Raw genomic sequence first — 72089 nt, 5'->3', positions numbered from 1 at the left:
GGGGCGAGCTCATCCGGGCCTTTCACAGTGCCCGGCCACACTTACGACATAGGGTTAACAGAGCTTCGAGTCTCAACCTGGAGCACGTGGTGGCTAGCCACTGCTACTACCCAGGGAAACCCTCATCTCCGATGGTGGAAGTGCAAACATTCACAATTCATTCAACAGCATATATGCATTTATACTTAGCCATAAACATGGCTCCGCCGTCACACGGCATAATCCAGCCATCCGGCTCACGGTTAAATCCATAACCAGCCAATTCATTAAAAATTATGGCCCTTCGGCCCATGGCATAACAAGCACTTCCACCGCCATTCTCCGCATCTCACATAATCATCTTTGATCCTCAATGATCATTCATTTTTCCCCTTGCTTCACTCGCAAGTTACCACATTCACTAGCCCTTTTTCTCATGCTAGGCATATCATAATGATTTAAGACATAAGTGGTGAGATCGGAGGCTTAGAAGTATGAAATTTGGCTTTTAAAACTCAAAAATCAACTTTGGGATGAAAACAGGGCCACGCGTACGCGCACTTCACGCGCACGCGCGGATGGCCACAAAACTCATCGACGCGCGGGTTGAAAAATAGCCAAACGACGCGCACGCGTTAGTCACGCGTATGCATGGGTGCTCTTGCGCCCCAGGCACAAAACTGGCACAACTTTGGCACAACTCTCGGGAAAATAGCTGGCCATTCGATGCAGCGCATCGACGCGCTCGTGCACACCACACGCACGCGTGGATGGTGCTTTCTCGAAGAACGGCGCGTACGCGCCAAGTGCGCCTACGCGCGGGGGGTGGTTCTGCTAAAATTTTTCTAAGTTAAAAGCTGCAGAATTCACAGATTCAACCCCCAATCTTCCGGCGGACATAACTTCCTCATTTTAAATCGTTTTTCACCCGTTCTTCGAACGACATGGACATCCCGGATCTAATTTCATTTCTAAATAGATTTGGCACAAATCAGAGATTCATAGTCCAAGTTATATCCCGTCAAAGTATGCCAAAAAACCATGTTTTCATACAAAACCACAAAGTGCCATTTTCAAAACAAGCCATTTTCAACTCTTTTCAAAATCAATCAAAACATGCCAATTTAACCCTTCTCTTTGAAATCATTCAAAATGTACCAAAATCAACAACAAACCATCCTCAACTCACACATTGACCCTTTACCCAAAATTCCCAAAATTACCATCTAACCATTTTAACACTTCTCAATCAATGGCTAAAGGACAAACACAATATCATATCATACATCCTCCCTCATCCCAATTTTCAATAATACCATTTCCAATCCACAATCATTATACATAATCAACATCATACTCACCATCAACATGGTAACACCCACCAATTCAACCTTAATCATCCATCAAGCATATATCACAACATGCATTTCTCGTATATCACACAATCAAGGCATCAATATTCATAATCACATATATGAACACATCATATATCTCAACCATTCAACAACACCAACAATTCAATGCCTATCTTAGGGCCTCTAGCCTAAGTATTTCCTACCACATTACATATTAGATACGGAAAACCGAAACCATACCTTAGCCGATTTCCCAAGCTCAACCGGAGCACTTCCAAACCACTTGTCCACAAGCTCTCAAGGTATCAACACCTCCAAGGACAGATTTTATCACACAAAACCCTCTTCTAAGCTTTCCAAAATCACCAATCAAGTTCCAATATTCACATATACACAACCTAAGCCACAATCATCATACCCATACACAACATCTCAATACCCAAACATCGTAGAACAACAAATCACACTAGGGTTGAGAATCTTACCACACCCAAGGTCTAAGGAGACAAGATTAACCTTCTCCTTCAAGAGAGTTGGGTCCTATAACATCAAAGAACCCAAAATCTCAACATTTCACCCATGAAACTCGAAAACAAGGGCTGGAATTTCGAAGAGCAAAACGTGGCTTACCTCAAGATTGATTGTATGGGTTTTGTAGAGCTCTCCGCGGTGAACGTGTGGCCACAAACGAAGCGGCAATCGGAGCTCTAGATCAAAAGTTATGGTGGTTTGAAGATCAACCAAGGGAGAGAACTTGAGAGAGTGTTCTTCCCCCCTCCATATTAGTTTTCAGCGTGTTTGAGTGTGTTGTGAGGAGAGAGAGTGCTGAAAACTAGGGTTTTAGTTTAGTTTAGTTGGGCCAAGGGCCTACTTTGGGTTCGGTTGGCCCGGTTTGGCCCGTTCGGTCCAATCTTGGTCCGTTTTCTATAAAATTGGTACCAAAATTCTCGTCTCAATCTCCTCTATCACATTTAGCCATAAAAATAACATTTTTGGCTTTCTAGAATAAATTCTCATTTTATGGGTTAATTAGCCGTTAATTAACCGGGTCTTACATTCTACCCACCTAATTGGGAATTTGGCCCACAAAATTCAAATTCAATTACCTGAGAATAAATGCGGATAATCCGTTCGCATCTCCGACTCAAGTTCCCAAGTGTGTTCCTCAACACCGCCTCGACTCCAAGCCACTTTGACTAATGAAACCTCTTTTCCACGCAATCGTTTGATACTAGTATCATCAATTCTAACTGGAGCCACTGGAAGCGTCAAATCTTCTCTCAACTGAACCGATTCAGGTTCTAACACATGGCTAGCATCAGGAGTGTACTTCTGAAGCTGCGACACGTGAAACACATCATGCAGGTTCGAAAGATGAGGTGGTAGAGCCACCCGATACGCCACCGGCCCAATCCTCTCCAGGATCTGAAATGGACCAATGTATCGAGGATTCAACTTCTTTGCTTTAATCGCTCTACCTACTCCTGTGGTCGGAGTAACCTTCAGGAAAACATGATCTCCTTCCTCAAATTCCAAGGGCTTCCGCCTCTGATCGGCGTAACTCTTTTGGCGACTCTGCGCCGTAAGCATCCTATCTCGGATTTTCTTGACTTGTTCAGTGGTCTCAGCTATCATTTCCGGCCCCAACAAGCCTTTCTCTCCAGCTTCATACCAACATAGCGGAGATTGACATTTCCTCCCATACAATGCCTCATACGGAGCCATTTCGATGCTCACATGGTAACTGTTATTGTATGCAAACTCCACTAACAGCATATACCGATCCCAACTTGCCGGTTGATCCAAAACACAAGCTCTCAACATATCCTCTAGGGTTTGGATCGTCCTCTCGGATTGACCATCTGTTTGAGGATGGTACGCTGTACTCAAGCTTAATCGGGTTCCAAAAGCTTTCTGAAATGCACCCCAGAACCTCGAAGTGAAACGAGGATCTCTATCAGAGATTATAGTAGCAGGTACACCATGGAGTCTCACAATCTCCTTTATGTATAACCGAGCTAGCTCCTCAAGGGTGTAAGTCATCCGAACGGGTAAAAAGTGAGCTGACTTCGTCAGTCGGTCCACAATCACCCAGATAGCATCAAAACCAGTCCTAGTCCTTAGCAATCCCGACACAAAGTCCATTGCAATACTTTCTTACTTCCATTGCGGAACCTCTAAAGGTTGCAACATCCCGGAAGGTCTTTGATGTTCAATCTTTACCTTTTGACAAGTTAAGCACTTTGAAACATATTCCGCCACATCATTCTTCATACCCGGCCACCAAAACATCGCCTTTAAATCATGGTACATCTTAGTACTTCCCGGGTGAATGGAGAATCCGCTTTTGTGTGCCTCCTTTAAGATATCTTGCCTCAAAGTGCCAACATCCGGCACAATGATCCTACCCTTGAATCTCCATAACCCATCTTTTTCTTCCGACACTCTCCATTGTTTTCCTTGCTCGATAGCCGGTAACACCTTCCATAATGCTTCATCGTTTTCATGAGCCTTTAGGAGTTCGGACTTAAAGTCACTTGAGATTTCTAATCGGCTCAAACACAAGGTTCCAGATACTTCTCGAGCACCAATTTTTAGACTCTCGAATCCCTTGAGCAACTTCTCCTCTTGAAGCATCATCCAAGACGCATATAACGACTTCCGACTTAACGCATCCGCCACTATATTCGCTTTTTCCGGATGGTAATTCAACTCAAATTCATAGTCCTTCAATAATTCCATCCACCTTCTCTGCCTCATATTAAGCTCTTTCTGATCAAAGAGGTATTTCAAGCTCTTGTGATCGGAGAAGATTTGGAACTTAACCCCATAGAGATAATGCCTCCACACCTTCAAGGCAAACACGACCGCAGCGAGTTCCAGATCGTGCGTAGGGTAACTAACTTCATGAGGTCTCAACTGTCGTGAGGCATACGCCACCACATTATGATGCTGCATCAGCACGCACCCTAGACCCTTTAACGATGCATCACAGTACACCTCAAAAGGCTCGTTCGGCTCAAGTAACACTAACACAGGTGCAGTGGTCAACTTTTCCTTCAATGTCTGAAAGCTCTCCTCGCACTCAGGATTCCAAACAAACGGAGTGTCTTTGCGAGTTAACTTTGTCAACGGAAAAGCTAATTGTGAAAAGCCTTTGATGAACCTTCGGTAATAGCCAGCTAAACCCAAAAAACTCCTTATCTCAGTTACTGTGGTTGGTTGCCTCCAATCCATCACAGCTTCCACCTTGGATGGATCTACGGCTATTCCCTTCTTACTCACCACGTGACCCAAAAACTTTACCTCACTCTTCCAAAACTCACACTTAGACAGTTTCGCATAGAGTTTCTTCTCATTTAAAATCTGCAACACGGTCCGCAAGTGTTCCGCATGCTCTTCTTCAGTTTTGGAGTAAATCAGTATGTCGTCAATGAAGACAACAACGAATTTATCTAGAAACGGACGGAATACTCTATTCATGTAATCCATAAACACTGCAGGAGCGTTCGTCAATCCAAAAGACATTACAGTATACTCGTAATGACCATAACGAGTCCTGAAAGCGGTCTTAGGGATATCCTCACCCCTCACCCTTATCTGGTGATAACCGGATCGCAAATCGATCTTAGAGAAAACCCCAGCTCCTTGTAACTGATCCATGAGATCATCAATTCTCGGCAATGGGTACTTATTCTTTATGGTGACCTTGTTCAGTTGCCGGTAATCCACACAGAGCCGCATACTTCCATCTTTCTTCTTCACCAGTAACACTAGAGCACCCTACGGGGAAACACTTGGTCGGATAAAATTCTTACCCAACAATTCCTCTAACTGAGACTTTAGCTCGGCCATCTCTAACGGTGGCATTCTATAAGGAGCACTTGAGATTGGTCCCGCCCCAGGCACCAATTCAATAGCAAACTCGACCTCTCGGTTAGGTGGAAATTCCTCAATATCATCGGGAAACACTTCCGGAAACTCACACACTACCGGAATCTGATCCAACCTTTGATCATCACCCAAAACACCAGCGGTTAACAACAGGATTCCCTGAAATTCGATTCCAGAACAGTTCACCATCATCGAATTCAAGTAATAATTATTCACCACGACCGGCCCTTCTGTATCTTCCGACATAAAGTACACCGACTTTGTAGAACAATCAAGCAGGACATGGTTCTCAGATAACCAGTCCAATCCCAAGATAAGATCAAGACCGATCATCGGTAAGCAGATTAAATTATGGACAAAATCACGCTGCTTGAACCTAAACGAAACTTTCGGGCATCCTAGCCTAGTTACCATGGCCTCATGGGTAGCATTGTACACTTTTAGGTCATAACCTAAGGTTACTTTCTCGAATGCAATGAATGAATGCTATGCTCCCGAATCAAATAAAGCATTTAAAGTTTGACCAGCCATTTCACAGTTACCTCGAATGAGTGTCTCGGATCCCTCTGCACCCACAGCTGAGGGGGTGAACACCCGACCAGTTTGTTGTGCTTTCCCAGCACCTTGCTTCTGCCGCTCCGGACAACTTGCGGCTTTATGCCCCGCCTGTCCACAATTGTAGCACAAACCCCATCCGGCCTTGCATGGTACACCCGGATGGTGACTTCCACACCTAGTACAAGCTTGATCATTTTGAGGCTGCTTCCCAAACCTTTTCCCTTGGGAGTAGTTGTTGTTGGGCCTCCTAAAGGAACCTCCCCTTTTGAAAGGCGGACCTCTAGGTGCAAAGCTCTTCCCTCGGTTCTGCGAAAATGATCCTTTGTGACTTCCTTTCTCAACGGTTGCCTTCTTCACACACTCCTCAGCAACCCTACACTTGTTCACCAACTCGGAGAAAGTCCTAATCTCCATTGACCCCACCGAACCGAAAATATCGCTCCGGAGTCCTCCTTCGTACTTAACACACTTCCATTCCTCATATTCCACCGGAGTCCCTTGACACATACGAGAGAATCTGAACAGCTCCTCAAACTTGTCAGTATACTCAGATACGGACATAGTACCCTGCTTCAGCTGCAACAATTCAAGCTCCTTGGCCGTCCTAGCAGAAGTCGGAAAGTACTTCTTATAGAACTCCTCTTGGAAGACATCCCAGGTGATATAATCATCACCCTGCTGCAGGAGGCGTCGGATACCCTACCACCAATGCGACGCTTCACCAGTGAGCAAATAGGTAGCGAACTCCACACGCCGCCCTTCAGGTACCACCTGCGCTTGCAGTGCTCGTTCCATAGCCTGAAACCACGTATCGGCTTCAGTCAGGCTAGTAGTTCCCTTGAACTTTGGTGGATTAACCTTCAAAAAGTTTGCCAGTGTCATCGGGCCCTGAACTCCACCTCCGTCATTACCATGGTTGTTCATCTGTTGGCCAAGAGCCTCAGCAGTGGCTTGCATAGCAGCAGCCATGTTCTCCAACGCAGTCATAAAGTTCACCGGGTCATTAGGGTTAATCTCCGGCGCACGAGCATTCGTATGTCCTCTCCAACGGCCTCTACCGCGTCCACGAGGCGCCATCTGGTTCCTATATACACCAAACAATCGATATTTAGTTGATCAGTCTCAATATCTAAAGTTTAGTGCTTCAAAGTCCCAAATGCATGCTCATGAACGTTTATGCCAATTATATCAAGCAGATATACTAACAGCACATAACACACATACAGAGAATGCACAGAAGCATAGTCAGTCCATTCCTCAGGCTCAACAGGAACGAACTGCTCTGATACCATAATGTAACACCCTAGCATACAGAGTCTTATGCTTAAGTCATAATTCAGAGATGGCAAGGTATTACGACCTCTAAAACAAAAATTTAGTACGTATAGTAGTATGAATGATTGATTATAACTAGGAGCGTTTGTAGAAAAAGGGGTAAACAAAAACCGTAACTCGAACGCGCAATACTCCGATCGATAACGTAACGAGCAAAGGATAAGCTAGAGCAAGATTATATATAAAAAGGAGTGTCAAAAACAGGAATATCAAGACTCAAAATCTGGCTGCGAAGATAACCGGTCCGAGCATAGTAATATATACATATGATAAAATAAGGAAAACCCCAAAGAAAACCCAAAGGGACACAAATACAGAAATCTATTCTCCAAAATCCCCTCTAGAAGGAGTCATCACAGTTTGTATTATTTAATGGAGATAAAAGTATCTAAACAAGATATATAACCCAAAACAGAGTCCCGAGAACAAAGGATCTTCGCTAAATCCAGAAGTCTCCAGCATGCCTCAACGAGAAGCCTCGCGTCCTGCATCTGAAAACCACAAAATCCGCATGGGTGAGAACCAGAGGTCCCCAGCATGGTAACAGCTTCCACATATATAATACATAATAATAGAGGAAAGCCAAAGGCAATCCTAGAACTTCCTCCAGATAATATCAAAGCTTATAAACAAGCTAAACCGTAAGTGGCAACTGACTAAAGATTCTTCAGTCTAACTAATACTTCCCTTTCCAATTCCTTCAGACCTCCCAACCACCAGCAGGAGTATAATATAGCAAACACAGTTATATCAGACAAGAGATTTACAAATAGGAACAGATAGGGCATTTAGACAATTAGCAAGTAATATGCAGTCAAATAGGCAATCTCAAACAATTCATGTAGTATGCTTATGATGCATGCCTGTCCCTAGTGGCTGATGATATCATCTGTCGGTTATAGAGCCAACCCGACAAGTCCTAGTAGCTAACCATTGGACTGTCCCTCTGTCGCGTATCCCCAACTCGAGTTATACTCATCATAAACTTGATCATAATCATGATCCATATCCATCACTCTCACTGGTGAATATTTACGGGGGCGAGCTCATCCGGGCCTTTCACAGTGCCCGGCCACACTTACGACATAGGGTTAACAGAGCTTCGAGTCTCAACCTAGAGCACGTGGTGGCTAGCCACTGCTACTACCCAGGGAAACCCTCATCTCCGATGGTGGAAGTGCAAACATTCACAATTCATTCAACAGCATATATGCATTTATACTTAGCCATAAACATGGCTCCACTGTCACACGGCATAATCCAGCCATCCGGCTCACGGTTAAATCCATAACCAGCCAATTCATTAATAATTATGGCCCTTCGGCCCATGGCATAACAAGCACTTCCACCGCCATTCTCCGCATCTCACATAATCATCTTTGATCCTCAATGATCATTCATTTTTCCCCTTGCTTCACTCGCAAGTTACCACATTCACTAGCCCTTTTTCTCATGCTAGGCATATCATAATGATTTAAGACATAAGTGGTGAGATCGGAGGCTTAGAAGTATGAAATTTGGCTTTTAAAACTCAAAAATCAACTTTGGGATGAAAACAGGGCCACGCGTACGCGCACTCCACGCGCACGCGCGGATGGCCACAAAACTCATCGACGCGCAAGCGTCCTACGCGCGGACGCGCGGGTTGAAAAATAGCCAAACGACGCGCACGCGTCAGCCACGCGTACGCGTGGGTGCTCTTGCGCCCCAGGCACAAAACTGGCACAACTCTCGGAAAAATGGCTGGGCATTCGATGCAGCGCATCGACGCGCTCGCGCACACCACGCACACGCGTGGATGGTGCTTTCTCGAAGAACAGCGCGTACGCGCCAAGTGCGCCTACGCGCAGGGGGTGATTATGCTAAAATTTTTCTAAGTTAAAAGCTGCAAAATTCACAGATTCAACCCCCAATCTTCCGGCAGACATAACTTCCTCATTTTAAATCGTTTTTCACCCGTTCTTCGAATAGCATGGACATCCCGGATCCAATTTCATTTCTAAACAGATTTGGCACAAATTAGAGATCCGTAGTCCAAGTTATGTCCCGTCAAAGTATGCCCAAAAACCATATTTTCATACAAAACCACAAAGTGTCATTTTCAAAACAAGCCACTTTCAACTCTTTTCAAAATCAATCAAAACATGCCAATTTCAACCCTTCTCTTTGAAATCATTCAAAATGTATCAAAATCAACAACAAGCCATCCTCAACTCACACATTGACCCTTTACCCAAAATTCCCAAAATGACCATCTAACCATTTTAACACTTCTCAATCAATGGCTAAAGGACAAACAAAATATCATGTCATACATCCTCCCTCATCCCAATTTCCAATAATACCATTTCCAATCCACAATCATTATACATAATCAACATCATACTCACCATCAACATGGTACCACCCACCAATTCAACCTTAATCATCCATCAAGCATATATCACAACATGCATTTCTCATATATCACACAATCAAGGCATCAATATTCATAATCACATATATGAACACATCATATATCTCAACCATTCAACAACACCAACAATTCAATGCCTATCTTAGGGCCTCTAGCCTAAGTATTTCCTACCACATTACATATTAGATACGGGAAACCGAAACCATACCTTAGCCGATTTCCCAAGCTCAACCGGAGCACTTCCAAACCACTTGTCCACAAGCTCTCAAGGTATCAACACCTCCAAGGACAGATTTTATCACACAAAACCCTTTTCCAAACTTTCCAAAATCACCAATCAAGTTTCAATATTCACATATACACAACCTAAGCCACAATCATCATACCCATACACAACATCTCAATACCCAAACATCGTAGAACAACAAATCACACTAGGGTTGAGAATCTTACCACACCCAAGGTCTAAGGAGACAAGATTAATCTTCTCCTTCAAGAGAGTTGGGTCCTATAACATCAAAGAATCCAAAATCTCAACATTTCACCCATGAAACTCGAAAACAAGGGCTGGAATTTCGAAGAGCAAAACGTGGCTTATCTCAAGATTGATTGTATGGGTTTTTTAGAGCTCTCCGCGGTGAACGCGTGGCCACAAACAGAGCGGCAATCGGAGCTCTAGATCAAAAGTTATGGTGGTTTGAAGATCAACCAAGGGAGAGAACTTGAAAGAGTGTTCTTCCCCCCTCCATATTAGTTTTCAGCGTGTTTGAGTGTGTTGTGAGGAGAGAGAGTGCTGAAAACTAGGGTTTTGGTTTAGTTTAGTTGGGCCAAGGGCCCACTTTGGGTCCGGTTGGCCCGGTTTGGCCCGTTCGGTCCAATCTTGGTCCGTTTTCTATAAAATTGGTACCGAAATTCTTGTCTCAATCTCCTCTATCACATTTAACCATAAAAATAACATTTTTGGCTTTCTAGAATAAATTCTCATTTTATGGGTTAATTAGCCGTTAATTAACCGGGTCTTACACACAACACCCCAAAATGAGACAGAGAGTTGCGCTGAAACGACGCTGGAATCGTGCGTTTAGCACAATTTCCAGCGACGCGATCGCATGCCTCATGCGATCGCGTCATTCACTCTTTTCCCATTCCATGCGATCGCGTGCCCCACGCGATCGCGTCAACCACCATTTCAGCCCAACCACGCGACCACGTGCCCCACGCGATCATGTGGATTCAAATTTATAACCCCCCAGTCACGCGAACCCTACCAGTCGCCCCCCTCCCCCAAACCCCTCTCTTCCCACTCTTCTTCTCCAATCACACCACCACCACCCAGCCACCACCATCGAACCACCATCATGCCTCCGACCACCCAGACGCCGCCGCCACCCACCCCCCTTCTTTCTTCTTCCTCCTTCTTCTTTCCCCTCCAACGCCACTGCCCTCCCCCCCTCCGCGACCACCACCCACCGCCGCCGCCCCGTCACCACTGCCCAGCGCCACCCACACGCCCCCCTCCTTTCCCCTATTACCCCCTACCCCTATTACCCCTACCTTTCCTTCCCTTCCTCCGAACAGCAGCCACCGCCACCGCGCCACCCTCTTCCACCGCGCCGGACGCCACCGCCGTCATCCCCAGCCACCTCTCTGCCCCACTCTCTTTCTTACGCCTACCAGGTTCTGACGAACGCCACCCTTCTATTCTTCGTAGTTAATTCATATTTTTCTGTTTATGTTCGTCATTAGGCTAGTTAGATATGCATGTTGTAGTGGATTCTAGGTTGTTAGGTAGCCTAGGATGTGGTTAGTGGATTTAGGTCTGTTTAATTGCGCTGTTTGTGTTTCTTGTTTCATTATTTTCGTAATTCTGTTGTTGCTGTGATGTTAGTTTTGTTCATATGCTGTAATTTCTTGTTTCATGCTGCTCTTTACTCTAATTTTTCAGGCTTCTTATTACTTATATGTAATTGCAGCTTTATTTTTTATTCATATGAACTATTCTGTTGCTATTTATTTTTCGGGACAATCCAATTTTAGCCAGAATGCTACCCAAATCTTTGTAAAATGTTTCAATTCATGTCTTGATTTTGGCATTTTCAACTGTGCTTTCCTTAGATTTAACCAAAACAATTCATGAATGTCAGGGCAAGCTTTCTTATTCTTTTTGATTTCCTGGTTCATAATTTGCATTTTTGATGTTTGATTCTAATTTTTGCTATTTCTATATCTATTTGAATCATCATCAACCTGTTTTCCTTATTTGGATATGAGTTACTTATAGCTTCTAACTGTTAATACTTGTTTTGGAATATTTTCATTATGCCACTTACTTTAACCCACTTTTTACTAACTCACTAATGTTAACTTCCTAAACTCTTTTTCAACTCTAACCAACCTAACCTTTCAAAACTTCTCTTCTGATTTTCTTTCACTTTCTTTTAACATTCTAACCATGGCATGATGTTAATTTTTCTATTTAACATGAATTCAATTCCATTTTGGATTGTGAATTCTCCTTTTCGGACTTTTAACTCCTATACAATCCTTAATGCACATTTAATTAACTCATTTTTCTTATCCTTTTGCTCCTTTGCCACTTTGTGTTTCTTTTGATTAATTGCCTATTTGTTTTCCTGTTTTCACTATATCCTGGTTTTCTGTTTTTCAGGATGTATGCCAGCCAGAGAAAAGGAAAAAGAAAGGCTACTACTGGCAAATGGAAAAGAGGATAATCCTCCATGTCCATTATGGATATTATGCACGATGACTCCTTGCGGGAGAAAAATTTTACCCCGCAGGAGAAGGCTGACCAGCTAATCCCTGCTATTGATCCAGTGAAATTTGCAAACCGATACTGTGAGCTGAAGTATCCGGTGTTTGCAAACTCCAGGAACCTATACCTGGAGATAACTTTGAAGATCCCAGAAGAACTCCAGCAATACACCTTTGACCAGATCAAACAAAGAGGCTGGTTCTTCCTGGAGAGAAACCTGACTGAGGTCAATGCATCTTGGGTTAGGGAATTCTACTGCAGTTACTTTAAGACCTCCCTAGATGCAGTGAACCTTAGAGGGAAGCAAATTCTGGTCACTGAAGAGGCCATTGAAGATGTTCTGAAGCTTCTGCCTAAAACTGATCAGCTAGATGGTTATCAGAAAGCTGAGGAAGATATGCATTTCATGAAGTTTGATTGGGATGCAGTCAAGGCTAGGATAGCCCTTGACCCGACCGTTCCTTGGATTATGGGTCAGAACACCACCATGCCAAAGGAAATCAAGCGGATTTACCTGAATGATGAGGCTCGGCTATGGCATCAGATACTTAGCAACTTCATTATGCCGAGTACTCACGAGACTGAGATACCAGCCGCCATGATCACCCTCCTTTGGTGTGTGATGGAGGGTAAGGACCTGTACCTGCCACGCTTTATTCGGTACCACATGGCCAGGGTCCACGTCCGAGGCACTCTTCCCTTTCCTTATCTGGTTACACAGCTAGGCCGTCGAGCTGACGTGCCTTGGGAGGATGCTGATGAGAAGCCACCTGCTACAGAATGCAAGAAGATTATCCCTCAGAGTAGGAACTTTCTGGCTTTGGGCTACAGACCTCCTTTCCTCATTGCTACTGCTGACACAGCCATACCATCTGCCGGCCCCTCTTCTTCTACAGCTACCCCTGCCACCACCACTGCACCTCCACCTGCCCCAGAGCCCATCTATCATCTAGTGCACCGCCTGTTTCGACAACTTGACCATTGCGACGCTATGAGCACCTGAAGCTGATGATACAATCTGGCGACATCCCCTCCGAGCCTGACACACCATCCGAGGCATCTGAGGAGGAGGCGGATGATCACGAGGCAGAGACCCATCCCCAGAGCGAGGCTGCGCAGGCAGGCACAGAGCAGGCCACATCACATCAGGAGGCTCCGCCTCAGATTCAGGCTGTAGACCCCGAGATCCCTATCCAGTTAGCACCTCCTCTACAGCAGGCAGATCCTCAGACCACCACCACATAGACTCCAGCTACCCACCCTTCCAGTGATGACACCCCTTCACACCTTCCTTGAGTTAGCATCAGGGACGATGCTACATTTTAAGTGTGGGAAGGTCGCCATCTCTGGTGTTTTTTTGGTGAACCACTACATACTCTTTTTATTTATTCTGCTACTTTTCTATATTTTTTTTATTTTTATTTTCTCAGTACTTATATATATTACTATTTTTATGTATTTATTCTATGTTGCACTTTAGTTCATATTTTAGCCATTTAGTCTTAGTAGCAATTCTAACTTATTAGTTATAGAAATTGTGGATTAATTAGTATAGTTTATCCTTTTTAGCATAAGATAGCTTAGTTTAAATTGAAAAATATAAAAAGGAAAGTAAACTAGGGACTTGAACATAATAGAAACAATCCACCCACCTTGCGTATATAGCATTACATGTTAGTTAGTTAACAACATTTCATCAAGGAGAAACACTAGAACTTTAAAGCCATTCAATATAAATTTTACATTGAGAATAATGGGAATTTTTAACTAAACCTGCATGACATACATAACTGATAAATGATTTTTGAGCTAGAGAACACACAGCCTGTGAGTTTTGAGCTTAATTGTATGGTTACATTCAAACCATAAATTTTATTCCTGTGTGTTCCACCCTTCTTTTGTATTCTGGTGTTCCTTACTTTGTTTTAATCTATATGTCCGATTATAGAATAGAAATACATACCAAGAGAGTGATTGAGGCCATTATTTGATTTTAGCTCACTTATCCCAAAATAGCCTACCTTTTACATCACCCTTGTTAGCCCCCTTGAGCCTTTAAATCCCCTTTTATTCTATAAACCACATTACTAGCGTTAAGCAGAAAAACAAAATAAAAATCCCAAGTTGAATCCTTGGTTAGTTTAAGATAGAAATTGTGTAGGGTTTACATGTGGGAAACCTATTGGGAACATGGATGATAAAAACAAAAGGGTAGAAAAGTTGAAAAGAATAAAATAATTCAAAATAAAAGTTTTGGGAAGCATGCTCATGTGAAATCAAAATAATTGAATTACCATGTGCATTAAAAAAAGTGTGTCATTTTTCAGTAGTTAAATAAAGGGGACACAAAAAGAATTCCCCAAATGTGAAATAAAGCAATGCACATGGGATAAAAAATAATAATAATAAATATTGAAACATGAGCATGTAACATCAAAAGTGGGAAAATATAAGAAAATAGGTAAAGAAGCTTTGCTTTACAAAGTATGTATGTTAGGTGAGATCTTAGACTAATTAAGGATTCACTTATTAGCTCACTTAGCCCTATACATATACCCTTACCTCTACCTTGGCCCCATTACAACCTTAACCAAAGACCTCATGATTTTTGGTATGTCTATATTCTATGATTGTTGATTGGTTAGATGAAGAACAAAGTTATAGAAAGTAAGAATAAAAAAGAAGAATAGAGTGGTTAACCCAATAAACACTGAGTGACTAGAGAGTAAACACAAAATCCAGTGAGGGTTCAATAGCTCATTAACATATATCTCTGCTTGAATTATTAATTGTCTTGCAAGTTTATAAAAATTTTTTTCTCTCCCATCTCAATTGTAAAGGCGCTTTATCATTATCTAAGGTTTGGCTATATATATATGACTCCTTGAGAATGTGAATTAATTCAACTACATGCAAGCTTTATATACAAGTAAAAAAAAAATTTAGAATTGCATGATGCATCTAGGTAGTTGCATTTAGATTAGATTGCATTGCATGGCATTCCACCACTTTAACCTAACATTACTCTTGGACTTAGCATGAGGACATGCTATTGTTTAAGTGTGGGGAGGTTGATAAACCCATATTTTATGATATATTTTATGCTTAATCTGAGTGATTTATTCAATCCTTCACCCACTTATTCATATTATTTGCATGGTTTTACTTTCCCTTCCTTATTATGTGATGTATGTGAAAAACATGTTTCCTATGCTTTAAAATTAATTATTTTAATTACCTTTATTTCCATTCGATGCCGTGATTAGTGTGTTGAGTAGTTTCAGATCTTCTAAGGCAGGAATGACTCAAAGGATGGAAAGAAAACATACAAAAATAGAAGGAAAGCATAAAACGGAGTTTGTGAAGAAACTGGCAGCCACGCGATCGCATGGACGACGCGGCCGCATGCTAGTGCGAAGAGAGCGCGATGCGAACGCATGACTGACGCTACCGCGCGCCTCGAGCGAAACACATATGACGCGGTCGAACGACTGACGCGACCGCGTGACAAGGAAAACTCCGAATGACGCGACCGCGTGACCCACGCGGACGCGTGACAGAGGCCACGCACCAGAAATTGCAGAAAACGCTCATAGCGAATTCTGAAGCCCTTTTTGGCCCAAATCCAAGTCCAGAAGGCATAGATCAGAGGTTATGAAGTGAGGAAATGCATCCATTCAAGGAGAGTCTCCACTTTAGTTAGTTTTCATGATTTAGATTTAGTTTTGAGAGGGAGATTCTCTCCTCTCTCTCTCTTAGGATTAGGATTTAGGATTTCTCTTAGTTTTAGGAGTGACTCTCAATCCCAGGTTCAATGTTCTTTTACCTTATATTTATCTCTTACTTTCAAATACTTTAATGCTTATATTAGTTATGTTGCCTATTTGGCTTATGCTACATTCATGTTATGATTTTCTTAATTAATGTTATTTGAGGTATTTCAATTTAATATTGCTTTCTTTTATTTACATTATTGTTATTCCCATCTGAAGATATTTTTATTCCAGTAGATTTACTTTCCTCCCTTTTGGTCTTGGTTAAGAAATCAGTAACTCAGGAGTTATCAAGCTCAAACATGATTGATAATTGTTATCTTTGTTAATTAAATTGAACTTCAATAATCCCAATCTTTTCCTAGGAAATAAATAGGATTCGAAGATCAAACCAATTAATCCCTTGACCTTCCTTTATCTTAGTAAGGGTTAACAAAGTGGAATTAAGATTCAATTCTCATCATCATTGATAAGGATAGCTAGGATAGGACCTCTAATTTCTCATACCTTGCCAAAAGTTTATTTACAGTGATTTATTTATTTTACTTGCCATTTAATTTACATGTTCTTCATTTACTTTAATTGCTAATTAAACCATTTGCTCCTCACTCTCAAAACCCCAATTTACAATCTCCATAACCAATAATAAGAACATGCTTCCCTGCAGTTCCTTGAGAAGACGACCCGAGGTTTGAATACTTCGGTTATCAATTTATTTAGGGGTTTGTTACTTGTGATAACCAAAACGTTTGTATGAAAGGACTTTTGAAGGTTTAGAAACTATACTTATAACGAGGATTTATCCGCAAATTTCTAGACCACGTAAAAGTTTTCTCATCAGTGGTAGAAGCTCTAGCCGTCAGCAGTGATTCCAACTCCTCCTCATCACGTGTCTCTCCCTTCAAAGCCCCTCAACGGCTACGCGACAGATCTGACAGCGACGGGATCCTTGGCAGCGACAGGGCGCGACGGGGACGAGTTGACACGCCGAACAGCGATGGCGGCGATTCCTCTCCCTCACAACACTGCGAACTCTCTCTCTCCCCCTCCAGTGACTTCGACGATGGCGTGTGGAGAAGACAACGGCAAAAGTGACGCAGCTCAGTGGTGACGCGATGACGCAACGGCGCAACGAGGCCCAGCGGTGCCGGTGCGGTCCCGTTCTCCCCATTTCTCCTTCCCTTCTCTTTCTTCCCCTCTGCTCAATCAGATCTCTCTCTTTTTCCGCGTCAGTTGTGTTGGTGTACTATATGTGTTGTGTTGAAGATGGGGGGTTTGGTTAGGCAGCTAGGGTTTAGGGAAATTAGGGTTAGGGTTGTGTTTTGGGAATTTAGGATTTTGATTTGGGAATTAGGGTTTAGGTAGAGTATTAATTAAAAATCAAATTCAATTCAATATAATTAATCTTAGAAGTACTTCTTTTTCAACTTATAAATTATTTTTAATTAAGTACTTTAATTTAAAATTAGAGATAAATAAACAAAATTTTTTTTGTTTATAAAATTAATCAAAACTTTCAATTATTCAAATTTAAATTATATAAAGCTCTCATTATTTTTAATTACTAAAACTTTAAATTCCTAATATGAAAATACTCAATTATTTTAGAAAATTTTATAAATCCTAATGGATTTTAAACTCAAAGTATGATAAAAATTTAATTTAATTACTTTTACGAAAAATAATTCTCTTTATATAAAATTATCAACAAATATAATAAATTATAAATAACTTACTATTTAATTTTAAAAACTGCAGGGTCTTACATTTACTCTCTCATCGCTCTATTGTATAGGGTTGATCCACTCAATTCTCTCCTAACATTGCTTTCTAAGACTTGTTCTTGTTCTAACAATTCACAAATATTCAATGCATGCATACAAATATCATGAGAATTTTAAAGGATTGTAATGAGGCTAGGGTAAAGATGAGGATGTATATGATCAAGTGGACAACAAATTTAAACCATTGATTAACTTAAACCTCCACCTAACCTACAACAACCTACTTGATCCTATTTCATGAATCTAGCTACCTATGACTCACTTTTTACACACACAATAGATTTTTTTTCAATTCACATCACATATGCATTTATTTCTAAAAATGTCATTTGGAACAACATTTATTACTTTCATATATATATATATATATTACAATTTTTTTATGAGTAAATGCACATGCTTATAACCATGTAATGCATATATGTATTTTTCAATTTTCCACGTTTTCAATCAAAACACCCCCTTTTTTTTACCCATTTTTTTTCCTCCCACACTTACATTATGCAACATTCATTAGTCTAAACTAATGAAAAATTAAATTGGGACATTCGTAGTTTTTTACTTAAGAAAATATTGTACTAAAATTAAGAACAAATAGATTAATAAAGCTCAAATTAGTTAACAATAGTAGATTAAAGGGTAAGGTCATTTGAATAAGTGGGTTAGTATAAAATGACGGCCTCAATTATTCAAATGCATACATACAAGAACTATTGGATTTCAAGAATCAAACAAGTCAAAGATTGAAATTAAAAAGAAAGAATAACATAACACATAAAAATGAATTAGTGGTTAAAAATATGCAACCACTCATTCAAGACTCAAGTCTCACTATATTGTGTTCAAACTACAGTTTATATTCTGTACTTTTTTACTCAAGCAAGTTCAATAAAAAGCTCTAACTCAAATTGATGGGATGTACTAAAATCATTTTTTTTGAGAACTTATTATTTTAACCAAGTAGCCTAAAACTTATTTTTTTATTCAAAGAGGTGATTGGATGAAAAATAAAACTTTAAATTCTTTTTCTTATTTTCTACTATTCCAATTCATCACATGTATAAAGGAGAAAAAAAACCAAAGTTAGTTCTATTCTGTGCATTCATCCAACAACTAAAAATTAAAAGAAAGGAAAAAAAATATATACAAACCTAGATAAATTAAAAGTAAACTAAAATAAAATAAAAGAAATTCTAAGTTATATACACACCAAAATGAAAAAATACAACTAAAGCAAATTCAAGATAGTCAAATAACAATAAAAAAATATAAGAAGCATAATATCAAAAATAAATAGTGTTTAGAAAAAGAAATCTTTACAACTAAATACCGCTCTAAGTCTCCCCACACTTGAAATTCGCATGGTCGACTGTGCGCTCGCTATAATCAGAGAGGGGTCACGGAGACTTTACAAATCTCCACCTTCAACTGGTGGGGCTATTATGACTAGTGCGCATCCTAATTCCATTGATTGGCTCTCTTATTCTTTCCTTATTGTTTATAATGACTCATCTTGAAAAATGTAAAAGAGAGAATATCTTAAAACATAAACACAACTGAAGCAGGCATGATGACTAAATTCTAACACAAAGATATCATAATTGAAGATATAAGCATAATCAAATAACAAATTCGCTCCTCAATTATCTTCAAATTACAAGTGTCTTAGATTATAACAATTTAAACTATAAGATGGCCAATTAATTTCAAATCAAATACTCAGTGTAAAAAACACTGCAATTAAACAAAACAACACTTAAAATAAAAATTGATGAAAAGAAAAGTGAAGGTATAATACATTAAAGTGAGGTGAATTGTATAATGTTGTGATATGAAAGAAACTAATGTGTGTATTCTAAGTGTGCGCGTGGTTTAGAACAGACAAATTAGTCGTTTAAAAGTATTATGTCACAAACAATCAATCAAGTATTCAATTTCCTCAAGTTAGTACGTCTAAGATGTTTTAAAAAGAACTTGAAAGTTAAAGCAAACAAATAAGTCAAAAGAGCTCAAGAACACTTGGGCGCTAAAAGAATTGATGAAGTTGTGATGGATTGTGCAAAAAAGGAGTTTTAAAGTGTGTTGTGTTCTTATTGAAATTCAATTTTTCAAAGAAATCAACTTGGAATTTACACACAATATACATACTCAAAACTCAATTAGCAAATAATATTTAGCATATTACAATCTTTTATCACTATGAGACTTAATTATCCATGCCAAGAAAAATTAAACATCCTAAATCACATGTTAGCTACAACATGCAATTTAAAATGGACAATAGACATAGAGTTATATAAACAAACACTTGGTATGCACAAATATCAAACAAGCAAAATTAATGCAACCAAGTAGCAATTGACAATCCAAATTCAAGTCAATGACATACAACCAAATTTTCAGCAACTTGTCAACAAGACAAGTAGCTTTAACATTAATTCACACAAATTCAGTATATTCAACACAAAATTCAACACAAAATCCCTATTCTGATGCCCTAAAGGTTGGACTTGCAGCGAAGCAGGACAGCAATAACACGATCATGGTGGGGGCAACGATAGTTGGATAGCTCGCTGGTGGTGGCTCTGTGGTGCGATGGTTCCGAGAAGGGAGAAAAGAAAGTGCGAAATGGCAAGGAAAGAAGAGGGAGAGTGCTACTGTGCTATGAGGAGGAGGAGGAGGAGGAGGTAGCCGACAGTGGGGCGTGAGTGGCAGAGGACAGAGGTTCGATGGAGATGGCGAGGGTTGGAAGAGTATGGAGGACGAACAGAGGGGAGTGAGGAAGAAGAAGGTTTCTGCGTGATGAGATAGTCAAGTGAGAGATAGGAGAATTAGGCTTTCTTTTGAACCCTTGCCCAAAAAGGGTATCATGCGCACGCACGAAGCAGTGCACACACATTAATTAGGGGGATCAGTGCTTGTGGTGCGCGCGCATGAAGCGCTGCACAAGCAGCAAATTTTTTTATTTTAGAGCTGGGTGCACACGCATAAATCAGAGGCGTTAGAAAAAGTTGTTCGCACACACAGCTCAGTGCACACGCATAAAAACCCTGTTTTTTAGCATTTTGGGACTCTAAAGTCACCAAATATGACATCTAACATGATTTTTAACCTCCAAAATCTATTTCTACAATATAAACACAAAATTAACACTAACAACTATCAAGTAAACTAACCAAGAAGGGTAAGAATCACAAACATTGCTAAAAATAAATAAAGTTTAGAAGAATTTTACCATAGTGGAGTGTCTTCTACCTAACACTTTTGTTTAGAGTCCTTAAGTTGGACATGGATAAAACTCTTGTTATAGAGGCTTGGGCTCGAACTTATCCTTTAATCCCACCAATGTTTAAACTTGATATGATCTCCGGGATCCCAAATCATGTGTTCTAAGCTTTGAAGAATTTGAAAGAAGGTCAAGAGTCCTCCAATTTATGGATTGTTGAATCGTATTTTGGAGTCCCAAACTTTGTATGTCCACCCGCTTTCTTGTTGATCTTTATGCTTCTATTCGGGTGACAAAAATTTGAAATTCTCCCTGAAGCTCTAAATCTCCGTTTGAAATCCATTGAATTGTGCCTTGCACCACCTTTGTCTCCAAGGTTTGATTTGCTAGCTTTTATGAACCTTGAACCTTTTTGCCAACATACATCCAATGCTCCACCATTGCTCATCCATTTCCAAGAGAGCATATTGATATAGGCCGATGATATTCAGAAGAAAGATTTATCTATTCAATTTGTACTCAGAACGGTGTCATTCTCTTGGATTCTTGCACGATGACTTCCACATCTTGGTTGCCGACTTCTTCCACATATTCTTCATTGCTCAAGTTGTGTCTTGGAGGTTGTGCACATTCCTTCTCAATACCGCTTTTACGCTCAAGGAAAGAAAGTTCAACAAACTCATTAACATCACTAGTTGGTGCAAAATTATCCTCAATGATGAAAACCATCTCTTGCTCAACTCTTCCTAACTTTTCATCCACTCCTTCTGATTCAATCCACTCCTCTTTTTGCAATAAAATCATCAACTCCTCTTCTTTCACTTGAGGTTCCAAGCTTTCTTCCACACTCCTCTCTTCGGTTGACTCTATTTTTGCACATATGTCCAATGGTCGTACAAGAAAAGAGAAGGTAGGTATGCTTGCGGCAATCCAGTCCATTAATTTCTTGAGGCAATCCAATTGATCTTGTCGCCCTTGGATGATATAATTGAGATCTTTTTATTCTTAGAACAATACTTGGATAGCTTCTTCCATTAAGGATTGTGGGAAAAGAGATGGATGATAATTTTGGAGAAGGTCATAGTGTATGAGAGGTGGTTAGTAAGGATTATAGGAGTGATAATGCTGAAATGGTTATGGTTCTAAGGGTGATTGCTCATAAGGGTGGTGTTAAGGTGAATATGGATTTGGGTTACATGGAGGTATTTGGTAGTGAAATGGGACTTGAGAGGATTGTGGTTGAAAAAAATGTTGATGATAGAAGTCATGAAAATATGGTGATTAAAGTTTGTGATCATAGCAAGGACTACCATTTCCATTGGATTGCTATACATCATAGGATGAATTGTGATCATAGTAGCATTGAGGAGGGGGTTAATGCCATGAAGATTGTTCTTGAATGTAAGCCTCCTCCATCATTTGATAATTCCTTCTTTGGTGCAAACCGTCATTGAAATTGTCGTTTCTTACAACACAATTACAACCACACTCAAAGCCACAAGGATGAGAATTCATATGAAAAGAGAGAACTAAAATAAAATTAAAGCTAACCAAAATTGAGAAACAAGTATATATACAATATTCACTCTATCTAGGATATCAAAAAGTAAAATACAAACTCTTAACTGCTATAAAAAATAAGAAAGCAAGCAAAACGCAAGCTATTCACACTATTCACATATTCACAATAGCTAATAACAAGCATACATTACAGTTCCCTGGCAACGGCGCCAAAAACTTTGACGAGCGTTAAACACCAGTTTAGCAAATTCACAAGTTTAAAGCTCAAGATTCATCGTAGCTCTAAACTAGAATTCAACGCTCATCAAAATTTAGTAAAAGATGTCACAGATTTAAAATAAATACCGAAAGTTTTAATCCTGGGTCGTTCTCCCTAGGAATTACAATCGCGTGCTCAATTATTGGCTATGGAAGAAAAGAAGGTTTGGATCACAATTAACAGAAATTTAAATAACAAGAAATTAAAGAGAAAACAATATCTAAATGACAGAAGAAATTAAATAAAGAACAATTAAGATAATTAACTAGAAAATAAAAGTAAATTCAAATGCTAAGAAGATCTTAGCAAGGGTTGAGGGTTAAGGATCACTATCCTTGTCACTAACCACAACATAATAATTACAAAGAGAAAACTCAATTCGTCAACCTCTACAAGTTGAGAAAAGTCAATTAGACTTAACTAATCCTAATCCACATGTCCTAACCAACTTACTAATTGAATTAGTAAAAGATTAGCGTTAGTAGAATTAAGATTAATTAACATCTCTGAATTATCAATCAATTTAGACATTAATGACTCAAAGTCACCTATGTTCACAATCCCAAGCCAAGAAGGAGAATTCTACTCCATAATCAAATGAATCATTTTATCAAACAATTGGAAGGCATATAAACAAAGCTTCATAAATTACAAGAATATTAAAATCTACAACTACCCAATGTAAGAAATTGACAATAACAATTCAAGTAAGTAAGAATAACATGAAATATTAAATTTATTAAAGGAAAGTAAGAATTCAACAAGAGTTCATAAAACTAAAATAGCATAATAGAGGAAATAACAAGAACCTCTAAGAAACTATAATAGCAAAACAAGAAATTATAGGCTAAAACTACAATTAAACAAAACTAAAACCTAAAGTTAGAAAGAAAATCCTAAGAAACCCTTGAATTCTAGAGAAAAGTTGGAGTTTTTATCTCTAGAATTCAAGGTCTCAAACTAAAACAAAAAAAAAATGAGTGTGTATTGATGTGTGTGTCTCTCCCCTCCATAAAAGGCCTCTAATAGGGCTTCTAGTGATCTGAAATTGGCCAAAAAAGCCCCCAAATCGCGAGTCATGTACTACTTTAAATGATGCACACGACCAGACTTATGCGTATGCACACAAGCGAAAATTTTCACCTGTGCATGCGGACAAGTGTGTGCATGCGTTTCTTTGCAAAATCTCTACTTTTACATGCTTTTCTTCCATTTTTCTAAGTCTTCCTTACCTTCCAAATCTTAAACCACTTGAACAAACATATCAAGGCATCGAATGGGATAAAAAAATAGAATTAATTTGACAATTTTAAAGCATAAAAAGCATGTTTCAATCAGTTAAGTACAAGTAGGAGAAAATTCACAAAAATCATGCATTTACAATGAATAAGTGCAAGTTAAGTTGATAAATTCTACTCTTTTCAACCCAAAAATCATCATAAATAATGGGTTTATCAATGCTTTAATACAAGGGTAATAACTCTAAAAGACCTGATGTAATACTTAGATACTAGTTACTAAGTCATCCCATCGTATGCGTCCATAATTTTAAAATGGACGACTATTGATGGCTCCTTGTGACACATGGCTTCAAAATGATCTGGTTAAAATCTCATATTTCGCTGCCTTTTGCTTCGCTAACCATATTTTGTGATAACTTATGGTGCAATTAAACTTTGACTGAACTTCATCAACGATAGATTTCACCTTTATAGATGAGTCAGCATCTACCAATGACCTTATTACTTCTACAGTTGTGTTGGAATCCAGCTTGGAATGATCTTAGAAAATGGTAGCTCTAGTACAAGTGTGGCTACCATTGTATCTCCTTATCGCTCAACAATACTTCTTGCGGATCATGCTAATCCTGATCAACCAATCACAACCTGTGTCATATTGTGTACATTTCGCATAGAATGACATCAGTTCTGACTCATACACCCGATAATCGACGCTTCTACAAATGGTATAATCCTTAAACGCTATAATCACAGCATCTCTAGTACTAAACTCCATCACAATAACAAATTTACCATCTGTCATAATAAGAGGGGCTCTGATACAATAACACCACTAAACAAAATCAATCAGCACAACAATTTTAATATATATAAATACACGATTTATAAGTTTCATATAAATACATAAGTCATTTTTTAATTTATTAAATACTTCTAAAATTAATTATAATTACATTAAATATAGTAAATATAGTAAATATAAATAGTATAATAAAATTATTTTAAACATAAATATATACTTACATAAACATAGTAAATATAAATATTATTCAGACTATATATCTATTAATAACAATTTATGTTCTACAGATCTTATCATTAATCTATGAATTTAACTAAATCTACAATATTTATCAATCATACAATCACTACAAAAAAATAGTATTTATAATAAAAAAAAATTGTTACAAAAATGATAAATTTGTTGTAAAATGATTTTGTAACAAAAAAAATATTTCTGAATTTTTACGATATGTCTCGCTACAAAAAAAATTTGTAACAAAAAAAATAAAATTGTTACAATACAAAAAAGTATTTTGTAACAATATTTTTTAATACAAAAAAAAAAATAAAATGTGTTACAAAAATGGTAAGAATTTTTCACTTGTGAAATATTTTTCGTAACAATATAATTTTTCCTGTCATAAAATTTTGTTACAAAATATTACTTGATTTTATAATATTTTTCATTCTTTTAGTTACAAAAACACAATATTTATTTTGCAATATTTTTTTAATATAAATTATACACATAATTTGTTAAATTATATTCTTTTTTATTTAATTAATATATTAACTAATTTACTGACCAAGTCAACATTAATATAATATATAATAACATAAATATTTCAAATATTTTTCATTTTAATTAAGATTATTTTAAAGAAAAATAACATCAAAGTTAGTTCTACAAATTCAACCATAAGTTAGAAGTTCTACATAAATTAGTGTCATCAATATATCAAAATATCCATGAGTTTTGTAATTAGCATGTTGTCATCATTTTGGCACTCTTGTAAATGTGAAAAACCAAAACAAAAATAAAAAATAACATATAACACTAATTATAATTTTTCATAATTCACTTTTATTCAACATTGTTAGAAAAATTTTGGCATAATCTCTCCTAAAACTTATATATTTCCACCGTCTACAGTTCTATAAAAAATAACAAATTCGTTACCAATTTTTCAATCATTACACAACTAATTATATCAAATTAAATAATAGGACATTAGGACATTTGTCATTTGTCAACTATAACACAACTAAAATTAAGTTCACATAGTTGTGACAAATGAATGCAAAGTGTTTAGAGGAACTTGGGGTGCTTGGGACAACTCATTGCCTATTATTTTAAATCATCTTTTGCATATTTAATAATCATATAATCAGATTCAAAATCAATAATCAATAATTAGAGCCAAGAATAAATTATTAGCACCACAAAAATATCAAATAAAAAAATAGAAGAAAAACAAAAAATCATATAAAAAACTAAGCATGCAACAAATAATCAAATTAAAAATTAGCAAGAACAAAAAAAATAAAATTAAAAAATCAGAGACAAAAACAAATAATCCTAACAAAAATCAAACCGATGTGCTTTATAACCCCAATATCAATATTCCTGCAACACCAAAACCAGCCTAAGTCATGAAGAAGCATAACTAGAAACCTGCATTTTAAAGGATCATAAAAATGGTAAAATTGAAACTTGCCTTGTTTTGGAGTTTGGTTCAACATCATCTCCCTTTTCTTCCCTCATATCTACACCACCCAAATCTTCACTCATTGATTTAAAAAACAGATTTAAAAAATAAAAAATCCTAAGACTTGAAAAAAAATAAAACAGAATTTAAAAATCAGAACCATAACAACAAATTATGAAAAATAAACATAATTTAAAAATAAAATTAAGAGAAAATTAAAAATTCTAAGACTCCATTGGAAGATGTAGCAACAAAAGCGGAGAGATTGGATGGAGGCGGAAAGGCTGGACGTTGCATGACTGGAAGGCTGCCGAACTAAGATGGAACATGATGGCGGTGAGAAGGATGAAGCACCAAACTGCTGAGAATGACTAGAGGCTAATGAACTACGACGGAGCATGCATGACTGCTGGATGACATGAAGCTTTGATGGACGACGGTAGAGAGGGCAGCGACTAAGAGAAGAGAGTGGAGACCGAGACCGGAAAATGAGAGAGGAGTTTGTGCTTTCTGCGGTGTGAGTGACTGCGCGAGAGAGGAGCCTATGGCAGACGAGCTGGAATGAAATGAAGATGATGCAGACAAGCACAAACGGTGACCCAGAAGAGGTCAGCGGTGGTAGATGCGAGTGCGAGCGGCGACGAGGTAAAAAGGAGGCTGACGGGGAGGCGACGAAGGCGGCATTGGTAAGGGAACGGGCATGACCTCCATTGTCGGGAATGCGAGCTTAGCATAGGGTGAGAGACTTAGAACTCTGGGACAGAGAATGAAAGATTGAGAGTTGAAGGTTAGAAAATAATTTAACATTTATTTTTTTATAAAAGATATTTAATTAATACAAAATAATATTTTAAAAAATTAGATTTTTGAAACAAAGTAAAATTACCCAGCAAAAAATTATATAAATAATTTTTCCTAAAAGTTTTAATATTTTTATATAAATTGTTTTAGTTACAAAAAATTCTTGAATTGTGACAAACAAATAACATGTTACAAACAGTATTAAATTTTGTGATAAAATAATGTTTTGTTACAAAACAATTGGAGTGTTTGAAACAAATGAATATTTTGTTATAAAATATGTTGAATTTTTGCAATAATTTAATCTTTTAATTTGTTATAAAATTTTGCAATAAAACACTTGTTCATTACAAAAATTAACATAATTTATAACAAAAGAAATCAGGTTGTTACAAAATATTAGAACGTTTTGTAACAAATTGTCTTTTTGTTACAATACATTCTTATTCGGTAATAATAACTAATTTTTGTTACAAAAATATTATAATTTGTAACAAGTTTTCTTGTAGTGCAAAAATATTAGATGTTCAGAAAATTCTGGTGTATTTATGGTGTCCAGATCCAACACGCGCATGAAAGATGACTTCTCAAACGGATGCTGGTTTGCTAGTGCATTTGCCACCTCTGCCACGTCTACCTCTAAGTTTCTCGTCTTCATTTGGATCAGCAACTTCATAGTTGTTCTTAGACTCCTCTTCACTATCATTGTCGTAATCTTTCCATTCGATATTTCGGTCGTCTTGAGATTGTTCGAACTCAACATATAGCTCGATCAATGACACCTGCGACCGAGTTTGGACATGTGTTGAAAACATCTCCTACATGCTCACTTCATTAGTGACATACTTCGTTTAAAACTGAACGAACCCACCAAATATTGATATGGGATATATATACAAAATACCTGACACCCTCTTCAATATTTGAGGATCTATCTCTTCACAAATCACATCTTTTGGATCTTCAAAAGATAGTGTAAAAAGAACAACAATATCGGACGGATTTTCACCTATAAATCTCACTCCTTCAAGGGTTTGTAGTAAATCTGATCATGATCATATACTCTCAAAATAACTTTAATGAGTAAAGGATCGTTTTTGTCCCCAACGTTTGGGGTAAATCCTATTTGTATCCCTAACATTTAAATCGTCCTATTTGTATCCCTAACGTTTATAAAAGTGATTCAATGTTATCCTGCCATCAATTACACATCATAAACGCTTTAGTTTGAGTTTTAAAAACCTCTTCTTGAAGTTAGAATATAAATGTTTGGGATAGAATCGATGATCTACTCCAAAAAATAGCTCATCAAATGTTAAAACTAATTCCTACAACATTTACATAATTCACTTTTCTAAAGACATAATTGAATCTAAACACAAATAGTGGGTATAATATTAAAAGAGTAAAGTGTCGTTTTTGTCCCTAACGTTTGGGGTAAGTCTCAAAGTTGTCCCTAACGTTTCAATCGTCCTATTTAAGTCCCTAACGTTTCAAAACTGACTCAATGGTGTCCTGCCGTTAGAGATCCGTTAATAGAATTGACGGCGGGACAAAATTGAGACGATTTTGAAACGTTAGGACTTAAATAGGACGAAAACATTGGGGAGAAAAATGATACATAGAAATAAATTTTAATTTTATCCTTCAATAATATCAATTTTTTACTATACATAGTATTTAATTATTTTTTAATCACATCTAAGTAAATTACACTTAATCATATTACTTTCATTTTAAATAAATTAATTTTTTTATAATTTTACTCTTAAAGATTTTTAGTTATCATGAAATGTTTGTAGAATGACTAGTATATAAACTTGCAGAAAAGAAAAAAATAATATATATATATATATATATATATACAATAAAATATAAATTATACCTTTTGTCTCTAATGTATTAAAATTTTTTAAAATTATAAAAAAAATAAATTTATTTAAAATGAAAGTAATGTGATTAAGTATAATTTATTTAGATGTAATTAAAAAATAATTGAATACTATGTACAGTAAAAAATTAATATTTTTGAAAGATAAAATTAAATTAAAATTTATTTTTATGTATCGTTTTTGTCCCTAACGTTTTCGTTCTATTTAAGTCCCTAACGTTTCAAAATCGTCTCGATTTTGTCCCGCCGTCAATTCTGTTAACGGATCTCTAACGACAGGACAACATTGAGTCAATTTTGAAACGTTAGGAACTTAAATAGGACGATTGAAACGTTAGGGACAACTTTGGGACTTACCCCAAACGTTGGGGACAAAAACAATACTTTACTCATATTAAAATCGACCACATCCAAGTGAGACCTAATTGAGAATGAATACATCCAAATGAGAATAATTGAAAAATATAATCTGATTTGTTAGTATAATTGATAGTAGGATAACATTGAATCACTTTTATAAACGTTAGGGACACAAATAGGACTTACCCCAAATGTTGGGGACAAAAACGATACTTTACTCTAACTTTAATCATCCATTTTAACTTTTTTTTTAATTTTCTGTCACTTACTTTTACTCATTGACAGCAACAGAATAGACGAAAAAAGATGGTGGAGACGAAGAAGAGTGATGAGCAATTGGTAAACGCGTGTTGGTGGAGTATATATACACACAAAAATCGAACCATCTGATTTGTGCACTCTAATTTTTACCCTTTTTTTACACTAGTCAAACCTAACGTTTTGGATTTTTCAATTTAAAAAAATTTAAAACACCACAACTCGAACCCTTCAAGTTGGACTTTGAGATATAAAAAAAATATACAACATTAATCGAACTCGGCGATTTTTGTATTACAAAAATCAAATTCTCAATGTCAAAAAATTGGATGGTCTAATTTTTTTTATATTCAACATCAAATTAGACCGTCTGATTTAAATATATCTATTTTTTTAAAAAAATTAACACCACATCATCAAAAAATACACGTGGATCTCAACAACAATGCATAACACACAAATGTTATGCAATATCCAAAAAAAAAAATCAGTCTAAAACAAAATGTCATTTATTTATTAAAAAAAAAATAAAATGCTGTATTTTTTTTTTTGAGCTATCAAATTCCCACTTTATGTTATCACATAATCATTTAGAACATATATATAGAAATGTGTCTTGAAAATTTAAAATCAAACCGAATTTCTCCACATTTTGAAGTTAGTTATTTTATTTTAGGATCCCGCTAGGGTAGGGGTGGCAAACGGGCCTAAACCCGCCGGGCCAGCCCGCGTAACCCGCCAAAAAAGGCGGGCCGGGCTGAAAAATTGGGACCGCCAAATAGCAAAAGCCCGCTTAACCCGCACCGCTTAAACCGCTGGTTTTGGCAGGCTTTGGCGGGGCGGGGCGGGCTTCCCCGCCGGGCTTAGTCTTTTTTTAGCAAGGAGTATTTTTATAATTTTTTTTACCAAAACCCAACTTCCCCAACCCAACTTACAAGAGAATGAAGATGAAAATTGGGTGTTTTAGATTATGTTTGTTTTGTTTTAGAGACAATATTGTTAATTATGTTTTGGATTATGTTTATTTTGCTTTGGAAACAATATTTATAATTACAAAGACTTTAATGTTTGTGAATACAAAAATTATAATTTGTTTATACTTTTAGAAATTATAATAGTTAAAAGTAAAAAACAAAAGAGATTTTTTTATATCTTTATATATATTATTTAATAGTTAAAAGTAAAAAAAAAAAAAAAGAGGATATTTGGCGGGCTTAGCCCGCCGGCCCGCCAGCCCGCCGTTAGGCGGGGCGGGTTAGGATTCTGGGACCGCCTCACTAGGCGGGGCGGGGCGGGCTTCCCCGCTTGCCACCCCTACGCTAGGGAGACAATGAACTATTTGTACAATATGTACAATGGGTTATTGAGTTAGAAAATGAACATCTCCCATACTATCTAGAATAACCATCCGAGTACTAGCGATAATAAACATCTTCTCAAAAAATTAAAATGATTTTGGGATTCACCAAGGTTCGAACTCTTAACCTTTCGGATTTGGCGCTCTAATACCATGCATGATACCACTCATCCCAAAAGTTTCAGCTGATAGGAAAGGTAACACTAATGATTATATCTCTAATATTCTCTAAACTTCCATTGTACACATTGTATAAATATTCCATTGGCTCCACATACTTTCCCTTTAATTTATTATTCATTTTTGGTAAATCATTATGTGACCCAACACTCTCTTGATGATTTTGCGTAACACTTTCCTTTTGGGTGATTGTTATGATACTTTATAAATAATATCTAATTTTTCAAAGTAAATAACTAATTAGTATTTAATAAATTTTAAATATCTAATTTTTTAGTTTAAAAATAATTTAAACAATTTAGATACTGAAACAAAAACCACTATATAGTTGCCTTTTCTTTTATGGTAATTGTTTGGTTTGGCACAAATACTATACTATGCAATATGAGGAGATTAAAAAAGAATATCACTGAGCCAACGTTTGTGGCATGTCAGATCACAGTCACATTTTCTTAGTTTTCTCGATAGTTTGGTCCTACCTAAGACCTACCTAAATGTATAGTTATGATAGTTTACGTTAGATGTTTAGAATTTTGATATGAAGTTTACAACGACAGCATTACTTTAGTCAATTAATTTAAAAATTAACTAATAATTGAAAACAAATGAATACTAGAAAAAATTGAAACTAATAAATATCATCAAAATCTCAAGTAAAACAACATTTAAAAGTAAAATAAATAAAATTGAATTTAAAATATAGGATTTAATATTTATAATTAAGTTAAAATTATTAGTTAAAATTTAAAATTTAAAATTTAAAATTTAAAATATAAAATTTTAAAATTTACGGTGGGTGAAGGCAACAATAGAATGACAAGATAACAATTGCTTTTTTTTTTTCAAAGATAATAGGTTATATTTCATTAATTATTAAAAAATGAAATACAAAGATGTCCAAAAGTAGGATAGCATAATAAAAGGTGGGGATTTTCCAAAAACACTACACTGAAGGTATTCATCCAACGGTGCGTGGTCGAAAAACGAAGAAAAATCTTAAAGAAGAAATAATGATAAATCAAATTGAATGCAACTAAGAGCTTGTCTCATGGAGATGACGACCTAAACTGGGAGTTCTTTGGTTTTCACGGAGCAACTTGACAGAGCTTGCTAGAATGGCAGACGGCATAGAAGTGGAACCTTCAAAAATCAACTGGTTGCGAGCTTTCCAGCAGTTCCAGCAAATGATAGCAAGCAATTGAGGATTACGGTCAGCATTCTTCAACGGGTTAAGTATCTCTGTTGATGCAGTCCACCATGTCCAAAAGTCGTTAGAACTCTGAGGGGGAAGACAGTCACGCAGGGGCGGAGCTAGAAATTATTTTGGGAGAGGCTAACATAAAAAATATAAGTTAAGAAGAAAGAAAAATTAAAAATTAAAAAGAGGTTAAACTAAAAAATTAAAAAGAGGTTCAACTAAAAAATTAAAAACTTATACATACACCTTATTAGTTTGGGGGGGGGGGCATCGCCCCCTTGCTCATAACGTGGCTCCGCCACTGCAGTCACGAAGATAACTCTGAGACCATACATCTTTAATTCTAGAGCAATCGATCAAACAATGAGTGACTGTTTCCGTTGCTTCATGACAGCAAGGGCATATTGGTGATATAGATGGGATGCGGTGATGAATCTGAGCAAGCACCGAAAGTCGGCCATGGAGAGCTTTCCAGATAAATAGCTTAATTTTGTGAGGCAAGTTTAACTTCCATAGATCAATCCACGGCTTTTTCTGCTGCATATAATTAGGGCAAAGCTCCAGAGACGGATGGTAAAATAAATAGCCAATTCTGTAACCTGAAGCTGTATCATATTGTTTGGATTTGTTCAAATCCCATTGCAATTTGTCCCTACTCTGCTGAATTTTAACTGACAAAATCCTGTTTGCTACGTCTTGGGGAAATAATTCTTGAATGAGAATCTGATTCCAATTTCTATCTTCAGTAATTAGATCTTTAACTCTTGGAACCAACTCAGAAATAGCCTGTCTATTTGGCATGTCAGAAATCATTAAAGGATACGGAGGAGGCAGCCAAGGATCCTCAAAGGTTCGGATATTCTCACCAGTACCCACAGTCCAATTAAGACCTTTTTCAACAATCTTTCGGCCTTCCAGTATGCTCCTCCATCCCCAAGAAGGTAAGACTCCAATTTCTGCCGTTATAGCATTACCATTGCTAAAGTATTTACCTCTTAATATTTTGGATAATAAGGAAGTAGGCTGTGTTACAAGTCGCCAAAACTGTTTGCCTAAAAGCGCCAGATTTTGGATTCTGAGATCTTTAAATCCAAGGCCTCCTTCTTTTTGTGGGCGAGTCATAGTGTCCCAACTAATCCAAGCCATCCTCCTTTCAGAACCTTTTTGTCCCCACCAGAACTGAGAAAGTAGAGAGTGAATTTCCGAAATTAAACCATCAGGCAACTTGAAGCAAGACAATGTATAAATAGGAATAGCTTCTCCCACTGCCTTAAGCAATACGTGTCTACCACCTGACGAAAGAAGATTGCGCTTCCACCCTTGGATTCTTTAACAATTGTTACTTATAAAAAGATAATATTATTTGATTATATATTCATCATATTTTTAAATCATTCAAAAATTTATTTATCATACATATTTTTTATTTTTGTTTTTATCAATAATATAATTTTAAAAGATAAGTACTATTTTGATGCTTAAGATTTAGATCAAAATCGATTTTATTTTTAACTTTTTTCTTATTTAAAATGGTCCCAACATTAAATTTAATATTAAAATTATTCTTTTAAATATAATAATTTTTTAAATGAAAAAAATACCTTTTATTTTGTTTCAATGACATCACATTCACTACTGCACCAATGTCTGCCTCTCCATAGTCACCACGTTAACAATACCATACTTCAAATTCTTTACATTTAATAACAACAACAGTCGAAAAACGTTTATTTTTTTTTACATACTGGTATAATTTTAGTGTAATACTCAATCATTTGATTTTATGATGTTTTTTTAAAATTGTGGGAGCATGATAATTTTTTAGTATTACACCAAAATTTTTTTAATATACAAAAAAATTATATACAATACAAGGAGAACGTATTGTCAATACAAGGAAAGTGTATTGTCCTATTCCCACAATTTTAAAAAATACCATAAAATTCAATGATTGAATATTACACCAAAATTTTTTCAATATACAAAAAAATTATCCGCAGAAAAAACTTTTTCAAAATAAACAATCAAAAAAGAGCCAAAACCACACATCATCATTACTGAGCAAAGCAAAGTATTTTAAAGCATTTCTATATATATATTTTTTTTTGTCAAGAATTCTTTTTCATGTTATATTGCAAACAAATCAGCACATAGACCATTATTGAGCCTGGATTCAGATCCAAATTTAAAATTATTAAATCTTAATTTCAGAAAATAAGGAACATTAACTCCAACTTAAATTACGTATGATGGAAGTGGCGGTCCAACTGTATTGTGGTAGTGACAGTAAATGCGAACGAAAACACTGTGCTATAGAGGCGACAATGGACAGCACTGAGGAAGCGGCACAACACAAAAAAGCTGCGACAACAGGAGACAGCACAGTGGCAACGATGCAATGAAGAGGGAGGAGAGCAGAGAAGAGGTGCAGGCGGTGCTACTGAAAACGCGAAGAGAGACGCTAGTGGTGTGACATGAGAGAAGAGGGAGAGCCAAACTGCTTGAAAACAGTCAACGGAAGAGACGGAAGAAGATATTGCAAAGAGTTTGGAGTGACGTCGTGGAGGTAGTTCCGGTGGCAATATGATGACTTGAAAGGAGCAAAAACTGGGAAAGAGTTGAGAAAGAGATGATTTGAGATAATGGAAGATGATGGAGGCTGATGATTGAAGATGATGGAAGATGGTGACAGTGGAAAGATGAGGACTTTTATCTGATGGTGACGGTGAAAAGATTGATGATGGAAGATGAGGGATTTTCATCTTATTGAAGATGATAAGAACTTTTTTTTTAATTGTCGAATTTTATAAAGTGTAAATTTGTCAAAAGGATGATTTTAATCATGGTTCTAAAAAACGGACCAGACTGGGCGATCGAACCAGTTCAATCGAGAACCGGCGAGTAAAATAGTCCGGTCCGCTGCCTATAACCGCTAGAGTTAAAACTGCTTAAAAATTGCCGAACCGGCCAAGAATTGGCCGGTTGGACCGGACCAGTAACTGCCCGGTTCGAATAAAACGACGCCCTTTAAGTTAGGTGGGAAGTTTAGGTTAATCAAGGATTCAGATTTTAGTCCACTTGACCAAATACAATCCTACTTTGACCCTAATCCCATTACAACCCTGGAAAAGACCTCTTGATATGTGTATCTGTGTATTAAATTTTTGTTGATTGGTAGAAGAAGAGCAAGGCTTAGAAAGCAAGATTAGTAGAGAATTGAGAGAATCGAATCTCACACTAGAGTGATTAGAGTGTATACACTTCTAATGAGGGTTCGATGTTCGATTCTTTGTTCTCGGCTTTCACAAGCTTTCTTCTTGTAAGTCTATCTTTGACTTTATTTTGGGATTTGAATTAGTGGAATCCAGTTCATATTTGTTCTTGAAAGATTTTTTTACTTTTAACCGAGTAGGTAGAAACATTTACCTTGTAGTTGCATTCATATAGATAAGTTGCATTGCATAAGTCTCACCATTTTTTCTTCACTCTTTTGGTTCCCTTAAGCTTAGCATGAGGACATGCTAATATTTAAGTGTGGGGAGATTGATGAACCACTATTTTATGGTATATTTTGTACTGAATTGAGTAGATTTTGTCAACTATTCTCACACTTATTCATGTAAATTGCATGTTTTTAAGTTTCCTTCCGAATTTTGTACTATGATTGAAAACATACTTCCTAGACCTTAAAATTGCTTATTTTTAATTCTCTTTTATTACCATTCGATGCTATGATGTGTTTGTTAAGTGATTCCAGGGTTTATAGGGCAGGAATGGCTTAGAGGATGGAAAGGAAGCATACAAAAGTGGAAGGAACACAAGAATTTGGAAATTTGAGAAGCTGGTACCGACGCACACGCATGGACGATGCGTACGCGTGACCAGTGCAGCAGACAAACGATGCGTACGCGTGGATGATGCGTACGCGTGACCAGGAATTCGTTCAGCGACGCGTACGCGTGGATGACGCGTACGCGTGACGAGCGTCACGTGCTGCAATTAACATAATTCGCTGGGGGCGATTTCTGGGCTGTTTTTGACCTAGTTTCAGGCCCGAAATTGAAGACAAAAGGCTGCAGCGTGGAAATGGGATTCACGAATCATTCATTCACATTTTTTTAGGTTTTAGATGTAGGTTTCTATAGAGAGAGGCCCTCTCCTCTCTCTATGTTTTAGGGTTTTTAGTCTTATTTCTTCTTAGCTTCAGAATTTTGTCTTGCTTTAATTTAGTTTCTCTTCTATCTTTTATTATTCTAGCATCTTAGTTTATCTTCTCTTCTTGATTTCTTTATTTTTCCAATTTAGCTTATGAACTCTTCTTGTTAGATTTAATTCCCTTTTAATGCAATTTGAAGTATTTCATGTTTATTGCATCTTTCTTTAATTGTTGGTTATTGATTCCTTGCATTTGTTAATCTTAAATTTTACTATTGCTTGTTACTTTTCTATGCTTTTATTTTGTGCCTTCCAAGTATTTGATAAAATGCTTGTTTAGATTTTAATATAGATTTTCATGTTCTTGACTTGGATTGATTAATTAGAGACTCTTGACTTTTGTTGATTGGTGATTGAAAGTTGCTAGTTGGCTTGAGCCTCACTAAATCTAGTCTTTGATTAGGACTTGTGAACTTGAATCGATTTTGCTCGCTTGACTTTCCATCATTTGTTAGAGGATAATTAAGTGAAAGCAATTTGCACTTACCATCACAATTGATGATGATAATAAGGATATGACTTCTAATTCTCTTTCCTTGCTAAGAGCTTTCTTAGTTATTAGTTTATTTTTTTCGCAATTTATATTTTCTTGTTCCTTATTTCAAAACCCCAAAAAGAAATACACATAACCAATAATAAATACACTTCCCTGCAATTCCTTGGGAGACGACCCGATGTTTAAATACTTCGGTTTATTTTTATTGGAGTTTGTACTTGTGACAACCTAATTCAACGTTGACCGATGATTACTTGTCGGTTTAGAACTATACTTGCAACGAAGTTATTTTGAGAAATTATTTACCGACATTTTTCTTCCGTCAAACAACACCCACCTTAATCATGATCAATCAAAGAAAGTAATGATGCTGCCTAAAATTTTGATAATCTTTGTTAATTTTTGAAAAAGTTTGTTGCTCTTGTGTAACTTATTATTGTGTTATTGTGGTTTAATTATTGGTGTTGTTGCTGCGTAATTGTTATTGTGATTTAATTCTTTCTTCGGACATTAGAGATTTATTGTTAACATTTTGATGTTTGTACTTTTTTTAGGATATTGATTTATAATTTATTTATTATTTTATTATAAACGATTTTTTTAGTTGAACCATGATTGAATCGGTTGAACCAATATACCAGTAAACCAATAACTAAAACAGTTCGATAATTAGTCCGATTTTTAAAACTTTGATTTTAATATTAAATGTAATGTTGGAGACCATTTTGAACAAAAAAAAAATTAGAAGCAATTTTGATTTTGACAACAAATTTTAGAGACTAAAACAATATTTATTCCTAATTTTAAAATATTATTTTAAAATTTAAACAAAACCAATATATATTTTATTATAGAATAAGAATATACGTCATCTCACACACTTATTTTTTTTTAATTTTTTATTTTTCTAGTCTAATTTTTATTAATCCAAATAATATAAGAAAAGAATGCAACTTTTTTTTTCTTTTCTTTTTTTTTTTTTTCAATTTTTCTTCACAACCAAACAAAGACTTAAAAGGCTTTTTTTATAAATATCGTCAACCAAATTTTGTTTTAAATAATACTAGTATATATATATATATATATATATATATATTCTCTCTACACATACAAATTTTTTTACAAATATTAACTTCAATCTAGGTGAATAAATAAATAAATAAAAATAATTTTTATTAATATTAAACTAATTTAATTAAATTTAGTTTAAAAAAAACTCATACATATAACATTATTCTTCTCGTATATCCTCTATCTCCTATTAAAGGCAACAGATTACAATATACGCATACTATTAAAGGCAACAAATTACACTATACGGATAATTTTGCAAGTGCTTATGAATTCCTCTACTGAAAAAAATAAATAAATAAAGGAGGCGCAAGTCTAGGTGACAGGTGGCATTAATAAATTCCATGTATGAATAAATTTTTTTCTCTTTTGATGAGTCAAGTACTCAAGTAGACAAGTAGCATGTACCCCTACATTAGAATTCAAGAGAGAGGGAGAGAGCGATATAAAGCATGAAAGAGAAAGGCCAGAGGGAAACAGCTTGTGTTTCTGACACCAGAAGATCGAACATTGAATCCGGAATTCAAAACTCAAAGGGAGTTTTCTTTTTCCAATTAAAAACAAGACTAATTTTACGGTATTTTTTATTTAGTGTTTAATTTTTATTTAATTTATTTTTATAATGATTTTTAAATATTTTAAAATTTTTTAAACTTTTATAATTTTAAATATAATATTAATTGTTTAATTTTTTTAACAATTAGATAATAATTTTTAGACATTATCATAAATACCTAAAAACAATAATTTAATTATAATCTTAGTTTTATTTACAGAAAATTTAAGGATATGTATTATAATAGTAACTAATTTTTGTCAGAAATTAGTTTGTATATAGAAAGTAAATTGGTGTAATTAACTAATATTAGTCATTAGTAAAATTTACGTGTATCTAGTGATAATATCTTGGCTTATTTTTTTTTATATAAAAATATTATTGCTGTTTTTAATGAAAATACAAATATTTGGTGCATTTGTAGATTAGTGAATGTATCAGTTGGGAAGCTGCAACACATGGAAGGCGTGCTGAGTCAGCAGTGGGGGCGTGCTGCTAACACGTGGAGGGTATGCTGACTCAGCATGTGGGACATGTTGTCAACGTATCGCATTCTGATTTATTGGCGATGCAACACGTGATCTGCGTGTTGAGTGCTCTCTCTATATAAGACAAAACTCGATACCATTTCATTGCGAAGAGAAGAGTTGTTTGAGTGTGTTTCTGGTGTGATGGAGGGTACCGCAAATTTGATGGTATATCACAAATGTAAGATTATACGAAATACTCATGAGGGAGTGAGTTTTGTGTGTGAGAATCCATTTTTGTTTGTAGTTCCATACACCATGACGTTTATGGAGCTTCAGAATGGTCTCTGTTAAAGCACGGAGAACGATATGTTGAGGAGAGTGAGCAATATTCTATACTGAAATCCCGTTATAGTATTTGGTGGTCGAATACAGTTTGATATTATGCCAATCATTAACGAAGCAAGTATATAGAATATGTTTCATATTCACCGGCAGGCTCAGATGTGACAGCCAAAGATTGAGTTGTATGTTGAGTTTGAAAATGTAGAAGAAGATGGGATTTAAAATGATTCAGATATAGAGGATAATAGAGTTGAAGTGTACAAAAGAATGAACAATGATAGCGAACAGGACTTCGAAGCTACTTATGAAGCCGACAACGAAGATGAGGATGGTGATGTGGGAAGTGAGGCAGTAGTGGAGAATGTAGTGGTTCCTCTCGCAATTAGTCAACCGATGGACGTTCTACCTTTTATGCGTAACTTGGATCTTGACGCCATGCATGTACCAGAATTCTCCGAACATGCAAACCTAAGTACGTAATAAGATTTTTCTTTATTTATATTTTGGATGGATCAATGACTGATGATTTCTGTTTTGTGTAGGTGTTGTTGATCCTGAGGATGGGGAGTTCAGGATCGGAATGGAATATAGTTTTAGAAAGTCGTTCGCAGCAATTAGAAGTTACACTATCTCTAGAGGAGTCGACTACAATGTTTATGAGTTCGAGCCATAAACGTTCTACGCAGAATGCAAGACGTATAGGCGTGGGTGCGACTAACTTATCCAAGCTAGCTTGATACAGAAAAAAGGTTGTCGGGAGATACAGAGATACAACGGTTGGCACATGTGCACCATGGAAACAATTTCACAGGTTCATTCGAAGTTAGACTCGGACACAATTGCTGAGGCTATAAGGCCATTAGTTGAGACCGACCCGTCCATCAAGGTGAAATCTATAATTGCGGAAGTCTAGTCAAGGTTCAACTACACCATCAGTTACCGAAAGGCTTGGTTGGCAAAGCAGAAGTCCATAGCCAAAGTTTTTGGTGGTTGGGAAGATTCTTACCAAACTTTGCCATGGTAGTTTTCAATCATGGTTCAGAAGATGCCAGACTCAATTGTCTAAATAGAAACACGACCCCTGTACAATGGGAGCGAGGAGGCAGATGGTGTCAAGATACTTCACCACGTATTTTGGAATTTCAATCCATGCATTAGGGCATTTAAGCATCGCAAGCCTCTGGTTCAGGTTGACGGCACACACCTTTAAGTAAAATACAAAGGTGTATTTTTGGTTGCTGTTGCACAGGATGGGAACCAAAACATTGTGCCTATCGCTTTTGCCCTCGTGGAGGGGGAGACTGCTAATGCTGACCATTTTTACTCAATAATTTACGAAGGACTGTTGTTAGAAGAGACGGTATGGATATAATCTCAGACCGACATGAGTCAATCCAAGCAGTAGTAAATCGTTTCAAAGGTGATTGACAACCTCCAAGAGCATGGTGGATGTTTTGTATTAGGCACATCGGTAGTAACTTCTTAAGGGCATTCAAAGTCTTGCACTAGTAAAAATTTGTTGTCAACATAGGGTATTCAAGGACAACGGAGGAGTACAACATCAACTATAAGAGGTTGAAAGAGCAAAGACAGGCATATGCCCAGTGGTGTGATGCAATTGGACTTAGAAACTGGGTATTAGCATTTGATGAGGGACACCGATGGGCCACATGACGACGAATCTTGTTGAGTGCATTAATTCAGTGTTGAAGGGTGCTCGAAATCTCCCTGTGTTGGCGCTCGTCCGAGAAACATATTATCGGTTAAATGAGCTATTTACGCAGAAAAGTGCCAAGGCTCACGATTGCAAGCGTGTTGCATTTACTTACTCTTTTTTTGCACAATAGCGGATAGAAGCAAATATGCAACGTGCTAGAAATATAGTTGTGCATCGGTTTGATAGACAAAACGAGGTGTTTGAGGTGTGTGAAATGCCTAATGAAAAAGTGTTGGCAGTTGATCTTACACGACAGACGTGTGACTATGAGCACTTTCAGGTGGAACGACTACCATGTCGCCAGTGACGGATCCCGAAAATTTTGATAGTGGGGGCAAAATATATATAATATAATAATAATTTTTATAATAGAAATATTGTGTGTACATAAAAATTAGTTATCAAATTATTCATTAATCATTATATATTTATAAATAAATGTATTATTTAATTTATTTTTAATGTATATTTTTTATCTCAATATGTACACAGGTGGTTATTTTCTTTGTACATATAACATGATTAGTCTTTAAAATATCTAATTTATAAATTAAAACACTAAAGTAGTAATTTAAATAATAACAGATAATTTAGAATTTTATTATTTAGGTTTCGTATTTTAAATATCAGTTATGGCTAGTATTATTCCAAGTCTTATTGTTTAACTTAGTTAGAGTTAGTTCATAAAATGATTTAGATGTGTAGTATTACTCTTATATATATCGTAAATACTTATTTAAGAATTTACTTCTCATAAAATTAGAAGCCAACTCTTATTGAAATTCATAGTTGAGAAAATTCTTTCAATTAATGCAATTGTTACGGAAAAATTAAAACTAATAACAAAAAAAGATAAATAATACTCTTTCGAGTCAATTTATAAGAAAAAATATAAATTTTATTTAAATTGAGAATTGATCATTCTAATGACATCTAATACAAAATTTTTAAATTGACTATGAAGTACCAAAAATTGAATAAAAAATAATTGTGAGATCAAATTCAATAATTTAGTAGGGACAAATAAATTATTATCGTATACTACTAAAAAAAATTCAAATTGTAGTGGGAGCACTTGTCCCCACAATCACACATGTACATCCGTCCATGCATGTCGCCATGTTATTGCTTGTTGTGCTAACCAGCATCTTGATTGGCAGCTGTATGTGAACGATGTGTACAAGATGACAGAGGTTTGTAAGGTCTACAGATTTGAGTTCGTACCAATAGGCGATCTAGAGACATGGCCTACTTATTCGGGACCAACATTGATCACTAATCCTGCTTTGCGGCGAATGTCAAAAGGTCATCCCAAATAGACCCAATACCTGAATAAAATGGATTCACATAAAATGCGTGGTCCTTGGATATGTTGTCTCTGTGGTAGACAGGGTCATAATCGGAGTTGATGTCCTCAACATGCTGGACCGAGTGGAGTTGATGATGATGGTGGTTCTTAGATCTTTGTTGGTCGTTGTGTTTGTATGTTTAGGTTAATTTTATCAATTAATGTTTTTGAGGTTTGTCATGCTTTCAAGTTAATTTATCAGTTAATGTCTATATGAGTTGTTGTGTTTGTATTATTAAGTTAAATGTTAACTTCTGTGAGTTATCACAGTTGATAGTTTCTAAGATGATAATTTCAAATTTGATACAATAACCTTACAAAAGATTAACTAAAAATTACATTAACTTAATTCTGAAACCATAATTTAAAATTCGATAAGGTAAACTTACAAAAGATTAATTAAAAATTACATTAACCTAATTCAATAAAGTAAACTTACAAAAGATTTATTAAAAATTACATTAACTTAATTCTAAAACTATAGTTTAAAATTCGCTAAATTAAACAAACAAAAGATTAATTAAAAATTAAACTTACTAACCTCCGCTTACTTCTTTCCAATCATCCAATTAAGTCCCTTACCCATCATGTCCTGACCGAACCGCAACGGAGTAAACCTATTAGGTGGATTTCTTTCTGTCCGTAGGTTATATGGATGACCCCAAACTAAATCATCGACATCCGGAGTAGCTGACCTACCTGCTTCTACCGGAGCAAATGCTCTGGGGTTGTACTCCTCAACAATCTCATGTTCGTTCACATTCAACTCAAAAGTGCTCGGCCCAGTAGGTGGTAGATTGAGACGAGCAGTATTGAATACCATATCTGGAGCAATAAAATCATTCTGTCGGGAATCACATGACGCCTACCTTAAAGTACGATCAGAAGCAGACCCCGTCGACTAGACTTTGGTGGGGAAGGGATAGTGCTTAAATCTGGAAAACGACTCACACTGGTGTCAACCATTGTTGTATATGATCATCCCCGTCTCCATCCCCATCAACGGGAATCTACAATGGGATCAACAAAAAGTCAACCCATTGCTGACTGTGACTAGGGCTGGCAATGGGTAGGGTAGGGTAGGGTTTAACCCTACCCGCGGGTTGAAATTTTCATTAAAACTCTACCCTACCCTACTTGCGGGTTGAGAATCTCTCAACCCTAACCCTACCCGCACCCTAAAATTTTAAACCCTATCCTACCCTACCCTACCCGCAGAAATATCAATTTTTTTCAAAATAAATATAAAATTCAATCATTCCAAATTTCATACATATTAATAAAAAACAACTAAATTCAAATTAAAATTAAAAATAATAAAATCTTAAAGAAATCCAACATAAAATTACAAACATACATATTGTTATATTAATAAAATAAAAAACTAAGTTTAAATTAAAATTAAAAACAATAAAGTCCTAAACAATCCAACATAAAATTACAAATAGCATAATTATCAAGTTATTAATAAAATTAAAATAACATAAACAAAGATAAATGTCTTCAAACATTTCTTCTAATTCCAAGTTCTTACAACATTATTCTTCTGTCAGTTCAGAAAATGCATCATCATCTTTATTTGCAGTTTGATAATCAGGTTTTCCACCTAAAAATCAAATACAACAATTTTATTATATATAATTTTAACATAATTATAATTTCTAAACAAATTAAAAAATTGAAAACATAAATAACCTCTTTTATAATATGCTGCCAACAACCAATTTTGATTGCATATAAAAGCCTCTACCGTATCTTCATGAAGGCTACCACGATGAGTAGCAATTATATGGCCACTTGTGCTAAAAGAAGACTCAGAAGCAGCAGTAGACACAGGAATGGCAAATATGTCTCTTGCAATTTTTTGAAGAGTTGGAAACCTAACTCCATTTATCTTCCACCAAACTAATATATCAAAATCAGGAGTTAGAGGATGAACATCTTCCTCTACATAGTGATCAAATTTCATCTTCACAAATGAACTTTTTTCCTTCTTCTTTTGTCTAATATACAATTGATAACCAACATCATCATCTTCATCTGCATTAACCCTAAGCTCTTGTGTAGATTCCACTGACATATTACTTAAATTAGATGTATTCTTTTGATATTCATGAAGTAACTCATAACATGTCTGTTTGATTCTCTCAACTTTCCTTGTGCATTCATTAGGATCTTCACATACCTTAGCAAACTTATATTCAATCCTATCAAGCTTATACCTAAGATCTAGAATTGTAGCAACACTCATAATTCTATGAATTTCTTCCCAATACTTATCGAACTTTCTCTTCATCATACATGCCATGCTATTAATAACTGGGTTAGGAGAAACAGCCTATTTTTCCAATCCAACATGTATATCACATACTTTATTAAAGTAAATGTTGGCAGTTAGAACTTGAGTTCCAGAAAACAACTAAGTCACATCATAAAAAAGTTTTAATTTACCACAAATTTCTTTTGCAAGTTTCCATTTCTCATTACTTGGCACACTTTTATAATTGGAGTCTTTTTGTTTTAGTCGAGCAAAGGCATCTTTGTACAACCATGCAGTTTCTAACATCACATAAGTGAATTCCATCTAGTCATACAATCAAGAGATAATTTTTTTTGTAAAAGGAACACCTAACTTACTACACCAACTCACAAAGGTTTCATGTCTTTTACTAGTTGAAGTCTAATACACCACACTATTACGAATTTTCTCCACACTTTCTTTAACTAAATTGAAACCATCCTTCACAATTAGGTTTAAAATATGAGCACAGCAACGCATATGCAATAACTTACCCTCTAGCAATAAATAATTTGAGTTTAGACGTCCCAACAACACATCAATCATAGCATCATTTGTAGAACAATTATCCAATGTAATAGTTGATAATTTTCTATCTGAGTTCCACTCCAACAAAACTTTCATTAATGCATTAGAGAGAACTTCACTTGAATGAGGAACAGGAACATAAGTAAAGCTGAAAATTGTTAAAACTATATCAAATAAAAAAATATCACAAGTACATCAAGCATTAGAAAGCATATCTTATACTAGAAGTAAAGTTTAAGGTATTACCTCAATACTCGCATTTGCAAATTCCATGAACTATCAATGTAGTGTGCTGTAACAACCATGTATCTTTTTTCCTAGTTGGAAGTCCACATGTCAGTTGTAATAGCTACTCGACTATCATTTGCATCCATCATCTTGTTTATGTTAAGCTTCTCCACTTCGTACATTTCAAAGATATCCTTTTTGATTATGTTTTGGTTTGGCATCTTAAACGTTGGTTGTATTAAAGCAAACACTTCCCTTGTTGCAACATGATCCACATATGACAAAGGATACTCATGCATACAAATGAAGTTGGCAATCAATTTTCTTGTGTGAGATGCATCAAATATAAAAGCATCTGAACTATTCTTTCCATGTCTTTGAAGAGATTCGGCAATTGTTGATTGTCTTGAATTTGCTAATTTTATTCTCTTACAATAATGGAGCACATGTTTCTTCAAATTTGTAGTCCTATTCCTTGGATTGGTACCAATAACAGACTTACAATGGTTGCACTTTGCCTTCCATTCTTCTCCCTCTAAAGTATTACCAATAAACACTTTTCAATAAAGATTTGTTGCTATTTTCAACTGAGACAGACTCGTCCGGAACAAAATTAGCAGATTCTTCAATAGGAGTTTCTTCTTGTTGTTCTTGAGCCACTACATCCATATTGGTACTATCCATTATTGCCTACACAATAGTAAAATAAATAATAAACATTAAAAATTCAAGCATGCTGAAAAATCTTTAAGATTTAGAACAAGCACAAAAACTGCAAGAATTGTTGTCTTAAAACAAGTCAAGTTGAGATGGACAAAGACCAATAAACAAGCAAATGCAATATACAAAAAGCCAATTTAATATGAATCTATTCAAACGAAAAAAAAAAAAGATCAACGAAGGAGCCGGTTACATTCATCATAGTTAATTTAAAAAAATGGGAAAAATCAATCATGGCCTCATGGGCACAGAGTTGAAGGAGGAACCAACTAGCCAAAAAAAAAATACCAACAGAAACAGAAAAAGCATGAACCCTAGAACTAGAACTATAATCTTTTGAATACAGAGAAGGAGCAAAATCTCTAATAAATAAATAAATTATAAAAAGAACCCAAAATATTGCAAGTCAAAGATCACTTTGAGAAAATTTTCAGTCAAGACCAAAAGTGTGTTAAAAAGGATAAATCAGTAGGAAAACAAAGTCACAAATTCAAACGCAAAGTAAAGCCCCAATTTTCATGTCCAACCAACTAAACGAATCAACATGATGAGCACAAAATTTACAAGAACTAAACATTACATGAAGAACAAATAAGCATGCTGAAAAATACCAAGAAGAGCACGGAGCAGCGGTGTAGAGAGGAGAGAAGGGCACGAAGCAGCGGCGTTGCAAGAAGAGCACGGAGGAAGAAGAAGAGTTGCAGCAATGGAGGAACGAGGAAGGACCCAACGAGAGTTGGGGCTTGCGGTGAGGCTTGTGGCTTTGGGAAGAAACGGCGCTCCCACTTAGTCTTAGGGTTTCTGATTTCTGAATGATGAATTATATATGATTTTTATTTTTGTTTAATTTTTATTTTATGTTAACTTCATAAATATACAAATGCTATATATTGCCAAAGTAACTAGCTAGCTTAGTAGTTGCTCACTTGCTGCACATGAAGGAGGTTGAGGGTTTAACTCTCACCTCCTTCACTATGTATATAACTTTTATAAAACATGTTATATATAGGGGATACGCCCGCAGGCCTACTCGGACCGCACTCTACCTTACCCAAACGGGTTGGGTACCTGCGGGTAATATGTATTGCCAGCCCTAACTGTGACAGCTGTGCTGACTGCGACGGCTGCAACGGCTAGGCTCGCCGTGGTAGCTGGATTGGCCATGGTGGTTGTGCTGACTATGATGGCTGCGACGATTGGGCTCACCATGGTCGCTGAACTGGTCGTGTGATGACCTGGCCGTCATGGCTGTGCTGATTGTATCAGTTGTGCTGACTGTGGAGATAATAAAAAAATGGTTCAAACACTACATACTGTGGTCCCTGAGGTGCTGGTAGTATAACACCCTGTTACTAGTTCTAAAGCTTATAATATATGTCCAAGGATTTATCTAACTAGAAGTCCGATGAAGGAATAAAGCTCAAAGTTGCATAAAGTGGAATTACAATACGCAAAACATTCACACCCGATACTAAATGCGTAGGCACGGACAGAATAAGACATAATAAATATAAAACCTTATCAATAGCTTCAGAATACACAAGGTAATAATTAAAGTAAACATGATATACATATAAGTATGATATATAAAAAGAGGATTAGTCACAGCCTGCAGAGTTTAGGCCGGCTAGTCAAACTGAATACAACAGAGTCATGTAGTCCACTAGCCTAAGTTTGCAGAAATATTACATATTACATAAAGGAAATCGAAACCATACCTTGGCCGATTCTCACGCAACTCGAAACACCAAGCTCAAACTCAGGGATCCAAAACCATCAAGCTCATTCCAATAAACATCAAATCTCAATCTAACATCATACCAACATACCAACATCAAACCTAGGATTCATAAAAATAACTAAACACAAGGATTTAGTGAGACCTTACCTTACCCAATGAGATTAGGGGCAAAACCCAATATCAATGCTAGATCACCCCTAAACAAACAAAATCACAAAATCTAACGTAAAATTGCAGATTCAATTAGGGAAGAAATTGGAGCATAAGTTTTGAATTCTTACCAGATTTTCTTAAATATAAACGAAGAGCTCGACGAGAGCTTCGCATGACCACAAACAGCTCATCAATCGGAGCTCCGTAGCTCAAGTTATGGCCAAAAGAAGGAGGAGATGGATAGTAAAAAGGGTTCCTTCTTCTCTTCACAAGTTCAGCGCCCCTTTCTTTGTTTCTTGATGAAAATGAGCTCCATGCTCATTAGTTAGGGTATTTATATGTTGGACTTGGATCCAATGTGGGCCCAGTCCAACCCACTAAGTATTTTTGGTCCGTTTGGCCCATTTTGGGCCAAAACCTTTCAAATTAGTGTCCGATTTTTAATTCTAAATTATTTTTGTCCTTTCAAAACAATAAATTCAATTTTCAAAATCTTATTTTTCTCAATACGTGGTTCCGTTCAAACTAGAACCGGTACTGCCGGCTTAAGCACCGGTACGCATTTTTACAAAAAATTTTCATAAAAGATATTTTTTCCCACTCAGAAAAATTCATTGAATTCAAATTTCACCTTTTTGTTTTCAAAATATCATTTCTATATTTTCGAACCTATTCCGGGCAGTATAAAATTATCATTTTATTAAAACGGTTATTCCGGTTATTACATTCTCCCATCCTAATTAGGAATTTTGTCCCCAAATTTTGAATCGCGTGATATACTCTCCACGAAACGTTTTACTACCAACGTTGTCAACCCAAATGAGTCATCAAAGCCTCTCGTCCACCATAGTCCTACCGTGCCGATGTTCCCTCTCGCCTTCCGCTACGTCAATCTGATTATTTGTCACTAATAACTTGAATTACTCCACTACGTCGAACATAATTTTTCCTTTAAACCAAATACTGCTTTTATAACATTTTTCCAAAACCTTCAAAACAAGTTCGATATAAACCGGTTCAATGTTAAACCCTTTTTTTTTTCAAAGACTCATAAATCATTTATCCTTAGATCAATCAAAATCACTTTCGATAAGTTAATTTATAAACCAATTTCACAACTTAACAAAATCATAGAACTTACTTTTCTTTTTAAACATATCATTCAAACCAAAAGTTTTGACCTTGTTTCAAAACCAAATCATTTAAACCAAAAGTTCTAAACCAAATTTCAAAATAATTCTAAACTTTAAAACTTTTTCAAACAAGGTTCAAGGCCATACCGGTTAAAAATAAAAAATCCTAATCAAAAACCTCAAAAGCATTTATCTTTAGTCTGTAGCTGCATCAGTCGGCAGTCTCCCTGCCACCAATGCTGAGCCTCACCAATCAATTGATATGCCGCAAACTCCACGAACTGGTTTTCCGGAACATGTTGAGCTTGTAATGCATAGACTAGGTTAATCATTCTCACTATCTCTTTGTTAACGTGATTGACCTCTTCTGCGAGTTGCTATTTGGGATCCTGTCTATACCAAACAATCGATACCGAGGTGACCAGTCTCAATATCTCAAGCCTAGTGCTTCAATTATCCCCCAAAGGCACTCACAAACAAGCATGCTATGCATATCAAGCAGATAACCTAAATAGCATAAAAGAAAAACGACCCAGAGTGTGCAACGAAACACAATCGGTCCATCCCTCAGGCTCACGAAGACGAATCGCTCTGATACCACTAAATGTAACACCCCGTTACCCTAAACCTTACCTCTAGCCGTAAAGTAAAGGATAACAAAGTGTCACGGCATCTCTAAAGCTTCTAATATATAATATATGTCCAAGGATTTATGTAACTAGAAGCTCGACGAAGAAATAAAGCTCAAAGTCGCATAAAGTGGAATTACAATATGCGAAATATTTACACCCGATTCTAAACGCGTAGGCACGGACAGAACAAGACATAACAAATATAAAAACTTGTCGATAGCTCTAGGATACAAAAGGTAATAATTAAAGTAAACATGATATATATAAGTATGATATACAAAAATAGGACTAGTCATAGCCTGTGGAGTTTAGGCCGGCTAGTCAAACTGAATACAACAGAGTTTTGAAGTTTTAAAATAGCAACAACCTATCCTATAGTCCACTAGCTTAAGTTTCCAAAAACATTACATATTATATAAAGGAAACTAAAACCATACCTTGGCCGATTCCCACACAACTCGAAACACCAAGCTCAAACTCAAGGCTCTAAAACCATCAAGCTCACTCCAACAAACATCAAACCTCAATCTAACATCATACAACATACCAACATCAAACCTAGGATTCATAAAAATAACTAAACACAATGGTTTAGTAAGACCTTACCTTACCCAATGAGATTAGGGGCAAAACCCAATAATATTCTAATGCTAGATCACCCATAAACAAATAAAATTACAAAATCTACTCAAAAACCAAACATAAAATTACAGATTTCATTAGGGCAGAAACTAGAGCATGAGTTTTGAGTTTTTACCAGATTTTCTTAGATAGAAACGAAGAGCTCGACGGGAGTTTCGCGTGACCATAAATGGCTCGTCAATCGGAGCTTCGTAACTCATGTTATGGCCAAAAGAAGGAGGAGATGAATAGTAAAAAGGGTTCCTTCTTCTCTTCACAAGTTCAGCGCCCATTTCTTTGTTTCTTGGTGAAAATGAGCTGAATGCTCATTAGTTATGGTATTTATATGTTGGACTTGGGTCCGGTCCAATCCGCTAAGTATTTTTGGTCCGTTTGGCCCACTTTAGGCCAAAACCTTTAAGATTAGTGTCCGGTTTTCAATTCTAAATTATTTTTGTCCTTTTAAAACAATAAATTCAATTTTCAAAATCTTATTTTTCTCAATATGCGGTTCCAGTCAAACTAGAACCGGTACTGCTGGCTTAAGCACCGGTACACATTTTTACAAAAAATTTCCATAAAAGATACTTTTTTCCATTTAGAAAAATTCATTGAATTCAAATTTCACCTTTTTGTTTTCAAAATATCATTTCTATATTTTTGAACCTATTCCGAGCAATATAAAATTATTATTTTATTAAAACGATTATTCTGGTTATTACAGGTGGCTGAGGTTGATGATGAGGAACTTGCTCTGATAATCTCAGCAGATGGCTGAACAAATCCATGTACAAATCACGATACTCAGCCAACGGTCTAAAGTCCTAAGTCGGAAGGGGGTGCAGATTCCCGCAATTAAGTGTCATGGCGGTTGCCCCATTCCTCTATCCATTCCTCATGTCAAACTTTCCAGTCATGAAGTTGCACTTTGCGAAGAGTGATGCAATGCTCTTCCGATAGAATGACTTTTGCTAGCTCTGGGACGGGTTGTGCATACTCGAACTAATGCATCACTCAGTTCGCAGGGTGCCATTCGACACACTCGATCGACAATAACAGAGCAACAGTGTCTCACACCTTAAGGTGTCCATGTAGCTCGTCGGGTATGATCAATCCTTCATACGGCACAAACTTCAACATATTATTAGAAAATTAGAAACCTAATATTAATGTTAGATATTAACCCACAAAGCAAAAACATTAATTTTGTCCATGTAGTCTATTTCTTGCCTAAATATTGATGTGGTCTTGATAACTACATTGTGGATCGTGCGGAATGACTCCACCTACAACACATAACATTGAAAAAATTAAAAAATGCGTGCCGTCAATCAAATATGCATCATCAATAGAATACAAAACTAAAATAGGAATTGTTACCTCCGAGAAACTGGTATGTCAGCTACTGGAAGGTGCTGTCTCGGAACGGGCGCAATACATGGCATTCGCTCCTATGTCCAAACAAACAAAAAATTAAGAGGGCCATCCATCTCCTTAGTATCATACCATGATGCACGACACAGTGTCCTGTAAAGATGCGCAAGACATGCTGCCCCCAACTGTAAGTGTGGATCCGCTGAAAATCGCAAAGTAACAATAAATACTTCTCGTGAGCATATGCCATGGACTTATCTACAAATAAGGTCGAACCCCATAAAATAGAAAATATAGCATCTGACGTATCTCTAAATACAGTCTAAAGTGTCCAATAGCTCTGCATATCTGATACAACAAATCTATGTCAGCTTTACATAAGATTTGGAGGAACTACTCACAACGGGTTCGTTGTCGAAAATCACGATGCTCTGACTCTACAAAAATTTGTGACTGCTATCTGTCCAGCCGCTCACAACCTCTCCATCAATCGGTAGGCCAAATATGTGAGCCACGTCTTCCAATATAACGGTAACCTCATCCACCGGCAATACACAGGTGTGAGTTTCCGGCCTCCATCTTTCCACGAGAGCAGATAGTAAGGGATAAAATTCTCTAATCACCCTAATTCTCGAAACGTGGTAGAATTCTGTTGCTCGTAAGGAGTTTTCTACTATCGAATTTCATGTCTTCGGTAGATCAAGTTTACGGACCATAAAATTCCTGTTAGGCTAGTACAACAAAAATATATTTATTCGTTAAATATATTTATTAGTTTAAATGAATGAAGATTATAACAAATAATTTTTTCTTATACTAATTTACATCAATATAAAATAAAATAAAAAATATTATATTATACTATTTATTTACTAATGTAAATACCTAACTAAAAAATTTATTTATTAATAATTATATTATTTATTACTTTTAATAAACAGACAATAAAATATAATAATTGTTATCCTCAAATAATTATGATAACAAATAATCGAAGAAAATTATTCTTTTTTTGATATTTATACTATTTATTATTTTTACAAATAAAAAATATTTATTAATATTTTTATTACTGATTCTAAATAAAAATATAAATATTTATTAAAATACAAGATCAGAAATTCGTTTAATAATAATATTTATTTATTAATATTTAAATTATTTATCAAATTTACAAAAAATAATCACATTATTATAACAAAAAAATTCAAAAAATTATATATTCATATTTATATTATTTTTTATTTATTAATTACAAATATTAAATAAAATAATATTATACTGAAAAAATAAAAATATTATTCAAAAATAGTTTAATATTTATATTATTTATTAAATTTAATAAATAATACTAAATACAAGCTAAGTAAAAATAATAATACGAAAATAATAATGCTATATCATTATCATCTAACACTAAAAAATAACATTAATTAAAATTAAAAAATTTAAATACATAAAAAAAATTGATCAACTTACATAAATTAGATGATCCAAAGAATTGCTAATATGTTCTTTGGATACTATATAATTACGAACCATCTCTGATTAATATAAACTAATAATATTTTTTTTTATGTATAAAATCACTTTTTTTTCAACACATTATTAATTCTCTTCTTCTTCTTCAGAGACTTTTCTCTGCAAATCCCTCTTTAAACAAACCAAATCCCTCTCTTCTCCAAATTTTAGTTTCATAAAGGAGTGTTGATCTCAATTTAAAAAACTTCAACCCTGTGTTACTTTTTTTCAAAGAAAGGAGATGTTCTCTGCATGCAGGTATAACTTTAACATGCCCTCCTCGTGTTACAAAGAACTCTGCAACTCCTCGGAAACGTGTGAAAATCTCTGAAAAAGTTGTATGGAATCTTTGAGCAACACACCCCCACGTGATGACTTGGAGCCTCTATATCTGTGACGAAGTCTGCAAAACCTGGCTGACATCTCTGCTTAGCACGCCCCCGTGTTGCCGGGGAGCCTCCACGTCTGTGACGAATTCTGGTTCACTTTGACAGCGCTGTGTTAACACGCCCCTTATATGTTGAGTTTACCCACAAATATGCAAAACATCCCCGAAATATCAATATTGGATAAAAACACCATTACCCTTTCCATATAAAAAAAATTTTGTAATATCTATTTGAGCATTAACGATGAAATTTTTGTAACTTGCGAAATAATTAAAAAAATGTGTTTTCACAAGTTATGAAAAACTTTCTAAATCAATAATTATCTTTTTTTTTGAAAGAACAACTTTCATTCATTGAAATGTTCGTATGACATTTACAAATCGTAACAAAAGTATTAAATCTATATCTAAATTAAAAGATAAATTTTCTATATATTGACGTATAAACTAAAAGAATACATAATATTTGATTGTAAAAAATCTTAATGAATTAAAATAAAAAAAATACTAAGTCTCTTTCGTTCTAAATTTACATAAATGTGCTACAACATAATAAAATAATTTGTCCACAACTCTAAATAGATCTTATCACTTTCGAGATTTGTAAAGATCGAGTTCCATGAATATCCAGCTCTCCTCAAAATGACTTCTTTCCACTATCACCCAACATTAATAAAATTTCCTAATAATAATGAAAATAGATAAATAGTAAAACACGTTATATGTGTTGATAAACGTATCTACCATATCTAGGTACCAGAGAAATATAAATTATTATTATTACATTTATTTAGTTAAAAACTATTTATTATCATAATTAATTTTAAATTTATTATTATTATACTTATTTATTTAATAACAATTACTGTAGATTCATTGATACTTTTATACTTATTAATTTACTAATATAACATAAATAGCACTACCGATAAATTTTAAGAGATTAGGTAGATCATCCAAACCATAAAATAACACCATTTGTGCTGTGGTTTACTCTAAAAAAATATAAATAATAAAGGTAATTATTTCAATATTTTTGAAATTAGAAAAAATTATTCTCTTTTTTACCATTATAAAATAGTTTTTTCATATTTTTAACATATAAAATAATTATACATTTAACTAAATTAATATATAATTAAAATTTGAGTAAAAATAATTTTTTGAAATAAATATTAAATTATTATAGAATTATTAATATTTTTAAAATTTTATCATTTAGTAAAAATATAAATAATATGATAAATTGATTATTTAAAATTTAATTTAAATATAATATTTTATATTTAAATAAATTTATTTCTAATTTTCAGAAAGTATTAGAGTAATTATTTATAATAATCAATATTTGAGTTAGTTGAGTGGTTAACTCATTCGTTTGTTTAAAATTTTAAGTAAGTGTCAATAGTTTAAATTCTACCATATACATAACACAATTCATTCGTCAACAACAAATCCTTAAATATAACTCCGATTTGTGAAAGTTAATTCTTAACCTGTTGAGTTGAAGAATACCAAAAAAAAAAAAATTATCAATAATAAAAGGATAAAGTACTATTTTAGTTTCCAACATTTTATCTTAGTACCAAAATTTTTTAAATAGATTCAATATTGTCCCAAAGTTGAATTTGACATGACCAATTAGCATATTTAAGAGTTAATATAACATTTAATTTTAATATGTAAATAAAATCAACCCACTAATAATCACTAATATAAAAGTTTTTTCCTTAATTACTCAAGTCAAATTTAATGACAGGACAACATCGAATTCGTTTGAAACCTTTTAGGATTGAAATAGCACATTCGAAACATTAGGGACCAAAATAGTACTTAAAATATTATAAGTGACACGTAGTGAACAAAAATAAAGTAACCATAAAGATCTATTTTATACTTAAATATTATTCAAATAACATATATTAGATCCAAATACTTGAGTACGTTAGTAAAAACAACTTTCTCTTTCGATAGTACGAGGGCGCTATGCGTATTTACACTGATACCAAATTTTGCTGTTAACTTCTTGAGCAATAGACATTTGTGTGAAATTGAGAAACCTCTTTGCAATGTAAAATTTTTCTCAAAAAATTAGACTCACATATATTTATGTGTATAAAGGTAAAGGAATAAAATTTCTCTTTCCTTTACTCTTATATATATATATATATATAGAATCAGATTTGTTATTAAATTTTAAATTTGAATTTTATTTTAAATTTAAATTATATGTTGTTATTTCAAACTTAAACCTTTTCAATTTAATGAATTATTTCATAATTCAATTTAAAACATAATCAGTTAAGATCTCATCCAAACTTAAAATTTAAACTTAAAAATTAAATAATTAATTATTTTTAATTCTCATTTAATATTCTTAATTAACATAATAATAATAATAATAATAATAATAATAATAATAATAATAATAATAATAATAATAATAATAAAATAATAATAATTATTATTATTATTATTATTATTATTATTATTATTATTATTATTATATTTTTGGTGCTAGCAAATGAATATAATAATATTCTATTTGAATTAATCTAAGAGAAATTTTTGGGGTGATCAATATTTAGTGTTTTTGCCATTGTTTAACCAACATAAATATAAATTATTTTTAATAAATAAATTTTATTAACTCTTGTGTGCAAACTTTGATAAACGTGAGTACAAATTATATTGATTTGTGTATACAAATTTTAGTAAATATAGGTGCAAGGTATATGCTTCTTGTGTGCAAAATTTTTTAAATATGGATGAAAATTATTGCTCACCAAATGCTTGCCAAATATGATAATATTTACTGGTCATATAGCAGTTTTTAATATAATTATTTATTTGATCAAATTAAAATAATAATTAAGTAATTTTTGAGCAAAAATTAGAACACTCGTTAGTATGTGACATCGTAAGTTCAATACTAAGTAGATAGTATATTAGTCATACTAGATTTACTAATTAAGGTTGACGTCTAGCAACATTTCCTAACGACCCGATATTATGAAGTAATAGATTTTTACTAAGAACCCAACAAAAATAAAGTATAATTCCTTCCATCTTTTTTACTCTGGGTTAACCCTTAGAGTATGATTTAATTGTTAATTCTAACTTGTTACCATTATTACAACGAACTATGAATGACTTATGAAACTCATTTCTTCATTCATTTAATCCCTTTGACTAATGTTTTATTAATTCCAATTATTATAATCATAGAGTTTAAACTTTTTACCGAGAGTTGACATATTTCTTATTGACTAATCATTAATTCTATAAATATTTAAATCATATCTAATATCCATTCAACTAGCACCCTAAGGCATTAGGTGTCCGAAATTAAGGTATAATACATACATTGTTAATTACCATACCCATCGCAGGTTAGAGAAAACTCTGTTACCGTATTTATCTTAAGAATATTCTATTGACAAATATGCAGTAATTATAACCATTAGAAATTCTTAGTGAGTGAGGTCAATAATCATTTTTCTATATGCACTATCTATATATACATAATTTAGAAAAATAAAATTTGATAATCTTCATCCAATGAAGACAATTATGTATATATTGAGAGATAAATCTTTTATAATTTAATAATTCAGATAGATCAATAAATTTAATCAAAGGACCTTGTTGTATTAACGCTTTAATTGAATAATACTGTTTCGCTTGATTTTTGTCCAATTTTAAATCAGGTGTCGGTCAAACTTTGTATCAATGATCTTAATTTGAAGAATAGATACAACTCTTTGAAAGAAATGAGCTTGACCGGAAACTTATTGATTTTAATGTCAAAAATAACTTTGCAGATAGTAAAACAATACTAAAATTGTAGTATCACCAATAAATGAGCACAAACAGAAATTTATCGTGAATTAAAGACAAATGGTAAATCAAACATTCTTAAACATAAAAAGAAACAAATAAGTAGGATGTCAGAAAACTCTAAAAGATAAAAAATAAAAAACATAATAGAAACGTGAAGTAAACCTAAAAAAACCAAACTGAAAATAAAGTAATAAAATAATAAAAAAAATGAATAAAGTGAATCAAACTCTAACATTCACGTGCACTTACATTTCATGATCTTTCATTGTGTCAATGTGACTAAAAATTTTGCAGAACTTTTATTTGATTATAGTGTTGAATTAAAGTTCCCTTTTCTGATTCTATTCTTTCTCAATTTATAGACCACTCTTATAACTCTATTTTCTTATTCCTTAAGCACCCTTCTGTCCTATGTTCCACTCCTTATCCTTACTCCTTAAATCATATCCTGCGTTCTGGTTATAACTTAATTTGCAAGCAAAGTAACTTACGTCTATAGCGATTATGAGCACTCCACTTTAGCACTTAAAACACGTGATAATTGTCTTGTCTTCGACTTCATTAGATTTACTTTTTTAAACTTCTAAGTTTTATCGACCTCTTATTCATAAGTTTTCAATTGTGTTGTGTCGAAACATGTACTTCTGCTCTAAGAACATGACTATATAGGTTTTTTTTTTTTTACTCATCTTGATACTTTCCTTATACTTTGCTTTTGAGTCGAGTCATTAACCAGTAAAGATGACATCTTCCCCGTTTATACACTCAACATAGCACATATGCTGATGATTCCTGGTTGCGGTCTTTTTTTATCTTGTTGATTCTCTGGTCGAGCAAAAATTCGTAAACCAACAAATACATATAATAACAATAACAAATTATTTGACACATGATAGATTGAATTGATCATACTACTTATTCTCAACAATACTTTATCCTAATTAAAATATACAATATAAGAATAAAAATAACAATTATAATAAGTGTACACCAAAATAAACTACTAATATAAAATATATATTAAAATATAAAGTACATATTAAAAATGAATTAAATAATATATATTTATATACAAATATATAATGATTGATTTAGTTAGTACACACATAATATTTTTTAAACAATAAAACTAGGCATGTTTTTTAAAGTAAGTTTCAACCAAGTCATTGGGCACTACTTCTTTTTCTTTCTGTTACTCTTCTTCCTGGTTCTTCTCCTCTTTCCTTTATCTTCGTCACTGCTATTACTATAGCCGTCATCCTTGCTATCATTGTTGTTGTTTAATTTCTTTTCCTCTTTTTTTCCCTCTTCATCTTCCTTTATTATTATTATTATTATTATCATCATCATCATCATCGTTTTTGTCGTCTTTATCATCTTTTTCTCTTATAAATATTTAGAAAATTAAAACACAAAAATTTTGATCAATAATACATAAATTTTAATGAATATCACAGAAATTTTAATATACAACATAAAAATTTTTAAAAGATCACATGTTCAAAATATTAGTGTGTAACATAAAAATTTTAGTGTGCAATACAAAAAATTTTAAAAGACCACGTATTTAAAATATTGACTCATTTAATTAACAAAATAAAATATATTCACAATAAAAATTTATGTATTATGAACAAAAAATTTACGTACTATATAAAAATATTTTATATTATGTGAAAAATTTTTATACAATATCGATAAAAATGGTGTTTTATACAAAAAATTTTATATTATATCAATAAATTTAAACTATATCAATAAATTTTATATTTTTATTAAAAAGTTTTGTGCTGCAAAATTTTTGTTTGTTCAACTTACGTCAAGTTGATTGAATATTTGAATTTATTATATAAAAGACGCTTGTACGTAGAACATGAGCGTTTTTATAAAATAGAGGAGAGAGAGGAACAGAAAACTGAAAAGGAAAGAGCAGTGAGAGAAAAATAAAACAAATGTATTTTGGTGTGAGGAGGACGTTTTGGTTCTTGAGAGCGTCTAAGTTCTCTTCATGTTAACGATGTGGGACCCTCTTTCTCTCTCTCAAATCCAGCTCACCTCCTTTTTCTTCCAAGAAACAACGGCGCTTCTCTTCTCCCTTTCCTTTCATGGTTTTCTTTTCTGGTTTCTCATTGTTGGAAAATGGAGAATACTCACTCTCTCTAACCCTTCATAAAGATTCTCTCTCTCTTTCTCTCCCAATAATCTATTTCTTCTTTCCTTTCGTTTCAACACAAAAGCCTTTTTCAACAAAAAGCCTCCAACTCGCTTTCCTCTTATAGCAACCCCTCCTCCTCCTCCTTCTTCATCTTGATCTTCTTGTCGTTGAACGATAAAGACGGGTTCTTTTTCATTTTGGTGTTGTTGGGTGTGTGCTCTTTCTACTTGTTTTTGTTCTCAATGGTGGTGCACTTAACGTTGTTCTAAAGCAATGGACTTTGGTGGTACCCATGGTGGTGGTGGTGATGGTGGTGGAGATGGAGTGATCCTTTGATGTTTCTATAACTGAAGTTTTGATTTTGGTGTTCCACAAAAGGGGTAAGATCTGATGTGAAGCTGGAATATTTGATTGCATTCAAGGAGATATGGTTCTTCAGGTACTCTATTTTTGCTCTGCATTACAGGGTTTTATTATGCTTCTTTATTTTTTTGGTTTTATTTTGTTATTTTTTATTTTTCGGGGAGAGCTCTTAGTTCTTACACGTTGTTGTTGGACTTTTGATTTTTTTAATAGTTTTTTTTTGGACTTTGCCTTCCCCCCAGGTTTTGTAATAGCCTAGATTTCCTTGATTCTTTTATTCTTTTTGTTTTTTATTTTTTATATCCCTTATATATTTTTTTTGTATATGTTTTTTTTTTAATTTTAAATTATTTGCATTTTTTGTTGATGGGGAATGCCATCTTTATCTGTTGACAACTGTGTTATTCACCGATTCATGCCATTCCAATCCATAAGGTGCTATATAAGATTGAAACAATGAACCAAGGTTGAACCTGAAATCACAAGAGTGAGAGAAGTGAAACAAAAAAGTCATAGAATTGTGTCTTTTTACTTTTTCCCTTCCCCTTTTTTAAGGATCTCATATTTTGTTTTTTCCATCTTTGGATCTTACTTAGCTTTGTTGGCAGGTCAAGGCAATTTGAGGAAATTGTTGGAAGATTTTTTCTTTGATTTCTAGCTATGGCCAATTAATTTACATATGTGACATATGCTTAGATGGATTGAAGATCAAGAACTACATATATATATTGGTATCAATGTTAAAAGCAGTGGCATCTTGGTTCTTGTTGATTTGCTCACTCCTCTTATGGGTAACTGTATCTGCAACAACAACAGATAATGGATTTCCAAGATGCAACTGTGATGATGAATCTAGCTTGTGGACTATTGAGAGCATTCTAGAATGCCAGAGAGTTGGGGATTTCTTGATTGCTGTGGCATACTTCTCAATCCCCATTGAGCTTCTTTACTTCATAAGTTGCACAAATGTTCCTTTCAAATGGGTGCTTATACAGTTCATTGCCTTCATTGTTCTTTGTGGATTGACGCATTTGTTGAATGGGTGGACTTATGGCCCTCACACTTTTCAGCTCATGGTGGCGCTCACCGTCTTCAAGATTCTCACAGCGTTGGTGTCGTGTGCCACGGCAATTACACTTGTCACGCTGATCCCTATGCTTCTTAAGGTGAAGGTCAGGGAGTTCATGCTGAAGAAAAAGACGTGGGATCTTGGACGGGAGGTTGGTCTTATAATGAAGCAAAAGGAGGCTGCAAGCCATGTGAGGATGCTCACTCAGGAGATTCGAAAGTCGCTTGATAGGCATACGATTCTATATACCACTTTGGTGGAGCTTTCTAAGACACTCGGATTGCAGACTTGTGCTGTGTGGATGCCTAATGTTGAGAAAACAGAGATGAACCTTACTCATGAATTAAATAGGAGGAATTTTAATTTTACTATACCAATTACTGATCCGGACGTTGTAAAGATTAAAGGAAGTGATGGAGTGAATATACTTGGCCCTGACTCAGCACTTGCTGGTGCAAGTAGTGGTGTAAATGGCGAGATTGGACCGGTTGCTGCAATCCGCATGCCAATGTTGCGAGTTTGTAATTTCAAAGGAGGAACACCGGAGTTAACGCAGGCATGTTATGCAATATTGGTATTGATTCTTCCGAGTGGAGAGACTAGATCTTGGAGCAATCAAGAGCTGGAGATAATTAAGGTGGTTGCTGATCAGGTTGCAGTGGCTTTATCTCATGCTGCAATTCTGGAAGAGTCTCAGCTCATGAGAGAGAAATTGGAGGAACAAAATCGCGCTTTGCAACAGGCGAAAAGGGATGCTATGATGGCGAGCCAGGCAAGAAGCTCATTTCAGAAAGTCATGAGTGATGGGATGAGGAGGCCTATGCACTCGATTTTGGGATTGCTTTCAATGGTGCAAGACGATAATTTGAAGAGCGAACAGAAACTTATCGTGGATGCAATGCTAAGGACGAGCAATGTCTTATCGAACTTGATAAATGATGCCATGGACAATTCGGCAAAGGATGATGGGAGATTCTCTTTGGAGATAAGGTCTTTCAGATTACATTCGATGATAAAGGAAGCGGCTTGCCTTGCCAAGTGCATGTGTGTCTATAGAGGATTTGGTTTTCTGGTCGAGGTCGAGAAGTCTTTGCCGGACAATGTAATGGGCGACGAGAGGAGGGTTTTTCAGGTAATTTTGCACATGGTTGGGAACCTTCTGGATCATAGCCAAAGGGAAGGAACTCTCGTACTTAGAGTTTTCGCCGAAACCGGAAGTCAGGGAAGGACTGACAAAGGGTGGACAAGTTGGAGACCAAGCTCATCTAGTGGTGATGTAAATATTAGATTTGAGATAGGGATCAACAGTAGTGATTCAGAAATTGGGAGCTCGTTTTCTTCGGGATTTGGAGTTAGGAAATTTTCTAGTGATAGGGTCGAGGGCCGATTGAGCTTCAGCATTTGCAAAAGGATAGTTCAGGTGAGTTTCAAGAAGTTTGTTATTTATGTCTACTTAAAAAATATGCACATTAAGTCATTGAGTTTTGAATCTCTAGTTATGAACTGCATAAGTTCATTTAGTGACTGTTTTGTCTCTTGAATTTTATGTAATGCATTGTGAATTTTGTAGGAATTGAAATGCTAAAACATAGTAGCATATCCCATATTCAATTGTTAACTATAATTTTGTTCTAGTTCTTTAATTCATTTGAATTAGGATCATGAATAAGGTTCCATTGCTCTCTTTTGTGTTTTGAATTTGGATCATGATTCATGAATGGTACTTAGTCTCTTCTACTATGTTATTGGCAGCTGATGCAAGGCAACATATGGTTGGTTCCGAATTCTCATGGTTATCCTCAAAGCATGGCCCTCGTTCTTCGGTTTCAATTACGACCATCAATCAGCATAGCCATCTCGGAACCTGGAGAGTTTTCGGAGCGTCATGGTTCCAATTCTCTGTTGAGAGGTCTGCAAGTTCTATTGGCCGACAACGACGATGTAAATAGGGCAGTGACCCAAAAGTTGCTTCAGAAATTAGGCTGCATTGTAGCCACCGTATCCTCCGGATTCGAATGCCTTACTGCCATCGGACCTGCCGGAACTTCTTTCCAAATCATTCTTTTGGATCTTCACATGCCTGACATAGATGGCTTTGAAGTCACCACGAGGATTCGGAAGTTCAGGAGCCGAAACTGGCCGATGATCGTAGCGTTGACCGTGAATATGGGAGATGAGTTGTGGGAGAAGTGCATGCAGATTGGTATCAATGGAGTTATCCAAAAACCAGTTTTGTTGCAAGGAATTGCAAGTGAGCTCAGAAGACTCATAATTCAGGGAAATAATGTCCTGTGAGATTCTTCACATTTTCAAGCATCAATGAAATTTATTAAGTTATATTCTGAAGGTAGAAATTAGGTTTTGGGGGGTGGGGATGAAGAAGAAAAAGAAAAAAAAAAAAAAAACTCTTTGGCACTTTCTGTTAGCAATGTTTCAACTTAGAAATGTTATACACAGTTTGGAAATGAAGTAAAAGAAAATTGGTATACAGAATTAGTTATTATGTATGTATCAAATGTATTACATGCATATTCAGAGTTCAGGTCCAACAATATAACAGGATTTTCCTTTTTTTTTTTTTCTTTTCTTCCTAAATTAAGATTACATATGACACACTTAATGCAGGATATTAGGATTGTTATAAGACTTGGCAATATGCTAGTGTTACTTTGATGAACCTTCAAAATATTAGAAACAAACGACTATTTGGTATGCCTGCTATTTTCACTATTTCCATGTTTCAGATTTTTTTTAGTGGTTTATTTGGTGATAATTTTTTAGTGAAAAAGATAGAAAAATATCAGGAATTTTAAATTTTTAAATAAAGTAAGTTATGGATTTATCTTGGATGCTTTGGGAAGACCTCATCACTGTTCCTAAATCAAATGATAAAAACAATGCTGTCTATATAATAATATATACTTTTTCAAGTTCTACTTCTATATATGCTTTCGTTATGCCATAAGGTTTGTGGGTCATCTGATTATTTTAATTAATATTTTTGGAAAAAAAGATTAATTTACAAAGCCAATATGTTTGCCTATATATACATAAGATAAGATAAGATTAGATACATACCGGCATAGAATAAATCTTAGGATTATATAGTACGTGTCACATGCAAACATTTGGCACAGAGAACCTTTTTAGGAACCAAGAAATTTAGATATATAGAAGGGGTCTTGACTCCAGAGATATTATTAAAAGAAATGAATAAATAATGAAAATAGAAAAGAAATAATAGAAGAAAAGAAAATGTCAAAATGGTAATAACAGCAAAGAGGGAAAGATATTATTATTATTATTACTATTATTATTGACTTATTGTTGTTGGGTTCAGGAATTATGAAATGGGTAGAACAATATGATTTATGGTAACAGTTTGGTTTCTTAGGTTCAAGGAATGAGAATGGAGCAGCTGAATTTTAATGTTACATGCATGAATCTGAGCACGTACCTGGAACACTTGTCCCTTTCATTAGGACCCATTTTATTTATTTTAATTTCCACATGACAACATACATGGCCCAACTTGGACTTCTTTTTGAAAACTATCTTATTTATTTATTATTATATCATACACTATTTGATCCCCTTTGCTTTCAGTTGTGTGAGGGCTGTATTATTTGTCTCCTTCCTTTCTAGGTTCGTTAATTTTGTTACTTTTTGTTGTTCGCTATAAATTCTACTCCCCTCTTGAAATAAAATAAAAATTAAAAGTTAAAACGCATATCAAGAAAATTAGAATTATTTTGGCAATGTTTAAAACTTTTATACAGATAAAAATCCATAAACGCGTAACTATATATATCACAAATGAAACTAAAATGTAACAAAAATAATAAATAATATTGGAAATAGATAATAAATATGTTGAAATTTAACTCTATTAAACTAGAGAGAATGATATTTTATAGGTGAATAATATGGATAGTACAAGAAATAAAAATAATAACACACGTGCATGATGCATATATATTTTTTATATGCGCATGTATGGTGCATAATTTCATGCATACAATAATGAGAGTACTTTATATATTACAATAATTAACTATATACTGTGAGTAGTTTTTTATATGATCATCAATAGTTTTTTTTTTTTTTTTTGTATTGGGTTAAGTATAATTTTAGTTCTTATGGTTTAGGCTAAAAATTTTTTTCGTTTTTAATTTTTTTTCATATAAAATTATCTCTAAAGTTCAACGTAATTTTAAAATCGTTCTTTTGAATAGATTAATTTTTTAAAAAACCAAAATATTTTCCTTTTTCTTCTTACCACTACCACCACCACCCCAGCCACTATCACTCCATCACCATTTGCACCACTCCACCCACTACCACCTTATCACCATTTGTTCATGAATTCAACAAAAAAATCTAACCTTCAACAACAACCACAAATAAATCAAAACCAAAACAGCAATTCATCACCAAAATCATCATCATTAACAAGAAACAAAAAAATTAACAATAATCCATATTAAAAAATTAGGGTTTGTGATGAAAAAAAAGGGAGGGAAGGGAGATCTGAACGGCAGAGGGCATGGAGGAAAGGCGAAGGGAGGTACGACAGTGATACTGGAAACACGAGGAACACGACCACCACCGTCACCACCACCTCATCGATGATGACGAGGAATACAAGGGTGAGGGCCAGACACATCGCAGCGAGGCTAGGGCGCCAGTCATGACACTGTGAGGGCGAGGGAAAAGTGACGGTGAGGGTGAGTCACAGGGGGCTAGGGCGCGAGTCGCGGCACTGCGAAGGGGAGAGCCAAGCAATAGTGAGGGCGACGACGAGGCTTTCTATAGAAGGTGTGAGGGAGATAAATATGTTGAAGGTATAATTGTCTAAAGGAAGATTTTAAAATTACGTTGAACTTTAAAGACAATTTTATATGTAAAAAAAAGTTGAGAATGAAAAAAATTTTCGACTTAAATTATAGAGACCAAAATCGTATTTAACCTTAAGCATAATGCATTATAATGTTTTAGTTTTAAGTCTTTATGTATTAGCGGCGCAAAATTAATCCATTATAAATAAATCAAAGGCATTGTCGATAAATAATAACGTTGCAATATTTTTATTCTTTGTAGGATATTATTCTGCACCTGTTTGGTTGGTTCTAAAGGTAGAATGACTGACGCAATCTATGCATCTACCAATATATTATTCTTAATTCATAGTTCATGCCTTACCGGTACAGTGAAGTCTTATAGTCTTCATTATTTAATGAGCAGCACAACACTCTTAGGTCCAACTGGGGAAGCATCGGCCCCTAACTATAATAATGGATTAATCATCAAAATGATTTTTAAAAGATCTTTACAAGACTAGAGATCTAACTCGGCCTTTTTCCATTTCAAGAATGATAATAATCGACTCCTTAAAAAAATACTTCTATCTTTAACATTATTATTTTGAGATGGTATAAATTTTTTAAGTAATAAAATTAACTACCACTAGTCTATTACTACTATAATCTCCGATCATCATTTCTCATTTTTCTCATTATAATTTCTATTTTACTATTTTTTATACAACTATACTTTATTACCATTATTATTTTTACTACCACCGTCAATATCAATATCAACACCAATACCCATATACATATCACTATTTTGTTTTTTCATTTATTGTATGATATTATCTTTTCTTTGTAAGAGATTTTTGTCCTGCTGCAATTATTTTTTTTCTTGTAATATTTTTAAAAATAGTCATTCTCCACATGACCACCATTACTAATAGAAAAATTTTTCAAAAATAAATTATTAATTATTTGTAAGATTTAAAACCTCACATATTATAAATAAAATTCTTCACAAAATTAATTTCTGTTACTATTTGATGAATATTTTAACATAAGGTTTGAATTGTCTTAAAATAATAATGGTATATGTGGAAAGTGTCCCCTCTTTTGGTAAGGGGTTATGTTATTATTCTTAAAAATAGACAAAAGTCGAATTAAGTCTTAATTTTTATTGTATTGATTTGATTTTTTAAAGCTTAAAATATTTTAAATTTGTCTATAAAAAATATAATAATAAATTAAGTAATTATATTTTGTGTATACTAAAAATTAATCACCAAATTAATCACTAACCGTATGAAATACATATTAAAATATAAATATATATTAAAATAATATATATTTATATATAAATAAATAATGACTAATTTAATAACTAATTTTTTGTGTATAAATAATATTTTTGTAAATTAAATCAGTTATTTCTTCAGTTCGATGATAATATGTTATAAATAATTTATGTCATATATTATTATGTAACTAATAGAATAATGATCAACTTGACTCATAATTATATATTTTGAAAAGTAATTTGAGACATTTAATTTTAAATAATAAATTAATGTAAATGTAATTTTTTTAAAATTATTTTAACTATTAATAATTCTTATAATAATAATTTCATCTATTAGCTAGATTGAAATTTTATATTTATACAATAAGAAACATTTCAAGTGCATCGGAAGTATTGGTACACCAGTTATTTTAACCGTTGATCTGAATTATAAAAAAAATATATAATATATATTAATTAAAATTAACGGTTAAAATAATTGGTGCACCGGTATTCCCCAGTGCTCTTTCTAATGTTTCTTATACAATAACTCTTATAATGATTTTTTTTAACCCAAAATTGCATGCATGATACATTTTTTTTTAAAAATATACATCTACTGTAATGCGATAAAACAATAGTTATTATTATTTAATCACATCATATTCTTATTGATGTATGGTACGTTTTAAATTTTGGTAAAAATCATCCACGTATTATCTATTATACTTGTATCTAGACTAGTGTATAACTAGAATTAAGGCAGTGTTTAGTTGATGTTTATGTTTCTATGATAATACATATCTTTTATTTAGTTTGATGAGATATAGATTTGAGATATAAATTTTCGATGAATACAGAAGAACACAGATAAATATGAAACACTAAATTTATATATTTCTAAATAATTGAGATATCGAAACACAATTTATAAGGCATTAATTTTTTTTATTTTTTTATTCTTATTTAATTTTTAAATTTTTAAAATTTGTCTTTCCATTTTTTTAGACCTTTTTTTTCCTTTTCTTTTCTCAGATACTGTCATCAGTTCTTCTTTTTTTACTAGTCACTAACTTTTTTTCTGCCTTTTTCAACTCTTACCAATAAAAATTCAATCGTCGTCTCTTCTTCTTTTTCTTCTGATGTCGCTGTATTCGATTTGTCATTTGTCATTATTTTTTTTTACCTATTTACGGATGTATATTTTTCTGTGTTCTGTCTCGTCATTACTGTCGAGGTGACCTCACCGATCACCACGCTCTTTCTCTTCCATATCCGTTCTATCTCTTTTCCACGCTTTCCATATCCAAGCTCCACCTTCCAGAACTGCTACGTCTCTCCTTCTTTCTCTTGATTTGTCTCTTCTAGTTCCACATCCGCCTCTTTTCTTCCAAATAATTGTCTCCTTATTCCCTTTTTTGTTGTCTTTTCCTTCTAATTTTCTGCTTCTTCCTGTTTTCCTTGCAATCATCTTCTTCTTTCTTGTTTTTTCTGGTTCGATTTTTCATTTTCTTCAAGAAAAAATTGTACATTTAATTTTTTATTTATTTAAATTTTAATTAGTACTTAATAAACTCTAAGCTTTGGTTCTTTGTTTTTATTTCAAGAAAATTATATATTTAATATTTGAATAATGATTTGAGATGATATTGAAAAAGATAAGAAGTATTGAAAGGGATAAAAATTTAAATGGTGATGACAGATTTTGAAATGATAGAGGTGTAGTGTTATTAGTAGTAGAATTTGTAGTTGAATCGAGAGTTATTTAATTTTTTTTAAATATTTGTATATTTTGTTTATTATTTTTATCAAATACAATATATAAACACAAATATTTTATATTTATATCTTTAATGATTGTGTCTCTATATTTATGTCTCATTTTATATATAAATCAAATGAAGTCTAAATTAGTACGTTCGCTCGTTCACTCTCTAAAATAAGAGAAACCTAAAATTTTAGAAGCGGAGTATCATATAACATTATCTTCTACTAATAGAAATATATTATCTATTTGCATGTTTTGAGTTAATTAGTACAAATGTACTTCTTAATCAGTTGTTGCATGTATTTGTGATGGATGAATAAGATAAAAGTTTTAACCTTTATTTAGCATTGAAGAATTTACGGGAGGTAGCGGTACAGTTCTGGCGGTGAGAGGAGAAAAAGGGATTTAATTTTATGAATTTTGATGAACGATTAGAATTTTAGTAAACACTGTTATTTTATCCTGTAAAATGTATTATATCAGCCACTTTCTCATCATTGAAACAATTCAAAATGTGTTCAATTTTTTATTTTTTCGTTCGTCTTTTACTTGTGTTATGGATGTAGTTTGTTATTTATTATTATTCCTAATTACTTTTGTTTCTTTGGTTGATTCTCCTAGTATTTCATCTCTTGCCTTTAATTTTTAATTATTTTTTGAAGTGTTTCCAAGCAAATTGAAATGAATATAAGAGAGAAGGGATATTTGCTTTCATGGGATGCTCCATTATAAAATGAAAAAGTATATGAAATCAAGAGGTGACCAGCCAAAAAATAAATAAAATCACATTAATTTATATAAAAAACTAAATTAATTTATTTTTTTAATTTACAATATTTATTATTAATTGCTGTTTAATTAAAATCATCTTTTGAGAGATATGTTTCAAAACTGCTCCTGGGATCACGAAACAGAAATCAAGCCCGATTCTTCACCCTCTATTCCCTTTGGTGGCTACGGTACATGGTTCTCTCTTCATATCATTGATGGCACCGTCCTTCTCCATCGGACCATCCAAGTGCCGCTCCATTCTCAAGTGAAGTATACGCTCCCGATTATTCATCTTATCTCCCTCTCGGCGGCTACGGTGTATGGTTCGCTCTTAGTTACATCAGCGGCGCCAACCTCCTCCAATCAACCATCGAAGAGAAGGGTGCAGTGCAACACTTCCGGAAGAGAGCATCTTCCATGGCGTTTTCAACCCCGGAAGGCGGATCGATTAGTACATTGATCAATCCAACACAAGGCGATGAACAATTCAGTGTAGGTGAAGTAGTTATTCAAGAGTAAGAAGGGTCGAAGGTATGTTGCATAAGTTGCTCATTCGTTGTAAGAAATTTTATAACAATGTGTTATTTGAATGTTTATTATTCATGCTAATTAGATGGTTTTTCAGTTCAAAAAGTACATTTATTTGAAAAATTCTGGCACAGTGATATATTTAGTTGAGCAAAGTATGCTTAAAATTGCTACTAAATACTTACCCAGCATGTTCGAATCATAAGAATTGCCATCATTAAAGTATGCTTGACTCCTAGATTTGTTTTGCAATATTTTTTGATGGTTTTTATTGGACTCATTCAATATATAGTAAGGAAGGATCTTAACTTGATAATGATTTTTTCCGGTGTCTTTAATTGAAGGTCGACGAAATTACCGACGTCGTTGTGACTAGAAAGGATGAGTTGGACTACGGACACGAGGTTTGAATGTGCTATGTGAATGTTTCTAATTCATGCTAATTAGATGTTTTTTAAGTCACATTAGATCTTTTACTGTGTTAATTTTGTATTATTGACTAAGAAATAATATGTGCTCTTTTTGGTAGTATTTATGCCTTGGCAAGGTTTTGATGAGAATATGCTTTGATTTTACTTTTCATCTACTTTCTTAGGATAGGTTACATCAATTCGGTATGTGCTTTCAATATAGTATAACTATATTAGTGAGTGCTATATGAATCCTGAAATGGTATCAGACCATATAATGATATAAAAGATTTTAGTAGAGCGATGATTGTACACTTCCCTAAAGTTCAAATATCATTTCTATATTTATAATCATAGGATTTTACTGAAAATATTCGCAGGTTACTATATAAAGGTGTTATGTGATTTGTGAACCTATCAAATGTATTGGTTCCTTATGTGATCAACTTGTTAACCATATAAATTCAAACCAATCCAACATTCAATATATTGGGTTGGGCTAAAGTTTTGGTTAGTATTTATAGTGAAACAAATCTGTATAATATAGATATTTTTTAAAATTCAAGAAGCTCATTTATTTGGAAATTCGGGTACAGTTACATATTTATTTGAGATATTATTAAAGTATGCTAAGAATTGGTATTAAATACTTATTGTGTTAGGGCTAGTTTTAATTCATATCTAATTGTGTGTATTGACGTTACAGTTGCCGGATCATAGTGGCGTCGGTGAAAAGGAAATTCCAGTCATAGGAATGAGTTTTGGTTCGTTGCCTCTCGCACAGAAATTTTTATGCAAACTATGCAAAGAAAGTTGGGTTCGTTACTAAAATCAGGAATACGAATTTCGACAAGACGTGGAAGGAATCAAAGATATCGGTTAATCAAT

The 72089-nt window shown here is 34.3% G+C and overlaps 2 protein-coding genes across 3 annotated transcripts; one reads left to right on the top strand and one right to left on the bottom strand.

Annotated features, from left to right (window-relative positions):
* Positions 1-44404: 44404 nt before the first annotated feature.
* LOC140182350 (zinc finger BED domain-containing protein RICESLEEPER 3-like) lies at positions 44405-45174 on the bottom strand. Its single transcript, XM_072228518.1, has 2 exons — positions 44562-45174; positions 44405-44472 (listed from the first exon to the last, which is right to left on the bottom strand). Exons 1-2 carry the CDS (start codon positions 45172-45174, stop codon positions 44405-44407), a joined length of 681 nt encoding a protein of 226 aa, XP_072084619.1.
* A 14748-nt stretch (positions 45175-59922) lies between these two features.
* Positions 59923-64346, top strand: LOC112776836 (ethylene receptor 2). 2 transcript variants are annotated; one of them, XM_025821098.3, is made up of 3 exons: positions 59923-60641; positions 61174-63054; positions 63387-64346. In XM_025821098.3, the coding sequence occupies exons 2-3, from the start codon at positions 61303-61305 to the stop codon at positions 63927-63929; spliced, it is 2295 nt and encodes a 764-aa protein (XP_025676883.1). In that variant the 5' UTR covers positions 59923-60641; positions 61174-61302; the 3' UTR covers positions 63930-64346. The 2 variants fall into 2 exon arrangements, with proteins under 2 accessions (XP_025676883.1, XP_025676884.1); XM_025821099.3 differs by having other exon boundaries at positions 59925-60641; positions 61162-63054.
* Positions 64347-72089: the final 7743 nt, after the last annotated feature.

This window comes from Arachis hypogaea, chromosome 19 (genome assembly GCF_003086295.3).
Source record: "Arachis hypogaea cultivar Tifrunner chromosome 19, arahy.Tifrunner.gnm2.J5K5, whole genome shotgun sequence".
Lineage (NCBI taxonomy): Eukaryota > Viridiplantae > Streptophyta > Magnoliopsida > Fabales > Fabaceae > Arachis > Arachis hypogaea.
Note: the sequence above shows the minus strand (reverse complement) of the source record. Positions and strands in the feature narration are given on the sequence as shown.

Coding starts and splice junctions, on each gene's coding strand:
- LOC112776836 (XM_025821098.3), top strand. CDS start 61,303: ATGTTAAAAGCAGTGGCATCTTGGTTCTTGTTGATTTGCTCACTCCTC. Junction 63,055..63,386: donor TTTGCAAAAGGATAGTTCAG/GTGAGTTTCAAG, acceptor TGTTATTGGCAG/CTGATGCAAGGCAACATATG.
- LOC140182350 (XM_072228518.1), bottom strand. CDS start 45,174: ATGGCATGTATGATGAAGAGAAAGTTCGATAAGTATTGGGAAGAAATT. Junction 44,473..44,561: donor GGCAGCATATTATAAAAGAG/GTTATTTATGTT, acceptor TTTGATTTTTAG/GTGGAAAACCTGATTATCAA.